Raw genomic sequence first — 72089 nt, 5'->3', positions numbered from 1 at the left:
AAACCTACATGAATATAAGTATTCTGTCAAATACTGTACATATATGTAGTGTTGACTAAATGGTCTGACACATTTTTAGCTGTCAAACATCCCAGGCCATAGGGTAGTGTTGCAATAGGTAAAGTTAGTGCACAGGTGGCTTTGAAATGAGAGATCTCTTTATAAAATCTTAAAACTAGCCTGTGTATTTTGTGGCCAAATACATCCACACAGGAAGGTGAAGTTATGACTGCTTATGCAGCCCTTTTATTTGCCTCTTGTGTAATATAATAAAAAGACAAAATAATGAATAGTTTTTCCTTTGTTAGGTAAGTTTATGCCCAGAAGGAACTGGTTACTTGTTTTGCAAAAAAAAAAAAAAAAAAAAGCAAATAAATGAATAAATAAACAATAAAGTAGTTTTTAGTTAGCTTACTTTTACATACTTGTATGTAAAGAAAACAATGCCTTTCAACTTTAATATTATTATCTAAATTTTGTGGAGCTAATCATCATATTTAACTTGATTGTAATAATGTGCTCATGTGCTTACATCAAGGGTACCCTATATGTACATATGTTAAGATGATAATGCATGGATGATTTATAACCGAGTTTAGTAGAGTATTTTCAGTTTTGTAGGATTGTTGCAAAAGTTTACATTCTCTAAATCAAAATGTAATTAGAAAATTTGAACATTTATAGTGTTGACAAAACCTCAAATTATTGGAAAGAGGTAGTTCAAATTAGTTATGTTAAGGATTCATTTTTTTATCTGTAACATTATCAGGAATAGAATATGCAGTAGGAATCTGGTTTTAATGTACAAAAATGGATAAGATAATAAGAATAACAGTGCTTTGAAATAAATAAAAAAAAATTAAAATGCAGATTTGTTGAAAGATTTTTATTTTTTATTTATTTTTTATTTATTTATTTATTTATTTATTTATTTATTTATTATTATTATTATTGTTATTATTATTATTATTATTATTATTATTATTATTATTATTATTATTATTATTATTATTATCGTTATTATTATTATTATTATTTATTTATTTTTTATTTTTTTCATAACATTAAAGACATAAAACAGCTGCTGCAGCAAGTAAGCAGAGTAAATATAGTTGTAGAAAATCCAGTCTGAAATTGTACTATATGATGACTCTCAACTACTAGGCCGGTGGTCTTCAAACTTTTCGAGGCCCATGGTCCACTTAGGCATTCCCAAATACTAGTGGCCCACAGTTCCAGATTTAGAATAGGATTTAATAATTTCATAATAAAACATAGAGTACCTACAACGTAGAAAATTTCATTAGTTTATTAACTGGTCCAAATTGGATTTTCATAAATTCAAAGTACAGTAAAATGTACTAAGGAAATTTTCATAACAGGTGACTTTCATAATTATCATCCCGGAAGGAATGGGGTGCAGAGATCGCTGCCAGGATAAGTGGATGAATAATTACCTGCCTATGGTGGAAGGGCTGGCGAAGCGACTTCAACCTTTTAGAGTTGAAGCTATTCTGGTGAGGAAGTCTGAATAAACTATATCATGTAAAATTTTAAAATAAATTTGATGTGTGTTTGACGAATTGAGTATAAATGTATTCCTTAACTGGGATGGCCATTATTATTTATTTTGATCATGGCGGGAGCAGAGCATTATCTTTATTTGACGAGTCTGGGCAACACCGACCTCTACCCCCATAACCAGCCCCATTGCTTTGAAAATAGAATCACTCCCCCCATCCATCTTGATCCAAATAAGAAATATGAAGTAGGTCTGATAAACTGCTTTTATCCAAAACAGTTCTTGGGTCTAGTGGTGGGTGATTATGCTTGCAGGATTGAGATTTGCGCCATAGCCCACGCCAATGAAACACGTATGTATAAACTCCATACATACACACCTCGAACGAGCACGGAGGTGGGCGATACTGGGTATATGGTTGACATCATTAATATCGAATTGGCCGAAGAATTAAAAAGCAATATGAAGACTGAGTATGACCAGTATTTTGAGGGTGATCAATTTTTCAAGTATAATGAGAAAATGCGAAGAGTGGAGCACATCCTTCGGAATGCCCCACAGTGCGACAACAATAGCCATTTCTGCTACTTGACTGCGAAATTTGGATCCAGGATGGCTCAAATCTTGGCTTTGATTATTATGCCAAGTATAATTTATACAGTTCATATGACGAAAACGACTCCACCTTCATTCCCGCCCTTTTCCCACCTCGAATGGATGGGGGAATAGATTTCGTACTATTTTATGTGGCCTGTTTGTCGCCGACAATATATGGCAGTCAGCATGTCAACTTATTAGAAGTCATTAGCATGGAATCCCCTGGCAGTAAAGATTTTCATCAGACTGCGTATAAATCACTAGGTAAAACTATTATCGATTCAATTGCGATTCAACTTGCGGATCAAGTTGGCCAGCCCATTCACATTTGGGAGGGGTAAATCAATTACACTCTTACTGCATATCAGACAGAAACAAATAGCCAGTGATTATGCTCAGCGTCTTATTCGTGACATGGCGGTTATCATGACGAGAGCATTCACACCTCTCACTTGAGCGGAATATGACTTGCTTTTCATGCAAAGCAAAGGCAATGAAGGTGAATGAAGGTGGAGTCGTTTTCGTTATATGAACTGTATAAATTATACTTGGCATAATAATCAAAGCCAAGATTTGAGCCATCCTGGATCCAAATTTCGCAGTCAAGTAGCAGAAATGGCTATTGTTGTCGCACTGTGGGGCATTCCGAAGGACGCGCTCCACTCTTCGCATTTTCTCATTATACTTGAAAAATTGATCACCCTCAAAATACTGGTCATACTCAGTCTTCCTATTGCTTTTTAATTCTTCGGCCAATTCGATATTAATGATGTCAACCATATACCCAGTCCACTTCAGTGTTCACCATGGCTAGCAGGGCAATCTTTTTCAAGCAATTCTAGAAGTGTTGATGTCAGTGAAATTACAGACCAATCTCTTGCTCTCCGTGGTGGGCAAGGTTCTCGAGTGTGTGGTAGCTGGAGCCATCTGCCGGCACGTGAGTGAGAACGACCTCCTCTCAGACCAGCAGTTTGGCTTCAGGCCCAGCCGGTCAAATGCTGATCTCCTCCTCCTCCTATCCAAGGACTGGCAAGACGCCTTGGATGAAGGCCTTGACACCCTTCTGGTGGCCCTGGACATTGCTGGAGTCTTTGATAGGGTCTGGCATGCGGGGCTCATCGAGAAGCTTCGCGCCAAGGGTGTCCAAGGGAACCTACTGGCACTGCTCGGTGACTATCTCCAGGGGAGGACCCTTTGGGTGGTGGTCAATGGGCAGTCATCAGGGCCTTCACCAGTAGAAGCCTCGGTTCCACAGGGTTCAGTGCTGGGCCCAATCCTGTGGAACATTTACATTGATGACCTCCTCCGGCAGCTACCAACAGTGGCAGCGTATGCTGACGACTGTACACTCTCCCGGTCTTACTGCTACCTCGACAGCCAGCGGGCCATCAGTGAGTTGAACAGGCAGCTCAGACTGGTGGAGCAGTGGGGAGAAGTGTGGCAGGTCAGCTTTGCTCCAGAGAAGACGCAGGCCATGATCATCTCACGGTCTCCAGGTGCCTCTCAAGCAATCGCAGGACAGCTGTACTTTGGGGGCAAGAGCCTGCCACTTCATGACCATGTCAAGGTCTTGGGAGTGTCTGTGGATCGTGGCCTACGCTTTGACCACCACATCGCTGCCATCGCCAATCAAGCCTCATTGAGAGTCTCTGCCCTCTGTAGGGTGGCACCAAGCCTTGACTCGCGTGGCATCCTCTCCCTGTACAAGGCACAAATATGCCCTTGCCTTGAGTACGGTGCCCTGTCCTGGATCTCTGGCTTTGCCACCCACATGCAGAGACTCGATGCAGTCCAGTGGTGTACCCTGCGACTGGTGGCGACTGAAGACGACCAGCAACCATGTTCACCTGTGACGTCCCTGGAGCACCGCAGGGACGTGTCGGCACTCGTGGTGTGCCACAAGGCCCAGGTGCAGGGCATTCCCCACCTCGCCCCTCTGAGACTTCCCCCACGAGCCGTGCAGAGGCACACAAGGACTGCCCTCTGCAGCAACGAGATGGTGGAGATACCTCGTTCACACTCCAGGCAGCACCAGCGCACATTCACAGCCAGGACATCACAGCTGTGGAACATGTTCACGGCAGCCACGCCCCTGGTACCGAACATGTCCACACACCAAGTGAAGCTGGCTGCCCACAGGTGGCGGGAAACCCTCCTGTCCTCGCTGGTGCTCCACACATAGACACTCATAGACACAACTTCTTGTGCTTATTATGCTTTTTTTGAGTGTGAACTTCATATTTATACCTTACTTTATACCTTATGTAATTAATGTATATAATGTTTTTTTTAAATAGTTTTACATCCAACGTAAAACTTTAAACCTTATTGTGGATATGTTTAAATAGAGAGAGAGAGAAAGAGAGAGAGAGATTCTGCTGTGGTACCAGAATTCCAACCTGAGGAAGAACTGAGCAAAGGAAAATATCCTGCTGACGGTGGGAATTACCTGCTGTTGGAGAGTGCAGCTGGGCAAGAGTCAGCGATAAGACAATGCAGAAACATAATAAAAAAAAAAATCAGTTGGGGTGATGAGCATGACAGTCCTTTTATCCTTTTGGCAGTGGCAGTAGATGGTGCGGTAGAATGGGGCTGCAGGTAGTGGCGCTGCATCCAGCCGGCACATGACAAGCGCCAAGCGGCCAGGCATGTCTTCGTTGGGGTCATGGTGGACCCTCTGTATAGGCATACTGGCTGGCCATACTTTTGTAGCAATTGATAACAAACTACGTAACTGAACCTCCTCAGCAACGTTGGTTTCTTTCCACTCTGTATGAGCTTGACGACGACAACAACAATAATAACAATAGTGTGTGTGTGTGTGTGTGTGTGTCATCGCGGCGCGTGCTGGGCTATCAGTAAGGTTTCTACATAAGTTCCTTGGCTATCAGTGACAGACTCGAGATTTGAAAATTTCCTAATCGACGTTTTGGAATTATAGTAATAATAATAATAAAAAATATAATAATAATAATGATAATAATAATAATAATAATAATAATAATAATAATAATAATAATAATAATATTAATAATAACAATAATAATAACATGAAGAAGAGGGAGAAGTAGAATAATAAGAGCATAGAGAAGATTGAGACATATTGATGATAATAATAATTAACAATAAGCAGAATAGCGACAATAATACAAATAAAAATAAAGTAATAATAAGAAGGATAAAAGACGAAACATAATAATAATAATGATAATAATAATAATAATAATAATAATAATAATAATAATAATAATAATAATAGCACTAAGAACAATAGCAAAAAAAGAAAAAAAAAGAATATGAGAAGACTAAGAAACATATTTGACAATAATAATAGCAGCATCAGCAACAACAACACAACAATAATGTGTGTGCATGTGTCTGTGTCATCGTGGCACTTGCTCGGCTATCAATGACAGGCTACACATTTGAAAAGTTTTCTAAACGAAGTTTTAGAAGAGAAGAAGCATAGTAATAATAAAAATAAGATAATGATGATGATGATAATAATAATAATAATAATAATAATAATGATAATAATAATAATAATAATAATAATAATAATAATAATAATAATAATAATAATAATAATAATAATAATAATAATAATAATAATGTAGCCACACCGGCTGGGTATCAATTGGTTATCAGGTGATCTGTTTTACTGATCACACCCATCATCGTAGGGTCGAGGAAAGGCAGTTCTCTCTCTGACGTTTATTGATGAGGTAGGCATGACCGTAAGAACTGCGAACAAGTTCTCGGTCTCAATTTCTTACAAAATAACATTATAAACTGATATTAAACACTTTCAACATATTACAATATTCATTAACAATACATGCAATCAACTTGGCACTATGACAATCAGTTTTTACTACAAAATTAAAGTATTTACCTCGGTCACCATCCTGCCCGTCTTTGTCTTAGCGCGACTTGGCCATGAGTGACACCCGCAGGTGACCAGTGGGTTAACCACACTCTACTAACAAGTGAGCATCAGCTTCGGTGCTTAATGTAGCAATGAATACTGATACTTACACATATTACACGTTTTCATGCAAATAGAAAATTATTGAACATTTCACTTATGAATGCTGAGGAATAATGACGTGAGGTACATATGTTTTACATACAGTAACAAATAATAATAATAATAATGATAATAATAATACTCAATAATAAGTGTGTGTGTGTGCGTGTGTGTGTGTGTGTGTGTGTGTGTGTGTGTGTGTGTGTGTGTGTGTGTGTGTGTGTATCGTGACAGGCTATCAGCAATGCATTTGACACTTGAAAAGTTTTCTCAACGGCATTTTACAAATCATCTAATTATACTCTTTACTTTCTCAAACTTATTTTCTTACAGAAAATAAACAGATAAGTTAAATATCCTAAAGAAATAAGTTTACAACAAAACCTACATCAAAATGTATTTATAGTTTAGCTGTAATGTGTGTGTGTGTGTGTGTGTGTGTGTGTGTGTGTGTGTGTGTGTGTGTGTGTGTGTGTATATATATATATATATATATATATATATATATATATATATATATATATATATATATATATATATATATATATATATATATATATATATATATATATATATATATATATATATATATATATATATATATATATATATTTTGCAAAGGACAAATAAAAAAAAATTGTCTCAAGCATGTCATATCCTTTGACAGTTGCATGATGACTAATCAAGAGTGGGCGTGACTCATGTCGGCGGTGGCCGGTAGTTGTCAGTTTGTCGCCAGATGAAACAATTCCGTCAGCACGGCAACTGATGTGTATGGCAGTGTAAGGATTAAGGCAGTGGTTCTTAACCTTTTTCAATGTATGCACCCCTTTCAGATCAGCAGTCACTTTTCACACCCCCTGAATTGCTGAAATAAAAAAAAAAATAAAATACAAAGTTGATGTGCTGTGTATTAATAACAAAACCACTTTTCCTTTATAATCTTCATTCAAAAAGCTTACAGAACACTACTGTAGCAAAAAGAATTATTATTACTTTTTGCTTAAAAAAAAATATCGCATATATAAACTATATTTTGCTTTAATTATCCATCCTTGCACTCCTTAGGAACTGGGGATGACGTTGTGCCGTGAGTAGTGAAGATGGCATTGTTGTTGTTGTTGTTGATTGTCACCTTGAAATGTCAAGGTGACGTGGGCCTTGATGACTAGAGATGGTCCACAGCTGTTTTTCTTATTTGCATGGCACAAGTGATGGATGATGTTACCGCTAGCAGGCAGCGAAGGTTGTTTCAGAGCCACACGAAGCACACCAACAACTTCTTTCGCCCGCTTAGCGGTAACACTCCCCTGTTGGGCTTCGCTCAAAATTCACATACTATGTAAATTTACGTAGTCCCAGCGTCAACCATCAGAGTTCGTAACCGATGGCTCCTTTCTCAGCAGTGAAGTGGTTAGAGTTGTGCACATGATCTGTCTCCATAGCAGATAGCAGATAAGTCTCTTCATTTGATCAGCTGACTGACAATTCAATGTGATCAATACCTAAACTAGACAATGGCACATGGTGGGAGAGCAATTACGTTAATGAATATAAAAAAAACCCGACATTTACGTTATGGTTCAAGCTGCAGGGAAAAACTCCTTAACGTAGTCACTCACACCACTGCCAAGGCACCATTATGTACAGAACCGACTGGCGATATCTGCAACCACACGGTGGTCACTAGGCATCCAGCTCCGCCAATATGTTACATTTACGACAGGTTTCATCCTCATCTCTGGTCAAGAACAAGTTTCATACCCTCAGCATCACACCAGTCCTCAGTTCATCGAGGTTCTCTGTTCATTACCACCATGTTAGTCCTCAGGCTGATGTGAATAAACGACATAACTGTGAGCACAGAGTTTCAAAGATTTGCGTTCAAAGATGTCAGGGTCTAGTGGTCTTTCTTCTTATGATGTGCTCCCCCTGGTGAGGCTCCCGTGACTCGGTGGTCACGTGCAAGCCTTGAAGAATCCTTGTTCTCCCCCTGGTCTACTACGTCCGGTTTGGCTCCAAGAGTTAAGAGTCCATCTGGAGTGGTCTTGCTTCCTCTCGTGTTCATGCGAGGTATCTGAGTCCAAGACACTCAAACCCCTCGCTCGAGCGTCGTTGCAGGCAACCAATAATAGCGTCTCGCCTCTGTCATCTGTAAGTACACAGCCATAAGTACGGAAATCACTCCCTGGTAGTGTCTAGCCTCTGCAAGCACACAAGCTCACCCTCTGGTGGTGTCTAACCACCCCTGGTGGTGTCTTGATTCCTGCAAGCACACAAGCTCACTTCCTGATGAAGTCTGGTCTCTGCAAGCACACAATCTCACTCCCTGATGGTGTTTGATCCCCTGCGAGCACAGAAGCTCACCCTCTGGTGGTGTCTAGCCTATGCAAGCATACAAATGCACTCCCTGATGGTGTCTGATCCCTGCAAGCACACAAGTTCACTTCCTGAATGTGTCTACTCCCTGCAGTCACACAAGCTCACTCCCTGAGAGTGCCTGATCCCTGCAAACACACACGCTCACTTCCTAATGGTGTCTGATCTCTGTAAGCACACCAGCTTACTCCTTGATGGTGTCTGATCCCTGCAAGTACACAAACTCACTTCCTGACAGTGTCTGGTGTCTGCCAGCACACAAGCTCACTCCCTGATGGTGTCTGATCTCTGCAAGCATGCAAGCATACAAACTCGTTCTCTGGTATAAGCCTCTGTAAGCATACAACCTCAGTTCCTGGTGATAGCCTCTGCAAGCAAACAAACTCAGTCTCTGGTGGTAGTCTCTGTAAGCATACAAACTCAGTTCCGGTTGCCTCTGCAAGCAAACAAACTCAGTCTCTGGTGGTTGCCTCTGCAAGCAAACAAACTCAGTCCCTGGTGATTGCCTCTGCAAGCAAACAAACTGTCTCTGGTGGTTGCCTCTGCAAGCAAACAAACTCAGTCCCTGGTGGTTGCCTCTGCAAGCAAACAAACTCAATCTCTGGTGGTAACTTCAGCAAACATTGTCCCTGGTGGTAGCCTCAGCAAGCATACAAACTCAGTTCCTGGTGGTTGCCTCTACAAGCAAACAAACTCAGTCCCAGAACTTTCTTTTTTTAGGCAGTACTTTGCTCCTGCCCCTGTCTGTGTCATAGCAGGTCCTCTTTATGCAATAATTCGCTCCTGCCATCCGTCTGGGTCCAAAGCAGGTCCTCTTCATGCAATAATACCCTCCTGCCCCCCGTCTGGGTGCAAAGCAGGTCCTCTCCCCCTGGTATTCGTGGGAGCGAGAAGGCCATCAGTGGTTCCGTGGGTCACCGTGAGCTACAGTCAACACACAAAAGAACACATTCTGTTACTGTGTGTAAAGCGTATGTACCTCATGTGATTATTCCTCGGCATATATAAGTGAAATGTTCAATAGTTTTCTATTTGCATGAAAACGTGTAATATGTGTGAGTATCAGTATTTAATGCTATATTAAGCACCGAAGCCGATGCTCACTTGTTGGTAGTGTGGGGTTAACCTGCTAGTCGCCTTCGGGCATCACTCACGGCCAAGTCGCGCTCAGACAAAGACGGGCAGGATGGTGACCGAGGTAAATACTTTAATTTTGTAGTAAAAACTGATTGTCATAGTGCTAAGTCAATTGCATGTATTGTTAATGAATATTGTAATATGTTGAAAGTGTTTAATATCAGTGTATAATGTTATTTTGTAAGAAATTGAGACCGAGAACTTGTTCGCAGTTCTTACGGTCATGCCTACCTCATCAATAAACGTCAGAGAGAGAACTGCCTTTCCTCGACCCTACGATGATGGGTGTGATCAGTAAAACAGATCACCTGAGAGCCAATTGATGCCCAGCCGGTGCGGCTACAGTAAGAACTCGACCTACAAGCAAGAAATTGGCTCCATGTGAAACCGTAGCAAGAGTGAGTCACAGGACGAGGGGACGCTGACGTAAGCCTATAGGTTGACCTCTGAGGCCCCGGGGTCAGCTCTACCCTTGACGACAACCACTCCCTTCTACCCACTGTGCCTCGCCACCATTTTGTAGAACCCATGGTCACAGGCAAGAAAGTATAATAGTATGTATGTGCACTGAATTGAGTAGCCTAAGTGAAAATTACCCACAATTAGCTAGTATTAAGAGTGGTAATTTTAAATTGCTCTTTCAGTGTCTCAGTATTGATACAATTAAGTTGTTAGATATGTCTGATACTGAGGAAATTAATGCCGTAGATGGCCTTAGGGAAGGTGAGGGTGAGCAAGTGGACAAGGATCAAACTTGTATTGAAGAAGTTAGTGTCAGGGAGCGAGTGCCGACCGACAAAGGAAGAGAATATCAAGTCAGTGTAACCAAAGGAAGAGCAGAGTCCTGTAAGCGTAAATGGAGCAGTGTTACCAGCAAAATTAAGAAAGGATTAAAAATTAATTAGCCCCTTTGAATTAGAGCCCATGTCAAGTGAAGTAATAGAGGCATTTATTTCATCAGTATTATGTGGAATACACAAAGCTGGTGGAACTAGAGCCAGAAAGGTCAGAGGAGCTAAATGAAGAGCTGGAACACAATCAACAAGTTCACCATGAAATATTAGAAAGTATAGAATGTAAAAGAAAGGAGTTAAAGAATGACAGAGGATCAATTTGTTCCAGCTAACGGTCTAGACATTCTAGAGTCTCATCTACTTCATCACGTTCATCAGCAGCACAAAGAAAGCAAGAAGCAGCAGCAAAGGTAGCCAGACTTAGAAAGGAAATGGAATATCATGATAGTTTAGCAGAGGCAGAAGCAATGTTCTCAAAGAAAAAGAAAGAGAGAGATTTAGCAGTTGCTAGTGCAGAACTTAATGCTCTTAGCTTAGTTGAAGAAGTAAAAATGCTTCCAGGTAATGATGAAAGTGTAGAGAAGCAAAGTTATCTTCAACAATACATAGAGTCACAAAATGAAATGAAAGCACAAGCAATTGCAAATCAACAAAGTGACAATGCCATGCCTCACAAATATGTTACATTCCATGACCCACAGAAACCTTCTTCTTGCAATAGAGATAATGAATTGATGACAAATGAAGTAGATGGACAAATATTTAGTGAACCTCAGGTAATAAATCTCAACCCTACAGCTCAAAGTCTTGTACCAAGCTCTCGTAGACACACTCATAATGTCAACATGCCTAATAATGTGAATAATGTGAGACAGAATCATCAATCCTTTTCCCATCCTGGGGGAACCTTTGCAATCAACATACCTGATCCCAAGTGGAGCCTCCCTCCAATAGAGCCTAACACTTTTGATGGAGAACCCATGGAATTTCCAAGTTGGTTGAAAAACTTTGAAACTTATGTAGAGTCTAAAACTTCTGTTGGTAAAGAGACTTGCCTACTTAGAGAGGTATACAACTGGTGAGGCAAAGGATGCCATTAAAATGTTAATGCACTTTAACTCTGATGCTGACTATGTGCAAGCAAAGAAAATTCTTAGTGATAGATTTGGAAACAAAAGCATCATAGCTGATGCTTACACAAATAAGTTAATGAATTGGCTACCAATCTCTCCGCATAATGGTCCAGCATTAACAGCATTCTCAGATTTTTTGAAGTGCTGTTTAGCTGCAATGAAACACACTTCTTATTTGTCATTTCTGAATGACCCTAGAGAGCAGAGAAAGGTGCTAGCAAAACTCCCTGAACATGTTGTTCATGACTGGAGAAAGCAAGCGATGATATATCTTGATACTAACAGTAATAACACTTCTAGTAGCAATGAAGAGCACCACCCACCCTTTGAAATGTTATGTGAATTTGTCCAGAAAGAAGCAAAAGGAGCAAGCAATCCATTTCTTTCCTGGAATTCAGTAAGTAAGGAAGTAAATGATTGGATCAAAACTCAAACAAGGGCAACCAATTGGAAACCAAGGGAATCAAACATCATGACAAAGAATAGAGGGAGTAGAACTTTCATGGCTAAATCAATTGAGGAAAAACCAATGTGGTCATTCCAAAGTAAAGTAAATGTACAAGCCAACAAACAGTATCCCAAGGACCAGGAAAGGAAAGGACGATTCTGTCACTACTGTACAAAGGATCATGATTTAGATGATTGCAAGGAATTTGCCAAACTTGATGGTAATACTAGGTACAAATTTGCTAAAGAAAAACGGTTATGTAAAGGGTGTCTAAAAATGGGTCACAAAGGAAAGGATTGTAGAAGAAGGAAAGTTTGTAAAGTATGTCAGAGATACCATCCCACAGCTCTTCACAATGATGACATGACAAGAACTGAGAGCCAAAGGGTGCCAGCACAAGCAACTCAGCCTAAAGATGATAAACCCACAGTAGTAGCAAATAAGGTCAAAGTTACAGAATCAGTGACACATGACATGCACACCATGATAGTTCCTGTATGGTTACATCATGTTAGTAACGAAGAGAATAAATTTTTAGTGTATGCCCTGCTGGATGAGCAGTCTGATGCTTCATTCATCAAGGAAAGCACTCTGAATAAATTGGGAGTTAGTGGACCATCAGTGTCACTCAATATCCACACAATAAGTGGAAAACAAATCACTGATTCTATCAAAATTCATGGACTTAAAGTAAGAGGTTATAATGAAGAAGCGGAAATATCAATCCCTTCAGCATATTCAACAGAAAACATTTCAGCTGGACGGAGTCAGATACCAAGGACCGAGACTGCTTGTGACTGGCCCCACTTAAAGGCAATCTCTGACAAACTAATGAAATATGACCCAAACATTGACATAGGACTTCTCATTGGTCTTGATTGTGCAGAAGCCATTATGGCAGAAGAGCAAATAGCAGGTGATAGCAAGAAGCATCCCTATGCTCGTAGGACAGAGCTAGGTTGGGGGATCATTGGTAAAATCTCACCCCATTCAAGTCCATTGGAGGATACAGTGGTAGTCTACAGAACAGTGACACAAGAAGTAGAAATCAATGAAGAAAAGAGGGTTAATTTCTTAGTGGTTCCTACTAAAACCAAAGAGATGATTAATCCTTCTCAAGTGAGAGATATGTTTGAACTTGACTTCAGTGATAGAAAGTCAGCTGACACTCCATTATCATATGAAGATAAAAGGTTTATGAGTAAGATGAAAGAAGGAGTACATCAGCTGAAGGATGGCCATTATGAGTTGCCCCTTCCTCTTAAAGATGATAAGGTCAAGCTTCCAAACAACAAACTATTAGCAGAGCAGAGACTCAAGAAGTTAAGAGCTAAACTTGAGAAGGATAATCAACACAAAGGTGATTACAAAGTGTTCATGGATGATATGATTACAAAAGGTTATGCAGAGGTTGTACCGACAAAGGATTTAGTTAGGAATGATGGTAAGGTCGGGTACATTCCACATCATGGAGTCTATCATCCGAGAAAGCCAAAGAAGTTAAGAGTTGTATTTGACTGTAGTGCAAACTACAGGAACCAGTCATTAAACAGTCACCTGTTACAAGGCCCAGACCTTACCAACAAACTTATTGGAGTGTTGTGTAGGTTTAGGCAAGAAAGCATTGCACTTGTATGTGATATAGAGGCAATGTACCATCAAGTGAAGGTCAACCCAGAACACAGAGACATGTTAAGATTCCTTTGGTGGGAAAATGGTGACCTTAATAATAAGATAGCTGAATACAGGATGACAGCTCACCTGTTTGGAGCTACTTCATCTCCAAGTGTAGCCAACTTTGCTCTTAAGAAAGCTGCAGATGACTACAGGTGTGGATCTGATGCAGCCAAGTTTGTAAGAAACAACTTTTATGTTGATGATGGTTTGAAGTCAGTAGCTACAATGGATGAAGCTGTCACTCTTATTCAGCAGAGCAAAGAATTATGTTACAAGGGAGGTTTTAACCTTCATAAGTTCTTGTCAAACAACAAAGATGTATTAGCTGCAATTTCTCCTCATGAGAGAGCAGATGGAATTAAAAGTTTGGATTTTAGTAAGAATGAAGACACACTGCCTATAGAAAGAACTTTGGGAGTTGAGTGGTGCATAGAATCTGACACATTTCAATTTAGAATAAAGCTGAAAGACAAGCCACTCACCAGGAGAGGCATTCTGTCAACAGTGAGCTCTATATATGATCCATTAGGTCTAGTGTCACCTCTCATACTGACTGGAAAGCAAATTTTACAAGAATTATGTAAGAATGCAGTTGATTGGGATGATGAAGTGCCAGATTATGTCAAACCTAAATGGATAAAATGGAAGGATGAGCTGCACAAACTAGATCAGTTAAAGGTACCTAGATGCTACAAACCTGATGACTTTGGGGAAGTAGAAAAGGTTGAACTCCATCACTTTTCAGATGCCTGTCAAGAGGGATATGGCCAGTGCTCATATATTAGATTAATTAGCAAGACTGGCCAAATTCATTGTGCATTAGTAATGGCAAAGTCACGTGTCACGTGTCACGTGTCTAAAAACCATAACAATTCCCAGACTAGAACTAGCAGCAGCAGTGGTGTCAGTTAGAATCCATAAACTCTTGAAGGGAGAACTTGAGTATAATAATGTGGAAGAAGTATTTTGGACAGACAGCAAAGTAGTCCTTGGTTACATTGCAAATGAAGCAAAGAGATTCCATGTATATGTTGCAAATAGAGTAGAAACAGTAAGAGATCACACTTCACCAGATCAGTGGAAATTTGTAGACACAGTATAACCCAGCAGATCATGCATCTAGAGGCATGACAGCAGATGAATTGTGTAATAGCAAGATCTGGTGGAATGGCCCAGAATTCCTTTGGCAACATAGCAAAATGGATTGCATTCCCAGTACAAGGTCATAAATGAGAATGATCCAGAAGTGAAGAAAGTTGTATGCCATGCTGTAGGTACACAACAGCCCACAGATATACTAGAAAGACTTGAGTATTTTTCAGATTGGTTTAAAGCAAAGAGGGCAGTTGCTGTATGCCTCAAGCTTCTGAACAGCTTCAGAGGAAAAGGTGATGGCACTACTAAAGTAAAGGGAAACACATATAAGCCAGTAAATGTAGCAGAAGTGTCAGAAGCTGAAAATGTAATTATAAAACAACTGCAATCAAAGGCATTCCAAAAGGAAATAAATGTACTGAAATCATCTGCTAACCATAATTCTTTAATTAAAGGAGACAATGGCAAGGGAACAAAAGTGATAGACAAGACCAGTTCCCTCTATAAGTTAGATCCCTACATTGACAAAAATGGTATCATGAGAGTAGGAGGAAGATTGAGGCTTTCTAATTTGACAGATGAATCCAAACATCCAGTCATCCTCCCCAAAACATCTCACATAACCCAGCTGATAATATGCCACCATCACAAAAGGACAAATCATCAAGGCAGGGGCATAACTTTAAATGAAATCAGGTCATGTGGATACTGGATAGTAGGAGGATCATCCCTAGTATCAAGGCACATTTCAAAGTGCATTATCTGTCGTAAAGTTAGAAGTACAACACAGGGACAGAAGATGGCAGACCTGCCTATTGACAGACTAGAACCATCACCTCCTTTTACATACTCAGCAGTAGATTTCTTTGACCCTTTCTATGTCAAAGAGGGGCGTAAAGAGCTTAAAAGATATGGAGTGCTCTTTACTTGCATGGCATGTAGAGCTGTGCACATAGAGACAGCCAACAGCATGGATACAAGTTCCTTCCTAAGTGCATACCGTCGCTTTGTAGGACGAAGAGGGCCCGTAAGACAGTTGAGATGTGACCAAGGAACTAACTTTGTAGGAGCCAAATCAGAGTATGAGAAATGCTTAAAAGAATTAAATAACAATAAAGTCAGACAAGAACTCGTGAAAGATCAGTGTGACTGGATTGTTTTTAACATGAATGTACCCAATTCCAGTCACATGGGAGGTGTTTGGGAGAGGCAGATACGCACAGTGAGAAATGTACTCTCTGTGTTGCTTGATCAGCATGGTACTCAGTTAGATGACCAAGATCTGAGAACCTTCCTAGTTGAAGCAGAAAATATAGTTAATGGTCGTCCCCTAACTGTGGACCATCTTAACTCCCCAGAAAGTCTTACACCGTTGACACCCAGTAATTTGTTAACTATGAAAACAAAGGTAGTACTGCCTCCTCCAAGCATTTTCATTAAGAAGGACCTGTACTGCATAAAGAGATGGCGCAGAGCACAATACCTGGCCAACCAGTTCTGGTCCAGGTGGAAAAAGGAGTATGTGCAATTCCTACAACTTAGAAATAAGTGGACAACACCAAAGAGGAATCTCAGTGTAAATGACATAGTTATCATCAAAGATCAGAATTTAGCAAGGAACCAGTGGAAACTGGGAAGAGTAACAGAAGTATCTCCTGATCATGATGGCCTAGTAAGAAAGGTTAAGGTCCTGGTTTCAGACTGTAATCTCGACAACCAGGGAAGACACATAAAGGCAAACAGGACCATCATAGAGAGGCCAATACATAGTCTGTTAGCAGGTAATGCATAATAATAGACCGGAGCATCCCCGCCAAGGAGCCAATGTAACAAAACATATTATGTGCTAATCCTAGTTTTAAGGTACATACTAATCTTAATTTAAGGTAAATTGTTACACAATTTAGGGGAGCCATGTTACTGTGTGTAAAGCGTATGTACCTCATGTGATTATTCCTCGGCATATATAAGTGAAATGTTCAATAGTTTTCTATTTGCATGAAAACGTGTAATATGTGTGAGTATCAGTATTTAATGCTATATTAAGCACCGAAGCCGATGCTCACTTGTTGGTAGTGTGGGGTTAACCTGCTAGTCGCCTTCGGGCATCACTCACGGCCAAGTCGCGCTCAGACAAAGACGGGCAGGATGGTGACCGAGGTAAATACTTTAATTTTGTAGTAAAAACTGATTGTCATAGTGCTAAGTCAATTGCATGTATTGTTAATGAATATTGTAATATGTTGAAAGTGTTTAATATCAGTGTATAATGTTATTTTGTAAGAAATTGAGACCGAGAACTTGTTTGCAGTTCTTACGGTCATGCCTACCTCATCAATAAACGTCAGAGAGAGAACTGCCTTTCCTCGACCCTACGATGATGGGTGTGATCAGTAAAACAGATCACCTGAGAGCCAATTGATGCCCAGCCGGTGCGGGTACACATTCTTTACCTCAACCTCGGAGGGCCGGGCTTGCCTCCCGCCGCTCCGTGAGCCACCGCTAACACTCGAGTGAACACACCCTTCCTCCCCGGTCCTCGGAGGAGCAGGTTGGCCATCCGCCGTTCCGTGCATAACCGCTCACACACGAATGAACACAAATTCCCTACCCAGTCCTTGGAAGAGCAGGGAGGCCGTCCGCTGCTCCGTGCGTCACCGCTAACGCACGAACGAACACACACGCCTTACCCAGTCCTTGGAGGAGTAGGGTGGCTGCCCTGCCCCACTTGTTATTACACACACACACACTTCAATATATATATATATATATATATATATATATATATATATATATATATATATATAGAGAGAGAGAGAGAGAGAGAGAGAGAGAGAGAGAGAGAGAGAGAGAGAACATGGCACCCATACAAGGACTGTGGAAGGATAGGCTATCAACGACACAAAATTTCTCTCTCTCTCTCTCTCTCTCTCTCTCTCTCTCTCTCTCTCTCTCTCTCTCTCTCTCTCTCTCTCTCTCTCTCTCTCTCTCTCTCTCCCCGTTGAAATTAGGTGTTATTGAGATAGTATATTAAATATGATAATGTCTGGAGACATTGTTATCCTGATAATGATGTCGGTAACTCATGTGTCGTTCACAGTTCTTCTGCAGCTGCTCCCATGTTCATATGGGGTCGCTGTTCCTCACTAGTCTTCTCCACAGGGCTCTGTCCCCAACCTCCTCTCCACTCAATCCTCTCTCCCTCAGGTCCTCTCCAATGCGATCCTTCCACCTTTTCTTTGGTCTGCCACCTCGTCTTCTTCCCTCCACTTCCGTATCCAATATCCTTCTGCCGACAAACCCTTCTCGCCTTTTGATATGACCGAACCATCGCATTCTCCTTTCTTGTACTTTCTTTGTCACCTCCGTTACTTTGGCTGTTCCTCTTATAAAATTGTTTCTCACTTTATCCCTCCTTGTCACCCCAAGCATCCACCTTAACATTCTTATCTCAGCAACCTCCAACTTATTCTCCTGTGTTTTCTTCATTGGCCGTCTCCGCACCATATAACAATGCGGGGCTAACCACTGATTTGAACACTTTCCCCTTTACTCTGGCACTATTTTTTTGGTCACAGAGCACTCCAGTTGTTCTTTTCCAATTCTTCCAACCCGATTGGATCCAGGCTGCTGTCCGATGATATATGAGAGCCTAAGTATATGAACTCCTTGACACCCTTTAACTTCAGATCTTGCATCCATACTTCGCTCTCCTGTCGACCATTAAAATTCAGATACTCTGTCTTCTCCCTGCTAATTCTCAAACCTCTCCCTTCCAATGCTCCTCGCCATCTCTCCAACTTTCTCTCTACCCCATCTCTACTTTCATCCACCAAGACGATGTCATCCGCGAACATGGTCCACGGTGCCTCCTCCTTTATATTTTGAACACTATCATCCATGAGTAGGTTGAACAGATATGGGCTCAGAGAAGATCCCTGGTGCAGACCCACTCTCACACAGAACTCCTCTGTTGTTCCCACGCTGCTCCTTACCCTTGTCCTTGAGCCTTTGTACATGTCCTGAATCACTCTTACATACTTCTCTGATGCTCCTTTCCTTCTCATACTAGCCCAAACTTCCTGGTGTGGTACTCTATCATAAGCTTTTTCCAAATCAATAAAAATAAGGTTTAACTCTCTTTGCTTCTCCCCATACCTCTCCAGTAGTTGTCTTAGCGCAAAGATTGCATCGGTAGTGTAGCCGCACTGGCTGGGCATCAATTGGCTCTCAGGTAATCTGTTTTACTGATCACACCCCATCATCGTAGGGTCGAGGAAAGGAAGTTCTCTCTCTGACGTTTATTGATGAGGTAGGCATGACCATAAGAACTGCGAACAAGTTCTCGGTCTCAATTTCTTACAAAATAACATTATACACTGATATCAAACACTTTCAACATATTACAATATTCATTAACAATACATGCAATCAACTTGGCACTATGACAATCAGTTTTTACTACAAAGTCAAAGTATTTACCTTGGTCACCATCCTGCCCATCTTTGTCTGAGCGCGACTTGGCCGAGAGTGACGCCTGCAGGCGATCAGTGGGTTAACCACACTCTACCAACAAGTGAGCATCAGCTTCGGTGCTTAATTTAGCATTGAATACTGATACTTACACACATTACACGTTTTCATGCAAATAGAAAACTATTGAACATTTCACTTATGATTACTGAGGATTAATGACAAGAGGTACATACGCTTTACATACAGTAACATGGCTCCTCTAAATTGTGTAACAATTTACCTTAAATTAACATTAGTATGTACCTTAAAACTAGGATTAGCACATAATATGTTTTGTTACACTGGCTCCTTGGCGGGGATGCTCCGGTCTATTATTATGCATTACCTTCTAACAGCAATACTAGACTATTTATTGGCCTCTCTATGATGGTCCAGTTTGCCTTTGTGCGTCTTCCCTGATTGTCGAGATTACAGTCTGAAACCAGGACCTTAACCTTTCTTACTAGGCCATCATGATCAGGAGATGCTTTATCCATTTAGGTTTGACATAATCTGGCACCTCATTATCCCAATGAACTGCATTCTTACATAATTCTTGTAAAATTTGCTTTCCAGTCAGTATGAGAGGTGACACTAGACCTAATGGATCACATACAGAGCTCACTGTTGACAGAATGCCTCTCCTGGTGAGTGGCTTGTCTTTCAGCTTTATTCTAAATTAAAATGTGTCAAATTCTATGCACCACTCAACTCCCAAAGTTTTTTCTATAGGCAGTGTGTCTTCATTCTTACTAAAATCCAAACTTTTAATTCCATCTGCTCTCTCATGAGGAGAAATTGCAGCTAATACATCTTTGTTGTTTGACAAGAACTTATGAAGGTTAAAACCTCCCTTGTAACATAATTCTTTGCTCTGCTGAATAAGAGTGACAGCTTCATCCATTGTAGCTACTGACTTCAAACCATCATCAACATAAAAGTTGTTTCTTACAAACTTCGCTGCATCAGATCCACACCCATAGTCATCTGCAGCTTTCTTAAGTGCAAAGTTGGCTACACTTGGAGATGATGTAGCTCCAAACAGGTGAGCTGTCATCCTGTATTCAGCTATCTCATTATTAAGGTCACCATTTTCCCACCAAAGGAATCTTAACATGTCTCTGTGTTCTGGGTTGACCTTCACTTGATGGTACATTACTTCTATATCACATACAAGTGCAATGCTTTCTTGCCTAAACCTACACAACACTCCAATAAGTTTGTTGGTAAGGTCTGGGCCTTGTAACAGGTGACTGTTTAATGACTGGTTCCTGTAGTTTGCACTACAGTCAAAGACAACTCTCAACTTCTTTGGCTTTCTTGGATGATAGACTCCATGATGTGGAATGTACCAGACCTTACCATCATTCCTAACTAAATCCTTTGTTGGTACAGCCTCTGCATAACCTTTTGTAATCATATCATCCATGAACACTTTGTAATCACCTTTGTGTTGATTATCCTTCTCAAGTTTAGCTCTTAACTTATTGAGTCTCTGCTCTGCTAATAGTTTGTTGTTTGGAAGCTTGACGTTATCATCTTTAAGAGGAAGGGGCAACTCATAATGGCCATCCTTCAGCAGATGTACTCCTTCTTTCATCTTACACATAAACCTTTTGTCTTCATATGATAATGGAGTGTCTGACTTTCTATCACTGAAGTCAAGTTCAAACATATCTCTCACTTGAGAAGGATTAATCATCTCTTTGGTTTTAGTAGGAACCACTAGGAAATTAACCCTCTTTTCTTCATTGATTTTTACTTCTTGTGTCACTGTTCTGTAGACTACCACTGTATCCTCCAATGGACTTGAATGGGGTGAGATTCTACCAATGATCCCCCAACCTAGCTGTAGCCGCACCGGCTGGGCATCAATTGGCTCTCAGGTGATCTGTTTTACTGATCACACCCATCATCGTAGGGTCGAGGAAAGGCAGTTCTCTCTCTGACGTTTATTGATGAGGTAGGCATGACCGTAAGAACTGCGAACAAGTTCTCGGCCTCAATTTCTTACAAAATAACATTATACACTGATATTAAACACTTTCAACATATTACAATATTCATTAACAATACATGCAATTGACTTAGCACTATGACAATCAGTTTTTACTACAAAATTAAAGTATTTACCTCGGTCACCATCCTGCCCGTCTTTGTCTGAGCGCGACTTGGCCGTGAGTGATGCCCGAAGGCGACTAGCAGGTTAACCCCACACTACCAACAAGTGAGCATCTTCTTCGGTGCTTAATATAGCATTAAATACTGATACTCACACATATTACACGTTTTCATGCAAATAGAAAACTATTGAACATTTCACTTATATATGCTGAGGAATAATCCCATGAGGTACATACGCTTTACACACAGTAACATGGCTCCCCTAAATTGTGTAACAATTTACCTTAAATTAAGATTAGTATGTACCTTAAAACTAGGATTAGCACATAATATGTTTTGTTACTTTGGCTCCTTGGCGGGGATGCTCCGGTCTATTATTATGCATTACCTGCTAACAGACTATGTATTGGCCTCTCTATGATGGTCCTGTTTGCCTTTATGTGTCTTCCCTGGTTGTCGAGATTACAGTCTGAAACCAGGACCTTAACCTTTCTTACTAGGCCATCATGATCAGGAGATACTTCTGTTACTCTTCCCAGTTTCCACTGGTTCCTTGCTAAATTCTGATCTTTGATGATAACTATGTCATTTACACTGAGATTCCTCTTTGGTGTTGTCCACTTATTTCTAAGTTGTAGGAATTGCACATACTCCTTTTTCCACCTGGACCAGAACTGGTTGGCCAGGTATTGTGCTCTGCGCCATCTCTTTATGCAGTACAGGTCCTTCTTAATGAAAATGCTTGGAGGAGGCAGTACTACCTTTGTTTTCATAGTTAACAAATTACTGGGTGTCAACGGTGTAAGACTTTCTGGGGAGTTAAGATGGTCCACAGTTAGGGGACGACCATTAACTATATTTTCTGCTTCAACTAGGAAGGTTCTCAGATCTTGGTCATCTAACTGAGTACCATGCTGATCAAGCAACACAGAGAGTACATTTCTCACTGTGCGTATCTGCCTCTCCCAAACACCTCCCATGTGACTGGAATTGGGTACATTCATGTTAAAAACAATCCAGTCACACTGATCTTTCACGAGTTCTTGTCTGACTTTATTGTTATTTAATTCTTTTAAGCATTTCTCATACTCTGATTTGGCTCCTACAAAGTTAGTTCCTTGGTCACATCTCAACTGTCTTACGGGCCCTCTTCGTCCTACAAAGCGACGGTATGCACTTAGGAAGGAACTTGTATCCATGCTGTTGGCTGTCTCTATGTGCACAGCTCTACATGCCATGCAAGTAAAGAGCACTCCATATCTTTTAAGCTCTTTACGCCCCTCTTTGACATAGAAAGGGTCAAAGAAATCTACTGCTGAGTATGTAAAAGGAGGTGATGGTTCTAGTCTGTCAATAGGCAGGTCTGCCATCTTCTGTCCCTGTGTTGTACTTCTAACTTTACGACAGATAATGCACTTTGAAATGTGCCTTGATACTAGGGATGATCCTCCTACTATCCAGTATCCACATGACCTGATTTCATTTAAAGTTATGCCCCTGCCTTGATGATTTGTCCTTTTGTGATGGTGGCATATTATCAGCTGGGTTATGTGAGATGTTTTGGGGAGGATGACTGGATGTTTGGATTCATCTGTCAAATTAGAAAGCCTCAATCTTCCTCCTACTCTCATGATACCATTTTTGTCAATGTAGGGATCTAACTTATAGAGGGAACTGGTCTTGTCTATCACTTTTGTTCCCTTGCCATTGTCTCCTTTAATTAAAGAATTATGGTTAGCAGATGATTTCAGTACATTTATTTCCTTTTGGAATGCCTTTGATTGCAGTTGTTTTATAATTACATTTTCAGCTTCTGACACTTCTGCTACATTTACTGGCTTATATGTGTTTCCCTTTACTTTAGTAGTGCCATCACCTTTTCCTCTGAAGCTGTTCAGAAGCTTGAGGCATACAGCAACTGCCCTCTTTGCTTTAAACCAATCTGAAAAATACTCAAGTCTTTCTAGTATATCTGTGGGCTGTTGTGTACCTACAGCATGGCATACAACTTTCTTCACTTCTGGATCATTCTCACTTATGACCTTGTACTGGGAATGGCTATCCATTTTGCTATGTTGCCAAAGGAATTCTGGGCCATTCCACCAGATCTTGCTATTACACAATTCATCTGCTGTCATGCCTCTAGATGCATGATCTGCTGGGTTATACTGTGTCTCTACAAATTTCCACTGATCTGGTGAAGTGTGATCTCTTATTGTTTCTACTCTATTTGCAACATATACATGGAATCTCTTTGCTTCATTTGCAATGTAACCAAGGACTACTTTGCTGTCTGTCCAAAATACTTCTTCCACATTATTATACTCAAGTTCTCCCTTCAAGACTTTATGGATTCTAACTGACACCACTGCTGCTGCTAGTTCTAGTCTGGGAATTGTTATGGTTTTTAGAGGTGTGACACGTGACTTTGCCATTACTAATGCACAATGAATTTGGCCAGTCTTGCTAATTAATCTAATATATGAGCACTGGCCATATCCCTCTTGACAGGCATCTGAAAAGTGATGGAGTTCAACCTTTTCTACTTCCCCAAAGTCATCAGGTTTGTAGCATCTAGGTACCTTTAACTGATCTAGTTTGTGCAGCTCATCCTTCCATTTTATCCATTTAGGTTTGACATAATCTGGCACCTCATCATCCCAATCAACTGCATTCTTACATAATCCTTGTAAAATTTGCTTTCCAGTCAGTATGAGAGGTGACACTAGACCTAATGGATCATATATAGAGCTCACTGTTGACAGAATGCCTCTCCTGGTGAGTGGCTTGTCTTTCAGCTTTATTCTAAATTGAAATGTGTCAGATTCTATGCACCACTCAACTCCCAAAGTTCTTTCTATAGGCAGTGTGTCTTCATTCTTACTAAAATCCAAACTTTTAATTCCATCTGCTCTCTCATGAGGAGAAATTGCAGCTAATACATCTTTGTTGTTTGACAAGAACTTATGAAGGTTAAAACCTCCCTTGTAACATAATTCTTTGCTCTGCTGAATAAGAGTGACAGCTTCATCCATTGTAGCTACTGACTTCAAACCATCATCAACATAAAAGTTGTTTCTTACAAACTTGGCTGCATCAGATCCACACCCGTAGTCATCTGCAGCTTTCTTAAGAGCAAAGTTGGCTACACTTGGAGATGAAGTAGCTCCAAACAGGTGAGCTGTCATCCTGTATTCAGCCATCTTATTATTAAGGTCACCATTTTCCCACCAAAGGAATCTTAACATGTCTCTGTGTTCTGGGTTGACTTTCACTTGATGGTACATTGTTTCTATATCACATACAAGTGCAATGCTTTCTTGCCTAAACCTACACAATACTCCAATAAGTTTGTTGGTAAGGTCTGGGCCTTGTAACAGGTGACTGTTTAATGACTGGTTCCTGTAGTTTGCACTACAGTCAAATACAACTCTCAACTTCTTTGGCTTTCTTGGATGATAGACTCCATGATGTGGAATGTACCAGACCTTACCATCATTCCTAACTAAATCCTTTGTCGGTACAACCTCTGCATAACCCTTTGTAATCATATCATCCATGAACACTTTGTAATCACCTTTGTGTTGATTATCCTTCTCAAGTTTAGCTCTTAACTTCTTGAGTCTCTGCTCTGCTAATAGTTTGTTGTTTGGAAGCTTGACCTTATCATCTTTAAGAGGAAGGGGCAACTCATAATGGCCATCCTTCAGCTGATGTACTCCTTCTTTCATCTTACTCATAAACCTTTTATCTTCATATGATAATGGAGTGTCAGCTGACTTTCTATCACTGAAGTCAAGTTCAAACATATCTCTCACTTGAGAAGGATTAATCATCTCTTTGGTTTTAGTAGGAACCACTAAGAAATTAACCCTCTTTTCTTCATTGATTTCTACTTCTTGTGTCACTGTTCTGTAGACTACCACTGTATCCTCCAATGGACTTGAATGGGGTGAGATTTTACCAATGATCCCCCAACCTAGCTCTGTCCTACGAGCATAGGGATGCTTCTTACTATCACCTGCTATTTGCTCTTCTGCCATAATGGCTTCTGCACAATCAAGACCAATGAGAAGTCCTATGTCAATGTTTGGGTCATATTTCATTAGTTTGTCAGAGATTGCCTTTAAGTGGGGCCAGTCACAAGCAGTCTCAGGCCTTGGTATCTGACTCCGTCCAGCTGAAATGTTTTCTGTTGAATATGCTGAAGGGATTGATATTTCCGCTTCTTCATTATAACCTCTTACTTTAAGTCCATGAATTTTGATAGAATCAGTGATTTGTTTTCCACTTATTGTGTGGATATTGAGTGACACTGATGGTCCACTAACTCCCAATTTATTCAGAGTGCTTTCCTTGATGAATGAAGCATCAGACTGCTCATCCAGCAGGGCATACACTAAAAATTTATTCTCTTCGTTACTAACATGATGTAACCATACAGGAACTATCATGGTGTGCATGTCATGTGTCACTGATTCTGTAACTTTGACCTTATTGGCTACTACTGTGGGTTTATCATCTTTAGGCTGAGTTGCTTGTGCTGGCACCTTTTGGCTCTCAGTTCTTGTCATGTCATCATTGTGAAGAGCTGTGGGATGGTATCTCTGACATACTTTACAAACTTTCCTTCTTCTACAATCCTTTCCTTTGTGACCCATTTTTAGACACCCTGTACATAACCGTTTTTCTTTAGCAAATTTGTACCTAGTATTACCATCAAGTTTGGCAAATTCCTTGCAATCATCTAAATCATGATCCTTTGTACAGTAGTGACAGAATTGTCCTTTCCTTTCCTGGTCCTTGGGATACTGTTTGTTGGCTTGTACATTTGCTTTACTTTGGAATGACCACATTGGTTTTTCCTCAATTGATTTAGCCATGAAAGTTCTACTCCCTCTATTCTTTGTCATGATGTTTGATTCCCTTGGTTTCCAATTGGTTGCCCATGTTTGAGTTTTGATCCAATCATTTACTTCCCTACTTACTGAATTCCAGGAAAGAAATGGATTGCTTGCTCCTTTTGCTTCTTTCTGGACAAATTCACATAACATTTCAAAGGGTGGGTGGTGCTCTTCATTGCTACTAGAAGTGTTATTACTGTTAGTATCAAGATATATCATCGCTTGCTTTCTCCAGTCATGAACAACATGTTCAGGGAGTTTTGCTAGCACCTTTCTCTGCTCTCTAGGATCATTCAGAAATGACAAATAAGAAGTGTGTTTCATTGCAGCTAAACAGCACTTCAAAAAATCTGAGAATGCTGTTAATGCTGGACCATTATGCGGAGAGATTGGTAGCCAATTCATTAACTTATTTGTGTAAGCATCAGCTATGATGCTTTTGTTTCCAAATCTATCACTAAGAATTTTCTTTGCTTGCACATAGTCAGCATCAGAGTTAAAGTGCATTAACATTTTAATGGCATTCTTTGCCTCACCAGTTGTATACCTCTCTAAGTAGGCAAGTCTCTCTTTACCAACAGAAGTTTTAGACTCTATATAAGTTTCAAAGTTTTTCAACAAACTTGGAAATTCCATGGGTTCTCCATCAAAAGTGTTAGGCTCTATTGGAGGGAGGCTCCACTTGGGATCAGGTATGTTGATTGCAAAGGTTCCCCCAGGATGGGAAAAGGATTGATGATTCTGTCTCACATTATTCACATTATTAGGCATGTTGACATTATGAGTGTGTCTACGAGAGCTTGGTACAAGACTTTGAGCTGTAGGGTTGAGATTTATTACCTGAGGTTCACTAAATATTTGTCCATCTACTTCATTTGTCATCAATTCATTATCTCTATTGCAAGAAGAAGGTTTCTGTGGGTCATGGAATGTAACATATTTGTGAGGCATGGCATTGTCACTTTGTTGATTTGCAATTGCTTGTGCTTTCATTTCATTTTGTGACTCTATGTATTGTTGAAGATAACTTTGCTTCTCTACACTTTCATCATTACCTGGAAGCATTTTTACTTCTTCAACTAAGCTAAGAGCATTAAGTTCTGCACTAGCAACTGCTAAATCTCTCTCTTTCTTTTTCTTTGAGAACATTGCTTCGTCTCTTGCTAACATAACTTCTGCATCTGCTTTAGTCTTAGCTAACATAACTTCTGCCTCTGCTAAACTATCATGATATTCCATTTCCTTTCTAAGTCTGGCTACCTTTGCTGCTGCTTCTTGCTTTCTTTGTGCTGCTGATGAACGTGATGAAGTAGATGAGACTCTAGAATGTCTAGACCGTTTGCTGGAACAAATTGATCCTCTGTCATTCTTTAACTCCTTTCTTTTACATTCTATACTTTCTAATATTTCATGGTGAACTTGTTGATTGTGTTCCAGCTCTTCATTTAGCTCCTCTGACCTTTCTGGCTCTAGTTCCACCAGCTTTGTGTATTCCACATAATACTGATGAAATGCCTCTATTACTTCACTTGACATGGGCTCTAATTCAAAGGGGCTAATTACAATTTTTAATCCTTTCTTAATTTTGCTGGTAACACTGCTCCATTTACGCTTACAGAACTCTGCTCTTCCTTTGGTTACACTGACTTGATATTCTCTTCCTTTATCGGTTGGCACTCGCTCCCTGACACTAACTTCTTCAATACAAGTTTGATCCCAGTCCACTTGCTCACTCTCACCTTCCCTAAGGCCATCTACGGCATTAATTTCCTCAGTATCAGACATATCTAACAACTTAATTGTGTCAATACTGAGACACTGAAAGAGCAATTTAAAATTACCACTCTTAATACTAGCTAATTGTGGGTAATTTTCACTTAGGCTACTCAATTCAGTGCACATACATACTATTATACTTTCTTGCCTGTGACCATGGGTTCTACAAAATGGTGGCGAGGCACAGTGGGTAGAAGGGAGTGGTTGTCGTCAAGGGTAGAGCTGACCCCGGGGCCTCAGAGGTCAACCTATAGGCTTACGTCAGCGTCCCCTCGTCCTGTGACTCACTCTTGCTACGGTTTCACATGGAGCCAATTTCTTGCTTGTAGGCCGAGTTCTTACTGTAGCCGCACCGGCTGGGCATCAATTGGCTCTCAGGTAATCTGTTTTACTGATCACACCCATCATCGTAGGGTCGAGGAAAGGCAGTTCTCTCTCTGACATTTATTGATGAGGTAGGCATGACCGTAAGAACTGCGAACAAGTTCTCGGTCTCAATTTCTTACAAAATAACATTATACACTGATATTAAACACTTTCAACATATTACAATATTCATTAACAATACATGCAATTGACTTAGCACTATGACAATCAGTTTTTACTACAAAATTAAAGTATTTACCTCGGTCACCATCCTGCCCGTCTTTGTCTGAGCGCGACTTGGCCGTGAGTGATGCCCGAAGGCGACTAGCAGGTTAACCCCACACTACCAACAAGTGAGCATCGGCTTCGGTGCTTAATATAGCATTAAATACTGATACTCACACATATTACACGTTTTCATGCAAATAGAAAACTATTGAACATTTCACTTATATATGCCGAGGAATAATCACATGAGGTACATACGCTTTACACACAGTAACACTAGCTCTGTCCTGCGAGCATAGGGATGCTTCTTGCTATCACCTGCTATTTGCTCTTCTGCCATAATGGCTTCTGCACAATCAAGACCAATGAGGAGTCCTATGTCAACATTTGGGTCATATTTCATTAGTTTGTCAGAGATTGCCTTTAAGTGGGGCCAGTCACAAGCAGTCTCAGGCCTTGGTATCTGACTCTGTCCAGCTGAAATGTTTTCTGTTGAATATGCTGAAGGGATTGATATTTCCACTTCTCCATTATATCCTCTCACTTTAAATCCATGAATTTTGGTAGAATCAGTGATTTGTTTTCCACTTATTGTGTGGACATTGAGTGACACTGATGGTCCGCTAACTCCCAATTTATCCAGAGTGCTTTCCTTGATGAATGAAGCATCAGACTGCTCATCCAGCAGGGCATACACTAAAACTTTATTCTCTTTACTAACATGATGTAACCATACAGGAACTATCATGGTGTGCATGTCATGTGTCACTGATTCTGTCACTTTGACCTTATTTGCTACTACTGTGGGTTTATCATCTTTAGGCTGAGTTCCTTGTGCTGGCACCCTTTGGTTCTCAGTTCTTGTCATATCATCATTGTGAAGAGCTGTGGGGTGGTATCTCTGACATACTTTACAAACTTTCCTTCTTCTACAATCCTTTCCTTTGTGACCCATTTTTAGACACCCTGTGCATAACCATTTTTCTTTAGCAAATTTGTACCTAATATTACCATCAAGTTTGGCAAATTCCTTGCATTCATCCAAATCATGATCCTTTGTACAGTAGTGACAGAATCATCTTTTCCTGTCCTGGTCCTTGGGATACTGTTTGTTGACTTGTACATTTACTTTACTTTGGAATGACCCCATTGGTTTTTCCTCAATTGATTTAGCCGTGAAAGTTCTACTCCCTCTATCCTTTGTCATAATGTTTGATTCCCTTTGTTTCCAATTGGTTGCCTTTGTTTGAGTTTTAAACCAATCATTTACTTCCCTACTTACTGAATCCCAGGAAACAAAGTGACCGCTTGCTCCTTTTGCTTCTTTCTGGACAAATTCACATAACATTTCAAAGGGTGGGTGGTGCTCTTCATCACTACTAGGAGAGTTGTTATTACTGTTAGTATCAAGATATATCATTACTTGCTTTCTCCAGTCATGAACAATATGTTCAGGGAGTTTTGCTAGCACCTTTCTCTGCTCTCTAGGGTCATTCAGAAATGACAAATGAGAAGTGTGTTTCATTGCAGCTAAACAGCACTTCAAAAAATCTGAGAATACTGTTAATGCTGGACCATTATGTGGAGAGATTGGTAGCCAATTCATTAACTTTTTTGTGTAAGCATAAGCATCAGCTATGATACTTTTGTTTCCAAATCTATCCCTAAGAATTTTCTTTGCTTGCACATAGTCAGCATTGGAGTTAAAGTGCATTAACATTTCAAATGCATTCTTTGCCTTACCAGTTGTATACCTGTCTAAGTAGGCAAGTCTCTCTTTACTAATTGAAGTTCTAGATTCTACATAAGTTTCAAAGTTTTTCAACCAACCTGGAAATCCCATGGGTTTCTCCATCAAAACTGTTAAGTTCTATTGGAGGGAGGCTCCACTTGGGATCAGGTATGTTGATTGCAAAGGTTCCCCCAGGATGGGAAAACGATTGATGATTCTGTTTCACATTATTAGGCATGTTGACATTATGAGTGTGTCTATGAGAACTTAGTACAAGACTTTGAGCTGTAGGGTTGAGATTTATTGCTTGAGGTTCACTACATATTTGTCCATCTACTTCATTTGTCATCAATTCATTATCTCATTTTGCAAGAAGGTTTCTGCGGGTCATGGAATGTAACATATTTGTGAGACATGGCATTATCACTTTGTTGATTTGCAATTGCTTGTGCTTTCATTTCATTTTGTGACTCTATGTATTGATGAAGATAACTTTGCTCCTCTACACTTTCATCATTACCTGAAAGCATTTTTACTTCTTCAACTAAGCTAAGAGCATTAAGTTCTGCACTAGCAACTGCTAAACCTCTCTCTTTCTTTTTCTTTGAGAACATTGCTTCTGCCCCTGCTTTTGTCTTAGCTAACATAACTTCTGCCTCTGCTTTTGTCTTAGCTAACATAACTTCTGCCTCTGCTAAACTATTATGATATTCCATTTCCTTTCTAAGTCTGGCTACCTTTGCTGCTGCTTCTTGCTTTCTTTGTGCTGCTGATGAACGTGATGAAGTAGATGAGACTCTAGAATGCCTAGACCAGTGGTTCCCAAACTATCTTACCTGACGCCCCCTTTTTGCTTCCAGTAGACCCGCACGCCCCCAGTGCCTCTTTTTTTTTTTCATATGAAATGATTCTTACATTTATTTCTTAGCATTGTTCAGGAAAACATATTTGTTTGTATTACATTTTAATAAAGAAAGCCACTCAAACAAATAATACTACATTCCAGTAACTAAAATGGAAACATTTGGTTCAAAGTGAGCGAAAAAAAAGGTTTGAACATTAGCAAATTGGCAAAATTGAGTTGCAGTTTTAAGAAAAAATAATTTGAAAACATGGCATATAATATTTGGAATGACTCATGAGACTAAGGCAAAATTTATGAACTAATTTAGTGAGATGGATGCTGCTGCTTCTTCCTCACAAGATCAGAAATTCTAGGATTGAAGGATGACAGCGCACAACGCAAGTCATTTTCTACATCAAGTCGGTTGCGCTGTTTTGTTTTCAGAACAACAAGAGCTGAAAATCCTGCTTCACAAAGATAAGTAGAAGAAAAGGGAAGAATCACACGAAGTGCTTCTTCACCTACTTTTGGGTAAATGGGGAGATATTTCACCCAAAACTCTTCTAACTTCATTGTTTCAAAGTCCCTTTTCGCGCTGGAGTCACATTTCAAATCGATGGCTTCCTCTTGCAGTGATTCCAGTAACAACTCCACATCAGTGTTAAATGGATTCTGCACCAATGTCCAAAGAGAATTCTCCATTGAGACATCTGGAAAATAGTGCATAAATTCCTCAGCAAGGGAATGCAGATGTGATAAAACCTCTTTTGTCACGTCATACTGCTCAATGTTTCTCTTCTCAGATAAGAGCTCATTCAGATGTGAGAACGATGAAAAGTTCCCAACTTGTACTTTTCGTTTCCAAAGATGAATTTTTTCGGTGAAAGCTCTGATCACATCAGAGTGTGCAATGATGTTTGTGTTTCTTCCTTGTAACTTCAAATTGAGGTTGTTGATAGCCTCAAAAAAGTCCACAAGGTATGAGAGCTGAAAGTCTTCCTCTCTGAATGCTTCATACAGTTTGTCTTGTTTCTGCTTCTGCAAGAAAATTTCCACTTCATCTTTGAGCTCGTAAAGACGACTCAGCATGTTTCCCTTGGAAAGCCAGCGGACTTCGGTGTGAAACAGGAGAGTCTTGTAATCAGTGCCCAAATCTGAGCAAAGAGCTGTGAAAAGCCTAGAATTCAAAGAGCTATTCTTTACAAAATTCACCACTTTTATTGCCAAATTCAGTGAACTGCGTAGATTACTAGGCAGAGTTTTGCTTGCTAATGACTGTCTGTGGATAACACAGTGAGTCCCAGTTACAGCAGGATTTTTTTCTTTCACCAGCTTCACAAATCCAGAGCGAGATCCAATCATTGATGGGGCACCATCAGTACAAACACCGACTAATTTTTCCCATGAAAGACCGTGCTCTTGGAAAAACTCATCAACCTTTGAAAAAACATCGATGGCCTTTGCTGTTGTCTCCAGTGCTGCTGAGAAAAGAATTTCTTCTTTCACAGTTCCTTCATCCACGAATCGAGAATAAACAAGCAGCTGGCAGAGGTGAGCAACATCAGTACTTTCATCGCACTGTATTGCAAAGAAGCGAGATGCTTTTATTTTGTCCAAAACTTGTTCTTTTATGTCTTCTGAAAGTTCGTCAATGCGACGCTTCACTGTGTTATCTGATAAGGAAATCTTTGATAACTTTCTTTGGCTTTCTTCCCCAAGCACAGTATTTGCAGCACTCAAAAGGCAGGGTTTTACAAGAGTTTCCCCCACAGAGTGAGGCTTCTTTGCTTTTGCAATAAGTAGTGACAGCTCGTAAGATGCTTCCACCAGTTTCCACGTTTCTTGATGAAAAACACTGCTTGAGTCCAGCTTCATACGATTCAGCTCATGCAGTATGGCTGTGAAGAGCTCCTTTGGGTTTTCTTTTAATGCTTTGTGGTTTGTGCTCAAATGTCGCTCCAGACGACCAGGTATTAAGGCGTCATTGCTGAGGACTGTATGGCATATGACACACTGAGGGAGATGAAATCCATTCCTCTCTATAACAGTGAAGCCATACTTGATATATTCATCTGAATACTTTCTTTTCTTTGCCCCAGACATTTCTGCAAAGTGAAAATAGCAACAAACTTATAAACTGCACCATGGAACTAAGTAGTTATATAACATACCGTATTGGCATGCACCACACCACACATTCATATAACATAGATCACACAACTGGAAATCATAAATCTGTAACATACCACAAATATTCAGCACACAACGTGGCTTATATCTTAACAATAATGACAATGAGAACAACTGCGGAAAATACAACGAGAAGAAGCAAACGGAGTAAAACTACACGCACGAAAATGCTCAGTTATACTGTGATGTAATGTGTTGATTTGACGAGCGATGTTTTGCATACAGTCGACCTTGGCATAGTTGTGCTCATGTACCTTTGTTTGTTGGATCCTATATTAGCGATTTTGGCGATGACTGAATTGTGATATGATGGTACGTTTTTGGTGTGATGTAGAGCAGTGCGCGCACGGTGGTTTAGTTTTGCTTACGTGTCGAGAGTTGAGTTTGTGTTTGCAGTGGTTTAGTCTGTTATCGTGTTTTTTGGCTTTGTTTTATCATTTCCACTTTTTTATAATAGATTCGCTTCTTTCTGCTGTCTGAGATTTTTATTAACGTTTTTTATTAAGTGAATAGATATGGCGATTGAACCATCAACCCAGCAACATATACAGTACACTTAATTTGTCACACACACTTTTCGCCGCCTATACTGGAATCAACGCACACACTTCACCACATACATTCAAACTAGCGTACAAAACTCACCGCGTATTATTTACATTTCACACTTTCGATCACAACGAGTATTTCACACAAGACATTCCATTCTGCATCGTTCTACCCTTGCAAATCGTCAAGGTTACAATGTCACTCATACACGTATGTGATCCAGAATTGAAGAGTGAAATAAATCCCTACTGTGGACAAGGGGAATATGTGCTCAGGTTGACGGGATGGAGTATTTGGAGTTTGTGACGAGTCCCTCAGTGGCGTCAGTGTGGTTGGTATCATTGACTTGTCCAAAACGTGTAAAGAGAACTAGCTTAATAGAAAACGGGTTGGAGTGACTGCTATAATTATACTTTGCATGTATGTAATGACAGATATTTGTTCTTTGAATGATTTTATTATTCTAATTAAACAAATAATTTTGAGCAGATGAATTCACGCCCCCCTTGTATCCTCCTCGCGCCCTCCTAGGGGGGCGCGCCCCCTAGTTTGGGAACCACTGGCCTAGACCGTTTGCTAGAACAAATTGATCCTTTGTCATTCTTTAACTCTTTTCTTTTACATTCTATACTTTCTAATATTTCATGGTGAACTCGTTGATTGTGTTCCAGCTCTTCATTTAGCTCCTCTGACTTTTCTGGCTCTAGTTCCACCAGTTTTGTGTATTCCACATAATACTGATGAAATGCCTCTATTACTTCACTTGACATGGGCTCTAATTCAAAGGGGCTAATTACAATTTTTAGTCCTTTCTTAATTTTGCTGGTAACACTGCTCCATTTACGCTTACAGGACTCTGCTCTTCCCTTGGTTACACTGAATTGATATTCTCTTCCTTAGTCGGTCGGCACTCGCTCCCTGACACTAGCTTCTTCATTACAAGCTTGACCCTTGTCCATTTGCTCATCTTCACCTTCCCTAATGCCATTTACGGCATTAATTTCCTCAATATCAGACATATCTAACAACTTAATTGTGTCAATACTGAGACAATGAAAGAGCAATTAAAATTACCACTCTAACACTAGCTAACTGTGGGTAATTTTCACTCAGGCTACTCAATTCAGTGCACATACATACTATTATACTTTCTTGCCTGTGACCATGGGTTCAACAAAATGGTGGCGAGGCACAGTGGGTAGAAGGGAGTGGATGTTGTCAAGGGTAGAGCTGACCCCAGGGCCTCAGAGGTCAACCTATAGGCTTATGTCAGCGTCCCCTCGTCCAGTGACTCACTCTTGCTACGGTTTCACATGGAGCCAATTTCTTGCTTGTAGGTCGAGTTCTTACTGTAGCCACACCGGCTGGGCATCAATTGGCTTTCAGGTAATCTGTTTTACTGATCACACCCATCATCGTAGTGTCGAGGAAAGGCAGTTCTCTCTGACGTTTATTGATGAGGTAGGCATGACCGTAAGAACTGCAAACAAGTTCTCGGTCTCAATTTCTTACAAAAATAACATTATACACTGATATTAAACACTTTCAACATATTACAATATTCATTAACAATGATGCAATCAACTTGGCACTATGACAATCAGTTTTTACTACAAAATTAAAGTATTTACCTCGGTCACCATCCTGACCGTCTTTGCCTGAGCGCGACTTGGCCGTGAGTGACGCCTGTAGGTGATCAGTGGGTTAACCACACTCTACCAACAAGTGAGCATCGGCTTCGGTGCTTAATATAGCATTAAATACTGATACTTACACACATTACACGTTTTCATGCAAATAGAAAACTATTGAACATTTCCCTTATGAATGCCGAGGAATATTGACGTGAGATACATACGCTTTACAATTTTTTACATACAGTAACAGGTAGTACTTCTCTCCGGCATAAATCCAAATTGTTCGTCTCCCACCTGTGTTTCTCCCCTTACTCTTTTCTCAATTATCCTTTTGTACAGTTTCATTGTATGCGACATTAATTTAATTTCTCTGTAATTTTTACAGTCCTGAATGTCTCCTTTCTCCTTGTATATTGGGACAATATCGCTGCATCTCCATGCATTTGGGATTTTCTCCTTCTCATAGATCTTATTTAACAACCAACACAGCCACTCAAGTCCCTCTTCTAAACTTTTCCACACCTCTACAGGTATGTTATCCAGCCCTGTTGCCTTCCCATCGTTCATCTTCCTCAATGCTTGTTTGACTTCCTCCCTTGAAATTGCTATTGTTCTCCTGTCATTTGGTTCCCCATCCTCCAACACTCCTCTTGGGTTTTCCTCATTCAAAAGTGCATTGAAATATTCTTTCCATCGGTCTCTTATTTCATTGTCATCAATTAAAACTCTTCCTTCCTTATTTTTAACCTGCTTGATATGCGTAAAATCCTTTGTTGACTTCTCTCTCTGTCTTGTTAGTGCAAATATCCTCTTCTCACCCTCCCTGATTTCCAATTTATCGTACATGTCTTCCTTGCTCTAGCTTTCGCTTGTGCTACTGACCTGTTCGCTTCTTTATTTGTTCCTCTGTAGGCTCTTTCTGCTTCTTCATTTCCCATTCTGTCATATATTATCTCAATTATGTGCCTGCTGTTTTTTTTTTTTTTTTTTTTTATGTAGGAAGGATACTGGCCAAGGGCAACAGAAATCTAATAAAAAAAAATGCCCACTGAAATGCCAGTCCCATAAAAGGGTCAAAGCAGTGGTCAAAAATTGGTGGATAAGTGTCTTGAAACCTCTTGAAGGAATTCAAGTCATAGGAAGGTGGAAATACAGAAGAAGGCAGAGAGTTCCAGAGTTTACCAGAGAAAGGAATGAATGATTGAGAATACTGGTTAACTCTTGCGTTAGAGAGGTGGACAGAATAGGGGTGAGAGAAAGAAGAAAGTCTTGTGCAGCGAGGCCGCGGAAGGAGGGGAGGCATGCAGTTAGCAAGATCAGAAGAGCAGTTGGCATGAAAATAGCGGTAGAAGACAGCTAGATATGCAACATTGCGGCGGTGAGAGAGGGGCTGAAGACAGTCAGTTAGAGGAGAGGAGTTGATGAGACGAAAAGCTTTTGATTCCACCCTGTCTAGAAGAGCAGTATGAGTGGAACCCCCCCAGACATGTGAAGCATACTCCATACATGGACGGATAAGGCCCTTGTACAGAGTTAGCAGCTGGGGGGGTGAGAAAAACTGGCGGAGACGTCTCAGAACACCTAACTTCATAGAAGCTGTTTTAGCTAGAGATGAGATGTGAAGTTTCCAGTTCAGATTATAAGTAAAGGACAGACCGAGGATGTTCAGTGTAGAAGAGGGGGACAGTTGAGTGTCATTGAAGAAGAGGGGATAGTTGTCTGGAAGATTGTGTCGAGTTGATAGATGGAGGAATTGAGTTTTTGAGGCATTGAACAATACCAAGTTTGCTCTGCCCCAATCAGAAATTTTAGAAAGATCAGAAGTCAGGCGTTCTGTGGCTTCCCTGCGTGATATGTTTACCTCCTGAAGGGTTGGACGTCTATGAAAAGACGTGGAAAAGTGCAGGGTGGTATCATCAGCATAGGAGTGGATAGGACAAGAAGTTTGGTTTAGAAGATCATTAATGAATAATAAGAAGAGAGTGGGTGACAGGACAGAACCCTGAGGAACACCACTGTTAATAGATTTAGAAGAACAGTGACCGTCTACCACAGCAGCAATAGAACGGTCAGAAAGGAAACTTGAGATGAAGTTACAGAGAGAAGGATAGAAACCGTAGGAGGGTAGTTTGGAAATCAAAGCTTTGTGCCAGACTCTATCAAAGGCTTTTGATATGTCCAAGGCAACGGCAAAAGTTTCACCAAAGTCTCTAAAAGAGGATGACCAAGACTCAGTAAGGAAAGCCAGAAGATCACCAGTAGAGCGGCCTTGACGGAACCCATACTGGCGATCAGATAGAAGGTTGTGAAGTGATAGATGTTTAAGAATTTGTTTGTTGTCCACCATGTTTGTTGTCCACCATGTGTCTGGATCTTCAGCTTCTACCATCCTGTCCAGCACTTTGATTTTAAACTCCGCTTTCAACTCCTCATCCTTCAACCTCCACCATTTAATTCTTGATGTTCGTTGTTGTCTGCCCCTTCTTTCCTCTTTCATCTCGAAGTCTATCACGATCAGCCTGTGTTGAGGTGCGACACTCTCGCCATTGATAACCTTAAAATTCTTTATTTCCTTCGTTATTTCTCCTACACATTAAGAAATCGATCTCACTTTTCCTTCCTCCACTGCAAAATGTCCACATATTTTCCTGTTTCTTATAAAAAGTATTCAAGATTGCCATGTCGAAAGCCACTGCAAAATCCACCACATTTTCACCTTCTTCATTTCTCTCTCCCACACCCCATCCCCCATGTATTCTCTCAATAACATTTCTATTTCTTCCCACATGGCCATTCAGATCACTCCCAAGGATGATTCTTCCTCACCGATCCCAATGATTTGTACATCCATCTGTTTCCAAAAATCCTCTTTCTCCTCAATACTACATCCGACTTGTGGTGCGTAGGCACTGATGATGTTAATTGTGACTTTTATATACATTAACTTAATGCTCATTACTCTGTCACTACACCTGTTTACACTCACAATGTGTTTCTTCCACTCACCATCCAATACCACTCCCACACCTCTTCCTTCCTTGTTTGCTCCACTGTAAAAGCTTGTACCCATCTCGCAGTTCTCTGGCCTTATTACCTCGCCATCTAGTCTCCTGGACACAAAGATGTTAATTTTTCTCCTCTTTATCACATCCGCTACTTCTCTACTCCTTCCCGTCATGCTCCCCACATTTAAGGAACCAACTCTTTGGATTATCTTCTTTAGCCGTGCCCGCCCAGGACACGGTAGCCTTCTCCCACTTATCACAGCAAGGCGAGGCTCCTGCGGGTCGCATACAGGGGAGGCCCTAGCTGTATTTTCATACTCTTGACTTCGCTCCATGGTTTTGCCGCAGGTTTTTACAGCTGGATGCCATTCCTACCGCTAACCCTCCCCATTTATCCTGGCTTGGGACCGGCACTGAGATGAGCTGGCTTCCTCTCCCAATGGCTGGGTTCGTGTGTCGCTCACAGTGATCATTCATAATTTCTACAACATTCACCTCAACCCTCATAATTATAAGATTCAACAAAATTTGTATACCACATTTATAAAGAGAGCAAAAATTACACACTGTCAGGTACATACACTATGGGAAACACTTTATAATAAAGTTACCAATCGCTACTCTACTCTGGGCGACGACTGTGTCGAGTTGCCAGTTACTCTTTTCTAGTTTATTATTTATTTTATATTGATTTATCCTATATTCTTGCGTGCATGCACATGCTCATATTTTTTATATGTATTGAGTACATACGCTATCTTTTGGAAAAAATGGAATTCGAGTAAAATTTCTAATAACGAAAGTAAAAATACCGCTTATGTTTACATGCTTTGAAAAACAATTCGACACTGTAAGGGTTTAAGTTGCAATTCAGTAGGACATGATCCGTCAAGTCATGGCAATCTTCAGAAGTCGCCTACAAGCGTGTATAGACAAAGACGGCCAACCGGTTTTGAGGATGTCATCTTCAAAACGTGAATATGTGAAAACTCTATATAATGAAGTTTCATGTGTGCAAATAATAATTTGGTTATCCTTAACTATTTGTTAATCATCTACTTTGAAAATGTGGGAGGTTTATTTGGGTCATCCTGTACCTATTTTGCTGATGTTACTATTTAAAAGCTAAAGACATGTTGTTGAGTCCCTGATATCTGTTAAAGTGTGTATTGTGTAAGATGACAATCCTACATTATCAGCGGAAACCAAATATCCTGTCCTGCTCCACTGAGCACCAGATGTGTCTCTAAGCTGACTGTATACAACCTCTGCAGACACCTCTCCTACATTTTTGACGAATTTGTCATAGAAAGACCACCTCCACTGGCAAGAATTTTTATACCAAATCTGTGGCGAAAGAGCAGCAGATTTAAGAAGGAAACTTGGTCCATTCTGAAACACTTCGGCGCCGCACCTCCACTATTCGTACATTCAAAAGGCTCTACACGTGTGTTTATTTATTTATTTTTTTTTTATGGTTCTAGTGACATAGCAGCAAGTTTTCTACATTAATGACTGGAAAAATACTCTTGAGAACCGGACTAATAATCTCTGTGACCGTTGAAAATAGTCGTGGCGTGTGAGCAGTGTTTCAAAATCCGGGCCTTACTGTGCCTCATTGGCAAGAGTAATGTGCTACCAAGTAACTCATATTATAATGAAGATGCAGTACAACTGTGTACAAGGAGGCTAATATGGATCGTTCATCATATCGTAGCAATTTACATAATACGGAATAAAGGATATGGATAAGGAGCATGAAACGGTTACTGGCCGTGATGAGGACAAAGCACGGGGAGCAGGCGAGGCTGAACATTGGGACAATGTAAATGAAGGTATAAGTATTCTGATAACCGTCAACTTTTTCAAAAATTATTATGAGTTAAAATTAAATTATTTAGGGAATTATGGAAGTAACCTTTTCTACCTACTAATTTCCACTGACTGCAAAATAAGATGCAGTTTTGAAATCGTGAACGACACAAAAACAACTGTAAAAAGCAGTGAAACTAATGAACACTAGACCTAACCTAACCTAACCTTGCCCTCGTATAAAGATAGTGATGTTATTTCAATATCATCAATTATTTGTATCTTTAACACGCTGTTGGCAAATTTGTGAATTCCCGCTTTCACTTCCTTAGGCAACAAAAGTGATTACTCGCAGGCCGCCGGCAGGAGCGAGGCAGGCAACATAACAACAGACTCAGATGACGCAGTCAATTTTGATCTACTGAGAACCTTATGTCGAGGTCGTCGTCATCGTAACCATTCGTCATCATCATCTGGGTGTTCTTGTGAGTCATGCATCTCCCACAGCGACGATTCCTTTTTCGAGAGTGACGGAGGTCCACCAGGAGGAGAAAATACCATCCTGCGACGCCTCTACATGTGGCTGGAAAACGCCAAATTGAGGCGAGATTCCGACTCCACCCCCTCCTCTCTCTCTCTCTCTCTCTCTCTCTCTCTCTCTCTCTCTCTCTCTCTCTCTCTCTCTCTCTCGTAACGGACCTTTTTAAGTCTGACTCGTATTGTATTGCCTATTGTCTACATTATGATATTTATTGCCAACGAACTTAAATTTAGTCTAAAGCGTTCCTTATTACCATTCCAACAATCACATCAATTGCTATGCTTAGGAGGCGAAATTGCAAATGACGTTTTATTAAGTAGGTATCTAAGAATCACACTTGTTATTCAATTTAATTGCACAATTCAGTGTGTGTGTGTGTGTGTGTGTGTGTGTGTGTGTGTGTGTGCTCTTTCATAACATACACACCATAAACTTTTCGTATCTTTCTGCCGTCGTGCTTCAGTTGGGGATTCTTGGTCCTCGGGCTGCTGGTGGTCAGCGTGGCATTCACCGTCACCGTCTTTGCAGTGGCTGAGACGACTAGCAGCAATCTTGTCAGCTGCCACACAGTGTACTGGATGTGAGTACATAGTGGATTATTACATCATTATTTTCTTCATATATATATATATATATATATATATATATATATATATATATATATATATATATATATATATATATATATATATATATATATATATATATATATATATATATATATATATATATATATATATATATATATATATATATATATATATATATATATATATATATATATATATATATATATATATTACATTATATTCTTAGTATTATCCTTATTTTTACATTAATTTTATAATATTGATCAGCACACACACACACACACACACACACACACACACACACACACACACACACACACACACACACACACTTTAGTTACGTAAGTACTTCTGAACGACTACACGATGCCAAAGGGTACCCGTGGTGGCAGTCACAACTGGAGTTGTTATCGCTTGGAAGACTACACAACACCTACTCCTGAAACGAGGCTATGGCAGGGTAAGGATTGTACTTTATTTATTATTAATCAGCTTATTATTATTCCCCGAGCGGAGCGAGAGGTTTCTAATTCTGTTACCGCACATCTCTACAACCAACCTCTCCGCCTTGCCCCTGGAGGATACAACGATGATTTGGCCACGGGGCACCTTTTGGTATCCATCACATATAAAAATTGCGATTTCAGTCTCGGAAACAGCTACACGTTGATAACTTTTGACGGCGCAGCTTTCTTATTTTATGTCATTTCTTCATCAGACCCACCGTTTTGCCGTATTTTGCATGTTTCGATTTACGAGTATGAAGTTCGCAAAATGCGAGAATTTTATGCTATAACTCACTTCATGTACGGGATAACCAGTTTTGGTTGACACTATTGGACTCAGCAGTCACTTCAGAATTAAAATATACTCGTATTGTAAAATTTTGACAAAACATAAAAGAAAATGGTATTATGACGAGCTGAACTGTGAAGATGTTAAAAAATGTTTATAATATTTTACTTATGCTCGCTATTTTCAACAGTTAATCATCGAATGCTGAAATATATTATTACATTAAGTAGGAAGAACTCTCATGAACACAATAGTGTTATCGGAATTCAGATAAAGCTCCACATATTGAAAACAGTCATTTAAAGCAACGTGTCACTCACCGCAACCATCACGGCGGCGCGACACTGCGCGGAATGGGTATTCGGGCTCCGTATAGCCCAGGTCTGTGACGCGTTTACAAATTAGAACCCCTCCCAGCCGCTGGGGGAAAGTCCTTTAAGTTGCTGCGCAGCTTAAAGCACCTGTTATATGGTTACTATTCTTTTTGTTCTTTTTCACATACAAGACATAGGCTATAATAATTTTTCTAACGATCTAACGCATATTTAACAGAGCTTGAACGGTTGTGAATACTGATAGCGTAATTAGTTTCTACCTGTCAGGGAGATCACATTATGGAGCGCTGGAACCTAATCCGGGTTGCCCAAGGGAAGGAGCTGGTGTACTCAATACGGGGAGCGATGTGAGTACCTTCTTGCAACTCTTGTTACTGTACTCGTACGAAACTGATGTGTTCAGGAGAAGAATTTCTTGTCTTATGAGAAGTGGATGATTATTTCTGTACTACTTCATGCAGGTATTAATAGCTGTTCAACTGTGGTAATGTATTTCGCATAATTAGTTAACCAATTGTTCTTTATGTATGTCTGCCTGAGCTGTATTAGCATGGTTACGTTTCTCTCTCTCTCTCTCTCTCTCTCTCTCTCTCTCTCTCTCTCTCTCTCTCTCTCTCTCTCTCTCTCTCTGCATTAACTGGAAATGCCTATTTGGAAGAATATAATGTTAGTCTGTTAACTGTTTGCAGCTACGCCCCAACCCGCCACGCACCACGAAGACCCAGCCACCCTCCTATCTACCAAGTAGTGGGTTATGAAAGTGAATTTGACTCAGAAACTTACTTCGATAGTGATCTGGAAAGTGACGGTCAATACCGGAGAAGTCTGACGCCTTGGCAGGAGGTGCAAGACCCGCATAAGAGGGAGCGTCGCAACATTTACACCAGAAAGGCGTGGTTCAGAGACTTGCCCGTGGTGTGGTGGGAGTTGCTGCCATGCACTCAACAGGATTTATAGCTGTACGATTATCATGCGCACTAATTCTCTCAATTTAAGGCAGAAAATAAATGGAGATTTTGTTGTATCATCCAGAACTGCTTAATGTTTCCGGCACCTTGTCAAATTTAAGATTGATATTGTAAGGCTGTATGTACAGTACGTATGTACGTTTATACCTGCAAGCAAACACTGATACCTGAATGAAAGGATCTTCGGCATTTGCACGTTCTCTTGATACGGCAACAGGTACTAAAACACACACACACACACACACACACACACACTTAGGACGATATATATTTTTAAACACTTCGGCTTGTTAGCACATAGTGTAGGGAACTATTGTAACTGTAGATCAGAACATTCTAGAAGCATAAGTGGAAATTTCCTATTCTGACGCCCGCTGGGAGTAGTGTCTAGTTTATTGGTAAATATTAAGATAAGAATAGCTATTATATGCAATAATAAAATAATAATTAATAATTGTAAATGTTAAACCATATGAATAGGCAATAGCTAGATAGAATAACTCATATGTGAAATATGATCCTGTGAAACCTATCACCTACGATGTCACGTGATCACAAGCGCCGCACCTTGAGGAATGCCGCATTGCCCCAGGCAGCTGGGTGGAGAGTTCTGATCTGGCCGGCCAGCTGGGTGTGCGCGGTGTCCTGTGTGTGTGAACTCTGCCACGAACAATTACACCAAGACTACATACACCCTGAGTCTTTCCTACAAGTGTGTACCTTGCGTGTATGAGGCAGGGAAATGAGCGCAAGTGACAGTGTATAAGTGACTTTATTGTGGTGACAAGAACAGTGACAGTCTACATATCCCTGTGCTGAGTGAGATTCAGTTCTCTTTGGCTCAGTACTAAAGTGGTGTTGTATGTAAACTGTAAATATATATGTACAAACTGTACAGAGGGTTTTCCTAATTACCTGGGTATCAAAAGACAGTGATTATTTGCCTTTTACCGCTCGAAGGTTCTACCAATGCGTTGTTAAACAAAGAGTAAGTAACAGTACGCCCTGCATCCTAAATAGCATTCCATAAATGGTGATGCTATTAAAGAAAAAGATAACACGGCGAACCTCCACTATTTTGAAAAGTGATACCGGTTTTTAAGGGCTTTTCTTTTTTTTAGATTTTAATGACAGATTAGCAGTACCTCTACATGCTTAAAGAGAAAAAGTCTTGAGAACACGGTTATCATCTTCGTAGCCTTTGAAAACGGGTTTCTGAATGCAGGCCTATACTTAGCAGAACACGCTGTCAGCAAACAACTCAATGACAACTTCAATGACATGCTTTCACACTGATGACTGGAACTAGTGATTTTTTTTTTTTTTTTACCCAGCTACAAATATTGGTGAAGCACCCAGCTACAAATATTAATGGAGCAATATCTTCATTCATTATATATCTATATCTATATCTATCTATCTATCTATCTATCTATCTATCTATCTATCTATATATATATATATATATATATATATATATATATATATATATATATATATATATATATATATATATGTTAATTATGCAAAATTCTTTAAGTGTCACCGGTATCATGAAAAACTCTTGAAAACGCCAATAACGTCAATTACAGCTTGTTGAAACTAAACCAACAACGATCGCTTAGACAGTTGTGAGAGGAAAGACTATATATAGATAGACAGATAGATAGATAGAGATAAATAGATAGAGATAGATACACGAGGTAAGCCGGGATACAGCAGATTTCCTTCCTCGTTTATTGTAACGTTTCATTTTCACAGATGGCATCAGGCTGAAAAATTGATAAAAAGTACAAAGATAAAAATCATAAATTATCACATCAGAATAGGGACAAAATTAAAAGAAAAAGAAAATAAATAGATAAAAATAACCAGTAAACTCTAAGGAACAAACAGGCAAGCATTAATGAAAAAAAATGACAAAATAACTCATCAGAGGTAGCTTATACATGACAAAAAATAATAAAATAAATAAATAAAAAAACTATATATATATATATATATATATATATATATATATATATATATATATATATATATATATATATATATATATATATATATATATATCAAGCAAAGTAAAGGTATGAAGTTATGGACAAACCTTGCGTGTTCTCGCGTGTGGTGTGGTGAGGATTGACAAGGTGACAAGGAGTGGCGGTGTGAAAACAAGATTAGTTACAAACCCGGAACCCCAAAGCTCCGAGCAGCGTTTATAAAAGATATAATTGTGATGAAGACAGTTAATTATTTAATTCAGGTTTCAGGTATTTAATGTAAATAGCTTCTAATATTTTAGTGTCTGTATGTGCATCAGATTTATGTAATATACCGTATTTGATGGCTCATAAGACGCATGGGGTCATAAGACGCATCATAAAAAAAAAAAAAAAAAATGATAATAAAAAAAAAGAAAGATAAATTAACGGATTTAAGTTCCGAATATAAAGTGAAGGACTTCACCTGACATTTGAAGACTCTCACATGCATTTAGATCATTATTAGATCCCAATATTTTGCATTTAAGAACTTTAATATTTGCTAGTAGCCTACATACCAATCCTGTTGTGAGATGTAAACATGTACCTGGCATATGACGTCGGCAGTGACTGTGAGAGACTACAGGGTAATAAAATTTCTTCATAAGAATGTTAAAAGATAGGTGCAATTTTAATTGTATGAAACTGTGTCTTACCTCAAGGAGTAACGGCATCACACTGTAAAGAACGCAGTGGAGCTTGCCCGTGTCACCGGGTTCGGCACGTAACCGAGCGCGGGTTTGTTTTAGTACCTGCAATGCATGGTGCATGGTCACTTAGGCAAATTCTTCGTGACTGGTGTTATTCTATGTGAATTACCGGTAAGTATGACCTATTATATATTGTTACCTTGAAAGAAAGAGTTGTTTTGTGGTGTAGTCCAATCATCACTTTGTTTACATGTGGGAAGATGCCTGGGGTTTGATTTTAGAGCCTCTGTTGCCATAGACTTAACACCAACCACTGCCTCAGTGCTGAACCTTGACCTCATAGGACGCAGGCTCATTTCCTGAGACTTTTTTTTTTGGAGAAAAGGTGCGTCTTATGAGCGATGAAATACGGTACTAAAAATCCTTCTCCGAAAACGGATGATGATATGTGTGAAAAAGGAGGGGTGAACTGTTTCTGTACGTTTTTGAATACCTTCATGTTCAGTGATCCTGTGTTAGATTCCTCTTGGTTTCTCAAATATATAGTCTTGCAACTCGAACAAATAAATTCATAAATGTTAGAGATAAGTCCAATAGGAAAACAGTCTTTGTTACCGCCAGAAGGCGTAATCGCAGAAGGAGTAAGGACATATAAAAGAAAGAAATAGTTAATTGTAGAAGTGAAAATGGGAAGTAGAGCGAGGCGATGGTGTAGGATGATACTGAGGCCTGATGTTTACATCCGAAGGTGTCGAGACAGCATTAACGGGGAGATAAGACATAGGGGAGGTGAATAATTGTGCTGACTCAAGGAGCCTCCGAGGTTGACCTCTGTCCCTATGACCTGGCAGAGTAGAGGGGCGCTTTATCCCTCAGGTTAGGCCGAGAGGTAGAGGGAAACCTGCTGTTGTGAGGAGGAGACCTGTACCCCTCACTGGTAGAGCGGTGTGGAAAACAGACGGCAAAGTACCCAGGATTGTTCGATAGACCCCGAATATGGAAGTTGAAGACACAACATTGTTCTATAGGCTTCGATGATGAGACACTATATACGTTGTGAACCGTAAGGAATGTAATTGTTTCTATAATTATAATCTGTGTATTGACCAGTATATGTACTGACGATCACGAAATTGTTCTTGTCAGGTTTGACCGTAAATGAATAAACTAATGAGTCGACGAAACAGGTTTAGTTCCTATCCACTTGTCGCATTGTGGCGGCAAAAGTCTTTGAATTAAAAAAAATAAATAATAATAAAAAAATAAATTAAAAAAAAAAAAAGGCAAAAGTAAATGTGTTCGTAAAATAATTATGAACTTGGTGTCAGGATATTGTGTTTAAAGAATGGTAATGAATCTCTAATAGAATAGATAAGATGGCCATAGTAAGGTAATTTTATGTATTTCTTGCATGTCATCTGTGTGTCATTAGAGGGAGGATGACTAAATTTGCTTTTTAAAAAATTGTAGATAGTATTATTGTTGATGCTTAACGGGAAACTGTTATTGTGGAAAAAATCTCCTTAAGAAGTCAACCTCATAATCAAAAGCAAACCAGTTAGAAGATAAAGCAAAGCATCAATATTGCATCAATTATTGCACTAATCTTAAACAATCGAGGGATGAAGGATAAATAATTAATCCCCAAACCTGTGAAAGTTAGTTTGCAGTCAACTGCAGTATGTAGTTAGTTGTTATTACAAGTCACAATTACATCCAGAAATGGGATAAAACCACTGTTTTCCATGTCACACGTGAATTCAGTATTAGGGTGTTTGGAGTAAGTAACTTAGAAATTTAGGGATGTCTTGAAAGTGTGTAAATAAAAGAAAGGTATCAACATATCTCCTGTAGAACATAGGTTAAAATTCAGTAGGACATTCGTTTAATTGCTTAGTTTCTTAATGACATAAAAAAAAGCATTAGCAAGAGTGGGGCCAAGGCAAGAACACATAGCCACTTTGTCAACTTGGACTTCCAACACTATGTAACACAATTTTTGTCTTTGACAAGCAGTTGTTATTTTCCATCTCTTCATTACAAAACAATAGAAAATGTCCATTACTCCTGTCAAACTTTGCTTTTGTGGCTTTTAGAATTTTTATTTTATTTATTTATTTTTTTTTTTTGCTCCAAAATAGCTAAATTTCATCATTTTCATCATTTTTGGGCAGAAAACAAAAACATAAAATCAAATGACACAAAAATTAATTTCAAAACTTCTGAAACTAATTTTTAGGATAAAAAATGAACCGTTTTACTTGATTTGCATGAATACAACAGATCACTTTCACGCATGAGATGTAGTCTCCCATCATGTTTTCATTGAAAGATCCCTGATATCTCGGTTCAAAGTTCATTATATCTTGGTGGAAGCACTCCCCTTGTTCCTCTAAATATGCTCCCATATTCTCCTTGAAATTGTTGAGGTGAGCATCTAGGATATGGACCTTCAAGGACTTTCTGCAGCAGCCCAACTCACCATAGCTTTTCACTAAAGCTTCAACAAGTTTCATATAGTTATCAGTCTTGTTGTTGTCAAGAAAGCCCTGTACTACAGCAATGAACCACTCCCAAGCTTTTTCTCCTTTTCTGTGAGCTTCTGCAGAAATTCTGAGCACTGTGGTCTAGTGAAGATACCAGCTTTCACCCTTGCCTCTAAAAGCTTAGGAAAGAAGTCTTGAAGATATTTGAAGGCAGCAGACTCCTTGTCAAGAGCAGAAACAACCTATTTCATGAGAATTAGTTTGATGTGTAGTGGAGGAAACAAAACCTTTAGAGCATTCACCAATGGCTCATGTTTGATACTGTGTGCTCCCACAGTAGTGTCCTTTGAGGTCAGTGCTTTCTCTGGTAATGTCCTGCTCTGTTTCTACTGTCCCAAAGGTAAAGAAGACAGGGATTCTTGGTAAAACCTCCTTGCAGTCCCATCAAGAAAGCCACCATTTTGAAGTCTCAATTAACCTCCCAGCCATACTTGTTGTAGTTCAAAGTTTCCAGTAGAAGCTTTACATTTCTGTAGTCCTCCTTAAGATGTACAGATTGAGCAAGAGGCAGAGATGGATACTTGTTTCCATTGTGCAGAAGTACAGCTTTCAGGCTTTTGGAGGAGCTGTCAATGAAGAGTCTCCATTCATCTGCATTGCAAGCAATTCCAATAGTATCAAACAAGCCTGATACATCATTGCAGTAGCATAGCCTCTCTTCCTTCGCAAAGAAGCTCGAGAAATTGTGACGTTTTCTTTGGCTGGTCACTTGCACACTGTCATCAAGTAAATCCCATTCCTTCAGCCTTGAAATCAAAAGCTCACTATTTGACTTTGTCAAACCAAGATCTCTGATGAGGTCATTGAGGTCTCTTTCGTTTGTGTAGTAAGAATTCCTCCCAATTACAACTGTATCCGTGATGTCACAGTCTTCCTCTCTGTTTAGCTCATCTTCTGACTTGCTGCTTTCTTCTGACACTTGACTTCTTTCTGGAGGAGCTGGTACGGGAAGATCAACACTTTACGGTACTTATGCAATGAAAGATGGAATGTCTGGATAGAAAACAGCAGGTGCAGTTTTCCCAGATCGGCATTTTGAAGGATCCACCACAAAGAAAAAAAGCAGTCAGTTGAGTGATCAGTAGGTTCACGCCATATTCTAGAAATAGCAAATATCATGGCTCTGTTTTCCCCTCTATACCATCCTATAAAAGAACAACAGTATGAGTTTCTTTTAAACTTATTTTTATTCTTAATTCTTAATTGGATTTTACTCTTGAAAACTAACAGCTATTTTACCTTCTAGTGTTCTCTTACAATGCTCACAAGCACAATGAGGTTCCCAAGTCTTGCCTTGGTTCCCAACTTGCACAGCAAAGTATGCTTTGTAAGCTTCACACATTTTTCCAGATGCTGTCACAGAGAACTTATTTGCTCTTGTCTTGATGAAATGACCACATATGTAGCAGAATGCATCTGGAGAATGATTGCAGCCTCTTGATGCCATTTCATCTCTTGTGATGTGCCTTCTCAGGCAGCCAAAGCAGAACTGATTGGTGGTCTGCAAACCTCTACTTTTACATTGTCAAGCAGTACTCTAGAATATTCTTAGTCTTTCTAAAATGTGTTTTAGAGTGTTCTCAGTCTCTCTAGAATATTCTTGAACTTACTCTAGAATATTCTGAATCACTCTAGAAAATTTTCATAGATTCTAGAAAATTCTTGATACTTCTACATATTTCTACTGTATTCTAGAAAGTTCTAGAATATTCTGGAAATGTTTACATTGAATAGAATGTTCTAAAATGTTCTAGAAACTTCTAAAAGTGTCTGGTAGAACATTCTGGAAGATTTGAGATTTCTTAAGTGTAAGCAAATTCTTCTAAATATGAGAAATTTCTTGCTAGATCTGGTTGGTTCAAGAATGATCTTATTAAAATTAAAAATCTTTAGAACACTATATTCTTTCTTTCATTGTTTTAGCTTATTTGCAACATTTCAAAAGCAATTAGGTAAGCAATTGAGATTTTGTAAAGGTCTTTACCTGACATGAAAACCAATAGTAACCCATACTATAATGAAATAAGGCAAAAATGTAAATTCATTGTTCTAACCACAAAAGCAAAGTTTTAGGATCAAAATAACTTTTTTTCTATTTTGTTTAGATGGAAATAACTGGAAAATTGTGGTTTGGGGCCAAGGACAAGACAAAAGTGAAATTTTGTTACATAGTGTTTATTGTTGAACAAGAAAGGGGGGGTCTTTAATTGCCAAGTCTAACAGGCTAGTAAATTGTTTTTAAGTATAATTAAGGTAAGTGTCATGGTCCTTAAATAGTTCACCACAAATTATATTAGTGAAAAGTGACTTCATATCAAAACTAATCATGACCATATTATGAGCTTCTAATTTATTTATTTATTTAATTTTTTTAAGGTAAACTTATTTGACATTAGTGGTTCTAGTATGGGGCCAAAATATTTAGCTAATTTATAATTAAATGTATTAACGGTGCTCAGAATGGGCCTAGTAGTGTTGCTGACTTTGTGAGTTTTCAAAGGCCATAGGGGATGTCTGGAGACAAACCACTTGTGAAAAAGTGGTTCAAAATATCTTTAGTGATAACTTTCAGTTTAAGTAGCTGTCTCAGAAGTCTTCATATTTATTAATGTAATGGAAAGGTTTATCCTTAATTAATTTAAACTTAGAAGAGTCATTTAAAATATGTTCAACTTTCATAAGGTAATCTTTTTATTCCTAACAACTGTGTCATGGCCCTTGTCTGGTTTAGTGATAATGATGGAGTCATTGGATTTTAATTCAATGAGAGAATCATTATGAGCTTTTAGTAATTTCAGGAAAGAGCATTTAACTGTGTTGAAATCTTGAAATGAGGAGTGATGAGCAACTGAAGAGATATCCTTATATAGACTTCCCATTCCTGGCCTTATATGACAGGTATTTAATTGTATTTATTAACTGTTCAAAGGCAAGAAAATGATTCATGAAGTTAATTTTACATGAATTAAAATCTTAGCGAAAGTACATCCAATTCTGAGTTGGTAAGTCATTTGAAAAACTGATAGCTGTTTTGTTCTTGTGGACAGCATTAATGATAGGGATCGGGAGGGATTGGGCAGCAAGTCTCACTCCTCCTTTATCTCCTCATTCATATATGATCGTCCACTTTCATCCCCTCACATCCAACAAGAGGCCATTGTTAACAAGAGAATGTCATCTACCATCTACCAGAGGAATCCTAAATGGGGGAATAAGGGCTCCTTCTGTGACAGCATCTGGTGAATTGTGTGTTCAACAAAATTCTGTGTTCAGGACATAACTGTAAAGGAAAATATACTTACCCTCCACTATGCCCCAAACACTGCCATGTGAGGGACCTCTTTTGAGGGGAAGAGCACACCTTCCATGACAGTGCCTGGTGAGTTGTCAAAATTTTCTTTCTGATGACCTCTTGTTCAGTGTGAGGGACTGGAGGGTTGCACTGCCACTGTCCCCACACACTCCTGCAAGCCTGGGGTGGCTCCTTAAGGGGAGAAAGGACCCATCCCTGCCAAGGAAAACTTACTTTAACATTTCATTATCATGAAATTTGCTTCATCATGGCAACACCCCACTTCATTATGAAACATGCTTTGTTATTGTGAAATCTTTACTATGGTGATTCTCATTTCGTTATCATGAAATCCACTTCATTATCATGAAATCCACTTCGTTATGTTAATTCCCATCATCACGGAAGGATTAGGTTTCTGACTGATTAGGTTTAAAGTCCTTTGGTTGTTTGCTTTTTTATTAATATTATTATTATCATTAAGTTGAAGTTGGATAGTAAATTTGCTTATCTTTTGTTTACTTTGTTTATGGTTCTTAAAATTTAAAAAAGGGTAGCTGCCACCAGCCATGGGTTTATGACTAATATTTTTAACTTAGTGTGGTATGGTAGCATTTAGCCGGAGATCTATAAGGCACTGGAGAATCCCATTATGTAAATTGCCATATAACAAACAAAGACCATTTTATTATTTTTTTTAATACACAATAATACATCTATTAGATAATTCTGTTACCTTGGAATTTTAGAACCCCTATTAGGAATAAGTAACAATTTACATTTTCTCTCTGTGGACAAGCCACAAGTAGTAAGCACTCACACAAGTAAATATTTTATAATAGGCACAAATGGATGGTTATTCCCATATAGACAAGTTTTGTAAACAATATGAAATCCTCAGATGTGACGTACCTGTGGATAAGCCCTCTAGTTAGCGTCTGTTGCATGTGATCTAGAGCTGGCTTTATATAGGGCCACATCACATTACAAAGTAGATCCTTCTGCCCAAATATGATTAACTTTTTTGCAATTTCCCTAAAAGCCTAGAACCCTTCACTGCTCTTAGATTGATCTTGAACATTTTAACTAATGGTCCTGTTATGGGGTTGGGTTAAGGTTGATTGATGTTTCCTTCTGTTTTAATCAAAAGATTTAATTAAGTTTTGGAGTATTTACTTAAAGTTGGCATTGAATTACTTTTGCTTTGATTTAGTTTTTTGTTCAATTTAGTTTTGATTTTGCTGTTGTTAATAGATATAGAAATACTAGATTAGCTGCCACTAGTCATGGTTTCTGCCAAATAATTCTGACCTTGCTTTATATGGCAGCATTTTAGCCGGAGGTCTATAAGGCACTGGAAAACTCCATGACAATCAGATTGGGTATTATTGATGTTAGCTTCCAGATAACAAATAAAGTTTTCAAATTATTTTTCTCTTCTTATTCACAGTGATATCTCTAGAAATTAATTATGTTACCTTGGAGTTGTGGGACCTCCTATACAAGGAATAATGAAAACTAATCAGTTCACGCTAATAAAATTTAAAAGAATATGTTATAACAATTAATTGGTACCTCAGGGGTTTACCTTAATTTTTGGTGGAAAAAAAAATCTTAATTGTGTAGGTGTTACATTCAATTGTGCGTGTATCACTGATGTTTGACTCCTACCTTATCAAAGAACAATTTTCCTAACCTGTTTAAATTCTAAATTTAATTCCCCTCCCCTAAAAAACAAATAATAATAATAATAACTATCTGGCAAAAGGAATTTTACATCCTTCTCTTTATGGACAATGATGTCAATTAGTCTCTCACACAAATAATTAATAATATACGTGCAAAAATGATTATTTTCATATGAACAACCTTTAAACAATCCAGGGTTTCGGGCCCTGATGAACATACCTGAGGACAATGATGTCAATTAGTCTCTGACGCCAAAATCTCGTGCCCAGTCTTCCATAGGGACTGCCATACATCCCAGGAACTAGTCCTCCACATAATTATAAGTCATTATTTTGCAATATCCTTAATATTTTAGACCCCTTCTACATTCACAAATTTTTCTTGAACATTTTTGCAAATGGTCCCACGTACTCCTAGATTCTAACACTGTCTATGAATAATTTTTGGACTAAATATTAACAAAGAATTTCTCTCAAAATAAATAATATTATCAGTTCTGGCATATTTTTTCTTAATCTACAATCTTTTATAATTAGGATTTTTTGTGTGACTGGCCCAGTAGAATCTGAAAATATGGTTATTTTCCAATTGCCTTGTAAACCAAGGGATATTACTCCATGCTATCTCTAAATATCAACAACTAATTTAACAATTTGTAACTTACAATTTCATTCAGTTTTCTCATTCTAAAGTTTTACTGATTCCAAATGTATATACAAAATTTTGTTTACATAACCAAGAAGAAAATATTTTTTAATATCCATGACCGTTCCTTTAGGCTATAAAATTTATTTCATGGAATTATTATTATTTGGATGGTATTGTCTTTTTTTTTTTCTAATTGCTATTTTTTCCCATGACAGTCCCACATACTGCTGCCAGAACCTAACACAGTTGACTAACAAATTTAGATCTCAAATACTAATCTCAGAATTTCTCCATAATTACATAGATTTATCAGTTCTTACACATTTCCACTTAATCTATAACAACCTGTGATAGTTTTTTTTTTTTTTTTTTTTTTTTTTTTATTTGTGTAGCAAAAGCTGGGAACATAGGGTTTCTGGGCTTCCCATAATCACAAAGCATTGGCAGATATGTATTCATCTCCCCCCCACCAAGTTTTTGTCTTTTCAGATATATATAATTTGTCAATTTCTAGATTACAATTTCATGTAATGTTCTTGTTGTAAATTCTTACTGATATCAAAAATATATACAAAGTTTTATCCACGAAAAAAAAAAAAACAGCATTAATTTTGAAGCGTTATCATTCCTTTAGGCTTATCTTGTGCATATAATTTTACATGATCTTTACTGAATGATATCATCTCCTATTTTAATTTGATTTTATTTACTATTTGTCCAGTGACACGGCTATATCCTTGAGATTTTAAAGAATCACTTTCATAAGATGTACCTTAACATAGACATATCACATATCAAACATATTAAAAATATCAAATGTATAAAAATAACAACTGTATAAAAATGTCACCCATGTCATTATCACACATCACAAAAAAATAATTTCAGAGGAGGTGGTGTGGGGTTTGGTGATCAACCTTTCTCTCATACTCTTTTCTCAATTTCTCTTTTCTCTCTTTCATATTCTCCATTTTATACCTCAACTGAGGCCTTGTGTTTGGTCGAAACATGTCCCCCCGAGATCCAGTGACCTGTTTCCTGTTATACCTCTTTTTATCTTCAGTTACAGGTAGTGTGGTACTCTCAATCAAGAGAAAGACTGCCTCTCTCGGAGTGGACATATGGCTTTGAAGGATCCCTAATTTAATATCCTAAAAATACAATGAATAATAAATCCAAGCATTCTAGTACACAAAAATAAATAAAGATCAATCACCCAAAAACAAGAAAATACAGTTACCCAGTCACTCTCCTTCCACTCATCTGTCAATTCCAGTAGTTAATCTCACAAATGTCTAGTGGTCCCCTTGTCCTGAAGACACACTCACTCCTGAATCTATGTGGATATGTATGGTTTGGCAGTTTAGTTCCAACCTTCAATAAAAGACAGTCTCTCTGAACATTTTTCTATAGGAGGACCCTTTTGTGTTATAATTGTAGCATGATAATTTCTTTTCTTTCTTGTCCTTTTTCTCTCTCTCAGAGATGTGGTCTGCTGAGATTCACCCAGACTAATATTCACCACCACCTCCTCTTACACCTTAAAACTAACATGGCACTCTTCTCTATATCTCCTAGGATGTCTTATTCTGGGAGGTACTTCTTCCTGCTGAGTCTCTGGCACTAATTTCTTTGGGCTCCATCACCCACTCACCCCTCCCCCAATGTGAAGAGTCTGCCCATACAACAAGTTTGTGAGGACATAAGTGCCACCTTCCCTCAACACTACCACTACATGGTATAGACTAACCCACCTTATATTGAGTTTTTTACACGTACCCAGCAAGGAAGTCTCATTTCTAACCCACATTAGGGAGTTCACCTCTACACTTTTATTCTTTCGGCCCTGGTTTGCAATTTGTCTATAATGGCAGTATATTTTCTCTTGTTTCGCCCTTGTCACCTGGTGGGCTTCCACTACTCCTTCATCTCCCTCTATGCTAGGTAAGCATCCACCGACTAACTTAGGTGGATACCTTGAAAAGACAAAGTGCAGTTATTGGGTGGTGGTAGTGTGGACCACAGTGTTGAGTATGGTCTGGCACTGGGTCAGCACCTTGGGCCAGCGGAGAGGATATCCCTGGCAGACGGCAATCAGCATTGTCTTCAAAGTCTTGTGGTGACACTCTACAATGGCGTTCCCTTGGGGTGGTGTAATGGACCTCCATCTGGTGCCTCCTGCATAACTGCTTGAAGTCCCATAATGTAAATTTCCCATTATCTGTGACTATCCCTCTAAGGCTTTCAAAATCTGCTGCATAATTTGCCATGTTTCTGACTACCTCCTCATTATTCCTATTTTTGAGTGGGTAAAATCTAGTGTACCTGCTATAATGATCCACTACTTTGAGTACATACCTAAAATTATTGATGCCTGCAATCATGTCAGTTATATCTATCTCTCCTATCTAAGGGTTTATGTACAGCTGGCAAATCTTTCCATTGCTGTTCAAGTCTTACACTTTCCTTTGTTTGCTGGCTTAGGGGACACCTTTTGACAAAGTTTTTTAAATCGCCCACCAAATTACATCAATAAAACAGACTCTCAACCCTGGTTAATATTTTGTTTTGGCCTAAATGGCCAGACTTAACATGTTCTTCTTTGTCAGTGGCTGTGTATCAATTTTGTGCAGCTTTAAGTTTTCTGGAAAAATACCCAATGGCCAAGGTAGTGCCATCACCTTGAATTTGGCTAAGTTAATTTTTGAAATGGTGGTTAGGGTATTAAAATCATGGGTCCACACAATAACATCATCAAGGTAATTTCTGACCCAGCCTTCTCTTACTAGTGGGGCTAAGATTTGAGCAATTTGACTGGAAAAAAATAGGAATAGGAAAATCCAAAAGGAAGTTTCCTAAATCTATACAAGGAGACACCATCACTAAAGGTGGTAACATCACGGCTTTCCTCATGTAAGGTTAACTGGAAATATGCTTCTTTCAGATCTAGAGTAGCGTAGTATTTGTGATCTGCTGCAGTTTCCACTAATTCTTCCAAACATGGAAGGAGTTAAATGCCTGCAGCTAAATGCTAGTTTATGGCCCTATAATCTAGATACATCCTTTTGGTTCCATTGGGTTTATTTACTAAAACTTTGGGACTAAGCCAAGCTGCTGTTGATGGTTCTATAATCTGTTTCTCTTCCATTTCTTTTAGCATCTCTGCAATAATTTCTTTCACAGCAGCCAGGTATCTATACCTGGGTGCTCTTACTGGTGTTGGGTTGGAAATGTTAATTTTGGCAGGTGGTTAAAGGTTCCAATTTCATTTGAATCAAGATTTAATAATTTATTATATTTCAGAACTATTGAGCTTAGATTCCCTTTTTGGGTTTTGGTTAGGTGTTTCCACTCAAGGGTTGTTAGTAACTGTCTCAGTCTTTCCTTTCTACTGCCCACAGTTTCAGTTTGGTCCATGTATGGCATTAAGTAATTTTGTATAGGAGTAGCTGAGAATACCTTTACTTTATCAACCACTCCTACTTCATAAGACCATAAATAAATTCCTGGAGAAATTTTAATATTGGCTTTAATTGGATTTTCACTGGGGAAGTATATTTGTTGCTGCTCATTTACTGTGGTACAAAATGGGAATGGGGTACACTTGGTGCTCTTTTCTGGATGGATAATTACAGTAGTTCCTGGGGTTTCCTTAACATTGGTTGGAATGAATTTTGGTAAGGGGCCAGATTCACCCTTTGGTCAGCCCTGAGCTGGTCAGCAGTCTTAGATTTACAGGGAATGACAGTGACTCTCTCTACTCGTCCTCTTTCTGGACAAAACTGATAGAATAGAGCTCATTTCCCTATATTAGAGTTTGTTCCTTATGACCCCAATTATCTTCTAGAACATCACAACCCAACAACAGCTCTGAACACAGATAGCTATCTAGCACTACAGGAATCCACCTTTTGCATACTTTTGTTCACCTAGTCCAATGTTAATATCCAGGAACACGTGCAGCTTTCCTCCTGCTTCCATACCTTCTAAGTCACGTATAGAAAGCTTTGGGATATCTCAGTGTTTTATTAAGAATAAAGAGGTGGAGGGGAATGACCAAAGCATTGGATGGAGAAGCCATTCTATTACTCAAATTTTCAGTTATGTCATTTTGATGAGCAATGATATGATACAATCTGGTTATTTTATTTTCTAATTCATCAATTGTCAGCTGATGGGTTTTTTCTATTTCAAATTTTGACTCTATGAGATCCATTTTTACTAAGCAGATGTTCACTTTAGTGATGGTTGAGTTTCTGGCAAGGATTCAATTCCTTTTTAGTTACTGTGACTGGGTCAGCAGTAAATTATCAGATAAAATAGCTACCACCAGCTTCCCTTTACTCTGATTCATTATCCAAAAGATATTTGCTGATGCACTGAACAATTTTGTCACAAATTAGTTATTTTCCTTCTGTTAAATGTACACCATCAGATGACAATTGGTTCTCATATGTGGCTGTGTTGACCTGAATGAATCTAGTGTTGGGTGATAGTGTTGATAGTGTCTGGCATGGAGGCATTCATTCCTCTCTTTTTCTCGACCTAAACCTTCTAGACCTTGGTTTAACACACTCTGTTTTGTTCTCATGCTATACATGATAGAGAAGTGGCCCACAAAAGGTCCTTGAGCCTTCCATCACCAGAATCTTATGCACTTTATATTTCTGCCTGGAACCATGCCAAGTCTGTTCTCCAACTAACCAAAAACTCATTCATTAATAGTGTCAAAATCTTTCAAGATCTAACTCCCCTCATGACTTCTGGCACCTAGCCAAAAACATCTCCAATAACTTTGCTTCTTCTTCTTTCCCTCCTGTATTTCAACCAGATGGCACCACTGCTATCACATCTATCTCTAAAGCTGAACTCCACAAATACCTTTGCTAAAAAGGCTACCTTGGACGATTCAGGGTTTGTTCCTCCCTTTCCTCCACCCTCTGACTACTTCATGCTACCTATTAAAATTCTTTGTAATGATATTTTCCATGCCCTCAATGGCCTAAACCCTCAGAAGGCTTATGGACCTAATGAGGTTCCTTCTATTGTTCTCTGAAACTGCATCTTCATTCTTGCACCTTGTCCAGTCAAACTCTTTCAACCATGTCTGTCAACATCTACCTTTCCTTCTTGCTGGAAGTTTACCTACATTCAACCTGTTCCTAAAAAGGGTGACCATTCTAATCCCTTAAAATACCATCCTATTGCTTTAATTTCCTGCCTACCTAAAGTTTTTGAATCTATCCTGAACAGGAAGATTCTTAAACATCTATCACTTCACAACTTTCTACCTGGTCGCCAGTATGGGTTCCATCAAAGCCACTCTACTGGTGATCTTCTGGCTTTCTTTAATGAGTCTTGGTCATCCCCTTTTAGAGATTTTGGTGAAACTTTTGCTGTTGCCATAGACATACCAAAAGCTTTTGATAGAATCTGTCACAAAGCCTTGATTTTCAAACTACCCTCCTATGGCTTCCATCCTTCTCTCTATAACTTCATTTCAAGTTTCCTTTCTGACTGTTCTATTGCTGCTGTGATAGACAGTCACTGTTCTCCTAAATCTATTAACAGTGGTGTTCCTCAGGGTTCTGTCCTGTCACCCACTCTCATTATTCATCAATGATCTTCTAAACCAAACTTCTTGTTCTATCCACTCCTACACTGATGATACCACCCTGCACTTTTCCACATCTTTTCATAGATGTCCAACCCTTCAGGAAGTAAACGGTTCATGGTGTGAAGCCACAGAATACCTGACTTCCGATCTCTCTGAAATTTGTGATTAGGACAGAGCAAACTTGGTATTATTTAATGTTTCAAAAACTCAATTCCTCCATCTACCAACTCAACACAATCTTCCAGACAACTATTCCCTCTTCTTTGATGACACTCAACTGCCCCCGTCTTCTACAATGAACATCCTCAGTCTGTCCTTTTCTTATAATTTAAACTGGAAACTTCACATCTCATCTCTAGCTAAAATAGCTTATATGAAGTTAGGCGTTCTGAGATGTCTCTGCCAGTTTTTCTACCCCCCCCCCCTCCAGCTGCTAACTCTACAAGGGCCTTATCCGTCCATGTATGGAGTATGCTTCACGTGTCTGGGGGATTCCACTCATACCGCTCTTTTAGACAGGGTAGAATCAAAAGCTTTTCGTCTCATCAACTCCTCTCTCTTAACTGACTGTCTTCAGCCTCTTTCTCAACACTACAGTGCTGCATCTCTTGCTATCTTCTACCACTGTTTTCATGCTAACTGCTCTTCTGATATTGCTAACTGCATGCATCCTCTCTTCCCACAGCCTTGCTTCACAAGACTCTTCTTTCTCTCACCTCTATTCTGTCTACTACCACTCTAATGCAAGAGTTAACCAGTATTCTCAGTCATTCATCCCTTTCTCTGGTAAACTCTGGAACTCCCTGGCTGCTCCTGTATTTTCACCTTCCTATGACTTGAATTTCTTCAAGAGGGAGGTTTCAAGACACTTATCCTTCCATTTTTGACTACCACTTCAGACCATATTTGGGGACCAGCATCTCTGGGCTTTTTTTTTTTTCCCTCCTCTCTTGGTCTGTCCCTCATACATAAATAAATAAATAAAAAATAAAGAAAGAAATTCTTGCCATGACTCACAGCTACCTAAGTGATACTGTATATTCTTACAGGTTAGCTTAGTAGCTACATGACAGCCCTGTAATGAACTTGTAGCTTGTTCTCAACATCAAGACCTCATATGGATTTCCATTTGGTAAAGAGTTGAGGAAAAAAAGAATGGAAAAGTGGATAAATTATTTTACTTGTACTGCACATTAAATAGAAATGGAATCATACTGTGAATACAGTAAATCTCACATATTATGCAATGATTTGCATAATTGAGCATGCTTTTCCAGTTTAACTAATTATTAAAAATATGTTTCCAGGTAGAGGGTCTAGGAGCTATGTCTGCACTTCTATCCCTGAAATAAAAGTTCATCTTACCTGGGCTACCTCCCTTAAGGAAGTATATATAGATGAATAGTAAAATGTATGTTTTAAATATGATCATAAAACATAAATCTTTTAACAATAAAATCAATAAGTTTGGTTACAGGCACTTTTGCATTTGGAGAAGGACTTATACAAATGCTAAACTGCAGACTAAAATCTTCTACCAATCTGCAAGTACAAACATTTATATAATTGCATCATTCACTTTTTTTCTAAAAGTACCCAGCTTTTATTTGGTTCTCTTCATATGTTAGAATACTAATTGGCAAATCAGCTTGTTCCATTTTGCAGAGAAACTTTTCAAAGAAAACTAGTACAGTGGTACCTCTACATACGAGTGCATCCATATACGAGTTTTCCAAGACACAAGTAAAAATTTGCGAAAAATTATGCCCCATAACATGAGCATTTTTCCAAAATACAAGCAGCCAGCAGCAGCAGCAGTGCCCACCATCATCAGTGCTCAGTAGCAAAGCAGCAATCCACACATCTGCACATTGTACCATTACTCATGGCCGCTAAACATTTGCTCTGACTTTTATCTGTGTTTTTTTCATATTTTGTGCTACTTTTTTTTGCTTTTTTTTGTGCATTTAACCATGGGGTCCAAGAAAGGAAGTGCTAAAGATAGTAGTGATTTAATTAAGAGTAAAAAACATGCTAAGGAGTGACTATCCTCTCTACTAAACGAACAGATATCCACGAAGAGATGGAAAGGCTTTTGCTTATGTGGATAAAAGACAAAGAGATCGCTGGTGATACAGTCACTAAGCCCATAATTAGTGAGAAGTGTTGTGCCATTTATGCTGATTTGAGAATAGAGCAGAGAAGGGGGGTTGGGAGAGCTCCAGCACACCAACACACCAACACACCAGCACACCAACAGTACCAGAGTTGGCTTCATGAGGTTGGTTTGAAAAATTTTGTAAGCGTACCAGAGTTCACTCTGTGGTTCGTCATGGAGAGGCATCTAGTGCTGATGCTAAGGCAGCTGAAGAGTTCTGCAAAAAATTTGCAAAACTTATTGTCACTGAAGTCTATGTCTCACAGTAAGTTTTTAATTGTGACAAGACTGGCCTCTTTTGGAAGAAAATGCCACAAAGGACCTTCATATGAACACAGCCAAAGAAAAGAAAATGCCAGGCCACAAGCCCATGAAGGACAGACTGACACTGGCTCTATGTGCCAATGCCAGCGGAGATTGTAAAATCAAACCTCTGCTGGTATACCAGTTAGAAAATCCAAGGGCATTCAAGGCAAACAAAGTGCTAAAGGAGAAGCTCCAAGTCATGTAGAGAGCTAATGTCAAAGCCTGGGTTACCCATCAATTTTTTGTTGAATGGGTTAACCTTGTATTCAGCCCAGCTGTCAAAAAGTACTTGGAAGAGAATAATCTTCCTTTGAAATGTCTACTTATCCTAGACAATGCTCCTGCTCATCCTCCTGGCCTAGAAGATGATATTCTCGACAAGTTCAAGTTCATTAAGGTTCTATACCTCCTCCCCAACACAACCTCTATCCTCCAGCCCATAGACCAGCAAGTGATTTCTAACTTCAAGAAATTATACACAAAGCATTTATTCAAGCGATGTTTCAAAGTTACTGAAAACACCAATCTAACCCTGCGTGAATTTTGGAAGGAACATTACAACATTGTAATTTGCTTGGAAATCATAGACTTGGCTTGGCAGGGAGTAACTCGTCGAACCTTAAACTTTTCCTGGAGGAAATTGTGGCCTGACACTGTTTCTGAACGTGATTTTGAGGGATTTGAAATGGCAGAGTTGAACAAGATAGTGGCACTCGGAAAGTCCATGGGTTTGGAGGTTGATGAGGGGGGCATCAACAATCTTGTTGAGGAGCACAGTCAGGGGCTGACGACCGAGGAATTACAGGAGCTTCAGGCCCTACAAGAAGTGGAAGTTCGTCAGGGGTTCAGTGGTGAGGATGAGGTTGAGGATGAGGCTCCTGTGGTTACAACTGCAGAAATTAAAGAGGTTTTGGCAGTGTATCAGAAAGTGACTGATTTTGTGGAAAAAAATCACCCAGAAAAGGTACACACAAACCGTGCAGCTGCCCAATACAATGACACATGCCTCACGCATTTCAGAAACATTTTGAAAAGTAGACAGAGGCAAACCTCACAGGATCATTTTTTTCAGCAAGAGGCCTCGAGAAAGTGGAAATCAAAGTGTGCCTAAGAAGGCCAAAAATAATGATGAAAATTAGTTTATGTAAGTTGAAGCAAAAAAAAAGTGAAAAAAAAAAAAAATCAAAAAATGAAATAAATAAATAAATAAAAAAAATAGAAAAATAAGAAAAAAATAATTTGAGTCTTTATGCTACATTGTTTGATTCTGATGTAAGTTGTAAAAAAGCGATCTTTAGTTTGAGTAAATTTAAGTTAAATGAAAAATTATTTTAAGCTACATAAAGATTAAAATTAAGTTTAATTTCCAGTTAATCTAGTGTTAAGTTTAATTTTGTTTGTTCAAGTTCTTGCTACTTATCCCTCATCCTCCGCCTACTACCCTGGCATCGATCATCCTCCACCTACTCCGCCTACCTGCGTTGTCTGCCGTCGTCTGTCTTCTGGTAAGCGCTCACAAAACAACATTATATTTCAGTTATTATTATTTATTATCTACACTTATGTTTAGTAATGAATTATGTATGTTTTGTAATTTAATTACATATTTATTTCAGGTCAATTGGGGGTATTTTGTATTTTGTTCTGCTGGCTGGAACAGATTAACGGGGTTTCAGTTAATTTAAATGGGAATTAATAACTCATGATACGAGTAACTTCAGGTTATGAGTAAGAGGCTGGAACCAATTGAACTCATATCTAGAGGTACCACTGTATACTATAAATATGTGGAGCAACAAATTTCAGTATAATGAGGCCATTGGAGTAACAGTTTCAGTATAGTATAACTGATAAACTGGAGAAACTTGGGAGGGCACATTGATACTAACATAAAAGATTTTAGATATGCAGGCGAGCAATAATCTTGCTGTCAGCATGACTCTTTAATAAAAATTTCCACATTGTCACCCATGGCCTTACTTTCCTGAACTTGTTAATCAAAATAATCTATCATTTCTGCTTTGCTAATGTAAGAGTGTACAAGCATTCTTGGAAACTTATTCTTGGAGGATGGAACATACTGCTGTGTCAATAAGCAATTTAATTATCATATGTGGAGAACTGAAAAACAGAGCTGGGAACTTTAAAACTATAAATTCTGCAAACACAGAAAATGGAATGAAAGACTTAATTAGCTTGCATATTGAGGAACCATATTTTTCTTGTATTTGAAACTTGACATTATTCCTTTGATTTGTAACAATAAATACATTGTACTTGCATTTACTTAATTTCATAATTTCCATGATTCCTCATTATGCAGTTTCATGTAAATTGCGCTTTTCTAGTATTTCCTAAGCAAAAACCGTTTGATCATGACTATAATCTTCGAGTCAGCACACCCTCATCTTCCAGCAAATTAACAAAAGCATCCACTCTTTGGCTGGAAGGTACTCCCTTCATCACACGCAAGGCATCCAACAGTCCCAACAATTTCTTTACACCTATAAATACTCTTCCTTGTCCAACTTCCTTTACAACAGCTGCAATCTGTAAGTACAAGACAGAAAATGTTTTTAATTAAATGGGCATGGAAAACAGGTACATGAATAGATATTAATTTTGCATAGACATAGAGATGTGGTAACACCACCCATGTATTATTATTTTCAGGTGTTGCTGCTCTGGTGACTGATTCAGAAGTGATTGAAACAGCAAGCAGTTCAGCTTGGAAGGATGTACAAAGAGTCAACTGAGAGAATGGGTATAAAAAATGCAAAGCATATAAAAATTAATGTAGTTTTGAATAGTACATTGCTTGAAATGCTAAGCAGTGTGTTTTGGATCACATGTTACTGCCAATGGAAGAAAATGTGGAGATGGATTAAATTAAATTGAATAGAAAAGTGTGGAAAAGAATGACAGTGTTCAGATGTAAACTGCTTAGTATGAATGTAAAAAAAAAAAAAGGTCTGACAGAGTAATATTGGTTCCAATGTGCTATCGACTTATGCACATAGTAAGGATCATCTCAACATCTGAAAAAAGTTGAGTAAATGAAAATGGAGGCAGCATCCTATTCTACATCAAAACCAGTCTCTATTATCAAAACCCCTTATTGCAAATGTAGATGCTCTATTTATGTTATTAAAAAATACTTCTGGGATGAAACTACCAATAGCTCTTATGTACAGACCTCCAGCCTAATCAGTTCAAACCAAACATGACATTTATGATCAAACTAGTGAGATAAGTGATGCACATGACACTGTAGTCCTTGGTGACTTTAATTCACCAGTGACAATGTAGGGTGAATCACTCACTTCACACCACAGACACGATCTGTATAATATCTTAAAAGAAAGTTCACCTGTACAAAACCCAACTTGTGATAACCACGTGCTTAGCTTCATGCTTGCTACAAAAGATGAATCAGTGGGAAATCTGAACGTTGGCAAGTTCAGTAATAGCAACCACCACGTAGTCACCTTCAGCATGAACTTCATGGCTAACAAGTCAAATAAAACTAAAGAAAAAGCCCCTGACTACAGAAAAACAAACTTTAGTAAACTCAGATCAGTGCTTAAGCCATAAACTGCACAATAGAGTTCCAGTAGCCATACCCATGATGCGCATTTATCAGCATAAAAAAAGTTCTCAAAAATAATTTTACTGTTATAAAATAAAAGATTGCATGGAAAAGAATAGGAAAACCAAACATTAGTTAATTATTTACATTAGTTCAGGCATGATTATGTAGTGAAGTTGCACAGTTTGTCACAAGCTAGTGGGCAGTGAGCAGTATTGGTGATGTCATTTGATCATTTTGGGTGTATATATTTGTAATGTAAATACAGTAAACACATCCATACAAATAATCTGTCACACACTGCTGGAGTGGATGGAGGATTATCTGGATGATAAAATGATGAGAACTGTAGTACAAGATAAAAATTTATCTTGGCTGAAAGTAACTTATGGTGTCCCACAGGGTCAGTGTTGGAACCGATAATGTTTGTAATATATGTGAACGACATAAATGAAGAAATAGATAGTTATATGAACTTATTTGCAGATGATGCTAAGCTGATGAGAAGAATAGAAAATGTAAATGACTGTATGGTACTGCAAGATGATTTAAATAAGATAAATAGATGGAGTAAGTAAATCTTGTCAAATAGAATTCAATTTAAGTAAATGTAAAGTAATGGAGTTTGGTAAGAGTAAGAAAAGAATACAATATCATTATGAGATGGATGGTGTGAAGTTAAAGAAGTCTAAAGAGGAAGTGGATCTGAGAGTAACAGTTACTGAAAATTTGACTCCGGACAGACACATTGATAAAATTACTGGAGAGACGATAAATTTGTTAAAAAGAGTAAAAATGGCATTCTCATATTTGATTGAAGGAATGATAAAAAGTTGTTAATTTCCATGATAAGACCAAGATTGGAATATGTGGTAGTGACATGGTCTCCTCATACAAAGAGGAATATTGTAAAATTAGAAAGAGTACAAAGAACAGTCTTTAAGATGGTTCCCGAGTTGAGCAAGTCAACCTATGAAGAGAGATTAAAAATGTTGGAAATTCCTACCCTTGAAAATAGGAGAGAGAGAGAGAGAGAGAGAGAGAGAGAGAGAGAGAGAGAGAGAGAGAGAGAGAGAGAGAGAGAGAGAGAGAGAGAGAGAGAGAGAGAGAGAGAGAGAGGAGATTTAATGAACACCTATAGAATGATGAATGGTATGGAAAATGTGGACAAAAAATGTTTTATAAATTTAGACACACAGAGTACAAGGGGACACAGTAAGAAGTTGAAGAAAGTTAACTGTAGAAGAGACATCAAGAAGTATAGTTTTCCTCATAGAAGTGTGAACAAATGGAATAAACTCAGTGAAGATGTCAGTGCCATAATTGTCCATGCTTTTAAGACCAAACTGGATAGATATAGAGACAGGATACTATGAGATTACTCCCCTCCCATAAACCACAACTAGATAAATACACACACACACACACACACACACACACACACACACACACACACACACACACGTGTGCGCGTGCCGCCCAGCTGATCAGATGCATCCACAGCAGCTGCAAGGATCTACCTAGTTTTGATTGAGCAGGGAGGGGCCAAACTTTGAGTCCTGTCTCCATAATAGGGTCTTGTGTGAGGTGTGGGAGCAGGGGAAGAGGAAGTGTTATTAGAGGAGTGGTCGAAAGGGAGAAATGTGAGTGATACAAGGTAAACACTGGCAGTCGGTGATATCAACAGGGAAGATGGCGGCAGACACAAACCCAAATATTCTTGAGGGCTTCAAGGAAGAGGACCACAGCATAGTGCACACAAATAAACGAATGTGGAAAATTGAAGAAGACAACATGAAAATACAAGAAGAAATACATAGCTTAACAATGATGGTAAAAGGACTGGAAGGAAGAGAAGTGGGTTGTGACAATGTAAAAAAGATATCTACTGATATATTAGAGATGAAAAAGAGAGAGATGGAAAGAGAAAAAAGAAAACAAAGAACTGAGAGAAGAGGTGACAAAAATAGTGAACTTAAACAAGAAGTACTGTGAAGAAATTAAGAAACTCAAGGAAGAGAATGAAGAGTTAGAAAACTTTGCAAGAGAGAGAGGTTAAGGTTGGAGAAGTGAAGGAATTAGTGGCAGAAGTAGTCAAAAGTTGGAAAGAAGAGAGAGAACAACAACAAAAGGTGGACATGGAGGAGATAATAAAGCAACAGGAACATAATAAGGATATGGAAAAGAAAGTGATTAAAATAATAAAGGAAAAAAAGTAATCTTGTGAGAGACATGGTACAGAGAAAGATGTGTGTGGTGGTATTTGGAGTTAAGAACCCACCAATGAAAATAGCTAGGGAGAAAGAAGTGAAAAGGGTAATGGAAATTACAGCATAAGTGGTGGAGGAAGGAAAGGGGATTATCAAATAAATTGAAGAGGTTTACAAGCTCCAAAAGTATGAAGAAAATGACACAAGACCAATCACAAACTGCAGCAGAACATGTCTTGGAAAGAAAAGGAAAATTAACAAAAGTAGAAGGAATAAAGAAAACATGGCTAAAGAGACATGAACGAAGAAGAGAGAAGTACAGTAAAATCCCTCTCATCCGGCATTCGAGTATCCGGCAGCTTCAAGTATCCGGCACATTTTTCCCCGAGCCTTAAAATCAATAAAAAATCAATGTGTACTCATAAAATCGATTAGAATTCCCGCGCGAGGCATACTTTGTCCCCTCGCCACCAGAGCACACTGCTTCGTGCCACCCGCGGCCCACTGTTCTGTGTTTACTCAGTGACTCAGTCCCGTGTGTGCACTATTTATCGCCTGACGCCTTCATCATGCCTAAAGTTGTAGAAAAGAGGAAGCGTGTTGTGCTTACACTTAAGCAGCTGGTCAGATCAGCTGCTGATTAAGATCAGCTGATCTTTGTTATGGTAACATGCGTGAGTGTAGGGTGGTGATTGTGGACATAATTTCACTTCTATTCAAGTATCCGGCATGTTGGCGGTCCCGTTGATGCTGGATAAGAGGGATTTTACTGTAAATTGAAAGAACTGAAAATAGAGGCCCAGTCAAAGAAAACAAGCAAAAAGATTCACCTGGAAAGTTGTGGACATGGAAGTGAGGAAATGGTGGCACAAAGATGCCACCCAAGGTCACTAAGCAGAAGTTTAAGATTATGTATACTAATGTAGATGGTTTGGCATCGAGCCTATTGGAACTTAAACAATACTTAAAGAACAATAAGCCACATGTGGTTTATCAGAATCTAAGCTAAAAAAGAAATAAAGTTAGGATTTGCAAAGGAAGGATATAGCACACAGAGGAGAGACAGAAAAGGAAAGGGAAGAGGAGTGATGATATTGGTAATAAAGGATATTGTTGTTGAGGAAGTGGAATATGATGATGGAATGGTGGAAATATTGAGTGTTGTGATTAAGATGAAAGGAAGTGAAAAAAGGAAAATCATTGTGACACATGCCACCAAAAACTAGTGCATGGGAGACCAATAAATTTAAAAGCATGCATCTAGAAGCAAGAAATAGTATAGAGGAAATGATAAGGAAAAGTAACAAAGTGCTCTTAGTAGGCAACTTCAACACTAAAGGAATTAACTGGGAGATGGAAGTGAAAGAAATGTCGGGTCATGGAGCAGATAACTTACGCAAACCATGATGGTGAATAAAATGAGACAGTGGGTGAATGAGCATACAAGATGCAGAGGAGAAGAACCATCACAGTTGGATTTAGTGTTTACAAAAACATCAGAAAGTTGACCAAGTATACATTGTCTGAGTCTGCTGGGAAGAAGCCATCATGCGATAATAGAAATAGTACCACGGGAGGGAAAAGTGTTGCATAGGAAAGAATATAGAAATGGGAGACAGAACTATACTAAAGCAAACTTTGCAGAACTTAATAAATTCTATAGAAAAAATTAACTGGAAAGGACTATTTGAAGGTAAAGTAGTGAAAGAAAAATATGAGATATTTTCAGCAAGTATAGAGAATGGGTGCAACAGTTTGTACCAAGTTATAAAATGAAAATAGGGAAGCATGAATGATATAATGCCAGGTGTGTAGAAGCAAAAAATAAAAAGGATACCAGATGGAAGAAAATGATGAGACAACTGAACAGAAATGCTAGAGAAGAATATAGAAAGGCAAGGAATAAATAGAGTAAAATAAGAAAAGAAACTGAAAGTGATATAGTAAGAAAATCCAAGGAAGAACCCAAACTCTTCTACAGATATATGAATGAGAAAATAAAACATAAGGATGGCATAAACAAGTTAAAAAGGAAAGGAAGAATTTATGAAACTACTGAGGAGATGAGTGAACTAATGAATGAGGGTTATCAATCTGTGTCTACAAAAGAAACCGAATTTGTGGCACCGAGTGGTACCACAGAATGAGGGTATACAAGTAGAGACAAGAAATCAAGAAACTGCTGGAAGAGCTGTATGTTTGAAAAGCTATGGGGCCAGATCAAGTAAATGGATGGATATTAAAAGAATGCAGAGAACAAATGGAGGAACCACCCTATGGGACATAATTAACAGCTCGTTGAGAGAAGGAAAAGTACCAAGGGAATGGAAAAGAACCAACCTAAGTGCCAATATACAAAAGGGGAAATAAAAGGGAACCATTAAATTATACACTGGTGTCAATAACAGGCACTATAAACAACCTTCATAAAATAGTAATTAAAGACAGTTGGGTGGAATACCTAGAAGATGAAAAGATAATAACAGAAAAGTAATTTGGATTCAGGAAAGGGAGATACTGTATCACAAATCTACTAAGCTTCTATATATATATATATATATATATATATATATATATATATATATATATATATATATATATATATATATATATATATATATATATATATATATATATATAATTATATAATATATATAAATGGTACGTGAGAGGGACAGATGGGTTGATGCGGTATACCTGGATCTCAAAATAGCATTAGATGAAATTCTCTACAAAAGTCTTATGTGGAAGCTAGAGAATGGAGGACTAAAGGGAGCAATATCGAGATGGATGGGGGATTATTTACAAGAGAAGGAAATGAGAACAGTAATCAGAGACACTAAATAAAGTTGGTGCAAAGTGACAAGTGGGGTACTGCAAGGATCTGTGTTGGCACCTATTATGTTTCAAATACATGTAAATGATATGACAGAGAAACTAAATAGTTATATAAACCTGTTTGCTGATGATGCAAAAATAATGAAAATAATAAAGGATGAAAATAACTGCGAGGAGTTACAAAATGATATTGACAAGATACAGGCATGGAGCCAAAGATGGAAACTACAATTTAACACCACAAAATGCCATATGTTGGGAATAGGGAAGAGTAAAAGGAGACCTTCATGGAAGTACAAAATGGGAGGAGAAATAATAAGGAAAAGTAATGAAGAAAAAGATTTGGGATTAATGATTCAGGACACACTATCACCTGAAAGACACATAAACAGGATATTCAGCTCTAGATATAGCTTGTTGACAAACATTAGGGTGGCATTTAACTATTTAGATAAAGAAATGATGGAGAAAATTATAACAGGCATGATACAACCTAAACAGTAGTAGTAGCAGTAGTTTGGGCTCCACATAGAAAAAAAAAGATATCCAGAAACTGGAAAAAATACAGAGGATAGCAACAAAGATGGTACCGGAATTGAAAGACTTAAGCTATGAAGAAAGACTTGAAGAGATGGGATTACCTACAAGAGGAAGAGGAGACCTGATAACAATGTACAAATCAGTAAACAATATAGAAAGAATAGACAGAAATGACTTGGTACCACAGATGGAGGAGGGAGAGTACAGACGAGGGGGCATGGGAAGAAAATTAAGAAGAGTGGAT

At 38.8% G+C, this 72089-nt stretch overlaps 5 protein-coding genes and 1 long non-coding RNA gene across 9 annotated transcripts in view; 1 reads left to right on the top strand and 5 right to left on the bottom strand.

Annotated features, from left to right (window-relative positions):
• Positions 1 to 17935: 17935 nt before the first annotated feature.
• LOC135103253 (uncharacterized) lies at positions 17936 to 18319 on the bottom strand. Its single transcript, XM_064009298.1, has one exon. It carries the CDS (start codon positions 18317 to 18319, stop codon positions 17936 to 17938), a length of 384 nt encoding a protein of 127 aa, XP_063865368.1.
• Positions 18320 to 31625: 13306 nt separating this feature from the next.
• On the bottom strand, positions 31626 to 33404 carry LOC135103252 (SCAN domain-containing protein 3-like). The gene has a single exon (XM_064009297.1). It carries the CDS (start codon positions 33402 to 33404, stop codon positions 31626 to 31628), a length of 1779 nt encoding a protein of 592 aa, XP_063865367.1.
• Positions 33405 to 34477: 1073 nt separating this feature from the next.
• Positions 34478 to 36638, bottom strand: LOC135103691 (uncharacterized). Its single transcript, XR_010270163.1, has 2 exons — positions 35672 to 36638; positions 34478 to 35520 (listed from the first exon to the last, which is right to left on the bottom strand). It is a non-coding gene; the product is annotated as an uncharacterized LOC135103691 (long non-coding RNA).
• Positions 36639 to 38471: 1833 nt separating this feature from the next.
• LOC135103251 (uncharacterized) lies at positions 38472 to 39017 on the bottom strand. The gene has a single exon (XM_064009295.1). It carries the CDS (start codon positions 39015 to 39017, stop codon positions 38472 to 38474), a length of 546 nt encoding a protein of 181 aa, XP_063865365.1.
• Positions 39018 to 39899: 882 nt separating this feature from the next.
• LOC135103689 (uncharacterized) lies at positions 39900 to 44618 on the top strand. 2 transcript variants are annotated; one of them, XM_064010263.1, is made up of 6 exons: positions 39900 to 40517; positions 40827 to 41097; positions 41499 to 41615; positions 42001 to 42085; positions 43023 to 43102; positions 43445 to 44618. In XM_064010263.1, the coding sequence occupies exons 1-6, from the start codon at positions 40427 to 40429 to the stop codon at positions 43710 to 43712; spliced, it is 912 nt and encodes a 303-aa protein (XP_063866333.1). In that variant the 5' UTR covers positions 39900 to 40426; the 3' UTR covers positions 43713 to 44618. The 2 variants fall into 2 exon arrangements, with proteins under 2 accessions (XP_063866333.1, XP_063866334.1); XM_064010264.1 differs by lacking the exons at positions 42001 to 42085; positions 43023 to 43102.
• Positions 44619 to 61367: 16749 nt separating this feature from the next.
• LOC135103688 (vesicle-fusing ATPase 1-like) overlaps positions 61368 to 72089 on the bottom strand; it is a 75280-nt gene continuing 64558 nt past the window's right edge. For all 3 annotated transcript variants that reach the window (XM_064010260.1, XM_064010262.1, XM_064010261.1), the window contains one exon: positions 61368 to 65218. In XM_064010260.1, coding sequence (XP_063866330.1) covers positions 65048 to 65218 — 171 coding nt within the window. In that variant the 3' untranslated portion in view covers positions 61368 to 65047. The remainder of the gene's footprint in view (positions 65219 to 72089) is intronic.

This window comes from Scylla paramamosain, chromosome 9 (genome assembly GCF_035594125.1).
Source record: "Scylla paramamosain isolate STU-SP2022 chromosome 9, ASM3559412v1, whole genome shotgun sequence".
Lineage (NCBI taxonomy): Eukaryota > Metazoa > Arthropoda > Malacostraca > Decapoda > Portunidae > Scylla > Scylla paramamosain.
This window is presented reverse-complemented; position numbering and strand designations above follow the sequence as displayed.

Bases quoted from the DNA above. Each gene is read 5' to 3' on its own strand.
- LOC135103253 (XM_064009298.1), bottom strand. From the start codon at position 18,319: ATGGTGCGGAGACGGCCAATGAAGAAAACACAGGAGAATAAGTTGGAG.
- LOC135103252 (XM_064009297.1), bottom strand. From the start codon at position 33,404: ATGTCTGGGGCAAAGAAAAGAAAGTATTCAGATGAATATATCAAGTAT.
- LOC135103251 (XM_064009295.1), bottom strand. From the start codon at position 39,017: ATGGAGCGAAGTCAAGAGTATGAAAATACAGCTAGGGCCTCCCCTGTA.
- LOC135103689 (XM_064010263.1), top strand. From the start codon at position 40,427: ATGGATAAGGAGCATGAAACGGTTACTGGCCGTGATGAGGACAAAGCA. The intron at 41,098-41,498 runs GCGAGATTCCGA...GTCGTGCTTCAG, and splicing joins CTGGAAAACGCCAAATTGAG to TTGGGGATTCTTGGTCCTCG. The intron at 42,086-43,022 runs GTAAGGATTGTA...TCTACCTGTCAG, and splicing joins TGAAACGAGGCTATGGCAGG to GGAGATCACATTATGGAGCG.